The sequence below is a fragment of the Panicum virgatum genome, chromosome 1K (genome assembly GCF_016808335.1).
Source record: "Panicum virgatum strain AP13 chromosome 1K, P.virgatum_v5, whole genome shotgun sequence".
Taxonomy (NCBI): domain Eukaryota; kingdom Viridiplantae; phylum Streptophyta; class Magnoliopsida; order Poales; family Poaceae; genus Panicum; species Panicum virgatum.
Genome location: NC_053136.1, coordinates 53,650,966 through 53,722,260, shown reverse-complemented (window position 1 = coordinate 53,722,260; position 71,295 = coordinate 53,650,966). Strand labels below are relative to the sequence as shown.

The following is a 71,295-nucleotide window of genomic DNA, read 5'->3' as shown; positions in this document are numbered from 1 at the left end:
GTCTCTACATGTGTGAAAACTTGTGGAACCCTGTGGAAACCCCCCTTTCTACCGTGCGTGCTCTCCCTTTTATAAGCCCAAGGGGGAGCAGTACACTGAGCGAGACCCCGACAGGTGGGCCCGGCAATGTATTATAAACTACACTTTGGCCTTCAATGCCTCAGATCCGGAGATCTTGTCGTCGGCTTCCGTGCGTAGCTTCTGACCAGGGATGGTCTTGAGCTGTCCTGTCGGAGTAGAGTCTAGCCTCTGGAACCGCGCGTCGAGGTCATGATGAAGCGCCGAACTACTGACTCAGTCCGCTATAGCAGCGTGCACTATTGCTCCAATTAGTAGCTGGTCATTATGACTCATCGCCCACGCGCGCGGCGCTGAGACACTGCTGCGTGCCTCGGTAACAGACGAGCCGCCTCGGTAACTGGCGAACCATAGTGTGGACTGACAAAAGCTTCCCCGTGCCCAGCGGCAACAGAGCACGCCTCAACCACTCGCACTTAATGCGGGTGGGTGAGGGAGTTTCCAGCGGAAGGCTTGCGTCCGCGCCCGCGTCCGCGCCCGCGTCCGCGTGACACGTGGCAGCTCCGGACCCCTCCCGAGCAGCTAGCTGAGCCAAGAGCTCAAGGGGGGCCGGATCGGCACGTGGTGGTCCCGCACCCATCTACGAGAGTCCGGTTGGCACGTGGAGGTCCCGGACCCACCTGCGGGGGTCCGGGTCCTCAGCCAAGGTGCTGAGCATTTCCACCTCTGGGACACGTGGTGACACCGGAGCCGTCCCCGAGCGGGAAGCGGGTCCGGGACCGTTGGTCCAATGAGATGGAGTCGGACCCTAGGGGTCCGGCTGCTCAGCTGCTTAGGGCGTAGTTACGGATAACTACGCGAGTCTTGACACAGTAGGAGTGGGTACCCCAGTTACAGGGTACAGACAATAATTATTAGATATCTCTAACTAGTCCGTGCGGGAGCATGAGTCGATAGACTAGTTCATTTAAATTTGAACCGAGTTGAAGTTGAGTGGCTAAATTACAATTTAGATCCAATCGATCTTGCCGATACATTATTACTCGTGTCAGATTTTGCTATCGACACCACGAAACTATAAGCCGATCGTCTCCGAGTAAAATGTGGTGAGACCCGACACCAAGATAGCAAGCAGGCTGATGCTGTGCTGCCAGTATCAACTACTCAACCTAGGTGCCCATGGACAGCGACCTCTTGGTGTAGCGCTATACCATTGGTTCACGATGCCTCCCGGGCTCCTAGCCCAGCAAGAGTTCTCATTGCTAGTCACCAGACTCACTACTTCCCTCAGAAAATAGGCAATGTCGCTTCATCTTCATAACAAACACATTCCTACCTCCATCTCTTCCTGCGCCTATATTGCAGTGGATTGCATCTTCTCGTTTTCTGTTTCCTGGACCTATATATGTACTCCCAGTTTGAAGAGAAAGCAATTCATGTTCGCTGCAGCAACTCCAACAGACCAACAAAACACATTTAATATAATGTCCTGCTACTCCTACCCAAGTGAAACTCCGCATCAATCCTGACCTGAGTCTCACACACCATCCTACTCCTACCCAAGTGAAATGCGGTGGGCCACTTCACAAGGGCTAAGGCTTGTTGATACAGCTTTTATGGAGTAATTCACTGTGTATTTACCTACTAGAGCCAAGTCTTGGTGCATTGCTTCTTCCTTAGTTAGCTGTTAGCGCCTCCGCGGTTCAGCTTCGAGGAGAGATGGCTTATCATGCTCCGAATTAAGATTCCAGAGTTCCTTTGACAGTTTAAGAAATGGAGGTCTGCACAAATCTACAATCAAACTGATCCAATGGGGCGCAGCAAAGGCTCGGTTTGAACAAGCGACACCTTGTGGTGCCATTCATATATCTCAATTGCTTGAGCAACTGATCATGGAGACGAGGACGCTGTTTATTGTTGATTAGATGGCATCTCCAAGCCTCAATAATACTTCGATTGATGCACTGGGTGGTTCTTGTGATATAGGAGTATGCCATTCTCTTTGCAGCAGGCCAGGCCAGGGCATCAATGCCGCGGCACCAACCGTTGCTGGTTGCAAGTGGACGATGCGGCGGCCGGCGGCGCCCTGCGTTCAGGAACTCCTAGGCTCTCCTCGCGCGTGTCGCCGCAGCCGCCATGCGCATCTTGGCAGCAATCCAGCCTGACCCGCCCGTAAAGTCGCTGCCGTTTCTCGGTGTCCTCCGCCTTGTCCTCACGGCCGGCGCCGGCGGCGGCTCGCCGCCTCGCCGGAGCTCCGCGCAGTTAGTCGTGGCGGGCAACCGGTTGAGTAGAGGAGCGTAGAAAGGGGGACTCGCTGCCATGAAACCGGGCTCGACCACCCACTGGGCTCGAGCTGCCCGGCGCCATCGATGGCATGACAATGCAACCACGCCGTCGTGACCTCAGCGGACAACGAGATCTCGCAGCCATCCAAGTCTTGCTCATGCACACAGGATGGTTCCGCGCCCAGGCCGGCGGCGTTCCTCGGTCCCACGAGCGTCCATGGCCGGAGAACGGCCGGAGTGCCTGGTGTGCGGCGCCGTCGATTATCTTCACCGACGAGGTTGGCCAGCGGGCAGCGGCTCAGCGCTGGGGCGGCCGAGGCGCCGAGCGGCGAGCGCGTGACCGCGTGAGCCAGCGGGAGGGGCTCGGCGGCTCGCTACCTTGAACTCAATCCTGACCGTACATCGCCGATCCGACGGTTTTAACAGGCCCAGGGTGGACGGTATTTCATTTACCGTCCACCCCCGGACGCTAAACGACACACCGTCCACCCCATGCCCCGCGCCACCAATGGCGACCACGCCGTGCTCACCTCCGCCGCGGGCGTTCACGGCTTCCGCGCAGGAAATAGAGGTCCTAGGACCTACACGATCGTTGCACAGCAACGCCGGTGTCCGGTGAGACGGAACGCGCGTCCTCGTGCTCCTTTACGGGCATGCCCGGCCGGCGGCGTTCGCCGCTACGGGTGGACTCCGACGCCACACGCTCCGGTCCTTGCGTCGGCATACGATCTCGGCGCGGCGGGTCCTCGTCCCCGGCCGTTTCGGAGATCGAACGGCTGCTCCGCGAGGTCGACGCTCCGCCCACGCTCACCGGGATGCTTGGAGAAGACGGACAGGATGGCGCGCAAGATGCAGTGCTCGACAGCACATAGTAAACCCATGATCAATGTCTTGACAATTTTCATGCTCTAGATTTAGAGATCAAATAGTCAGTATTCTAGTAGGAAGGCCGGGAATATCTTCAGGTTTTCAGACTCAAATCATAATGAAGCGGCGATCCCCTGAGCTCGATCGTGGCCGTGAACGTCCGACGATCCCCTGAGCTCGGGCCGCCCGGCGGCATCGATTGTAACGATAGCATTGGGCATGGAGCGGCGCTGCTCGCCGTCCGCGTGGTGCTCATGACCGCTGCGGTTGCGGCGTCTGTAGCTGCGGCGAGCGTCCATGGCCGGAGAACCGGCCGCGCGTGCCAGGTGGGCGGTGCCGTCGATTACCTCCCCCACGACAAGGTTGGATAGCGCTGGAGCGGCCGAGCGCGTGAGCTAGCGGGAGGGCCTCGCGACCTTGAAGTCTGATCCTGACCGTACACGATCGATCCGACGGTTTTCACAGACGATGGACGGTATTTCATTTACCGTCCACCCCCAGACGCTGGCACCGGCGCCATCGATGGCAACCGCGCCGTGCTGACCTCCGCCGCTGGCGCTCACGGCTTCCGCATAGGAGATAGAGGTCCTAAGGCCCGTCGAGCACAGCTGGCCGGCCGTTGCATACCAACACCGGTGTCCGGCGAGGCGGAACGCGCGTCCTCGTGCTCCGCTTCGTGCATGCCCGGCCGGCCGGCGACCGCCCATCGCCCCATCACACACCGGCCGCGGAGCTGAAGAGCATCTAGCGCATAGAATAGAAGAGCAAACTCGCCGTGGTTCGTTGTGTGAAACCGAGATGGCCGGTGCTCACTCTCGCCGGGATGGCCGGCGCGTGCCGGGACCTCTTCCGCGCCGCCGCACGGTTCTGAGCCTGCCGCGCCCAACCGTTGCTCGCCAGCTCGACGCGACGGGCCTCTTCCCCGCCGACGTTCACCGGGATGCGCGGAGAAGATGGACCTTGTGGCGTTCTCAGGGCACCTGGAACCAGAGCTTCGACTACGCCATGATACGGCTGCTCGCCAGGTCGCTGTCCACCGAAGCGTTCCTCTGCTCGACAGGCCACCGCTTCAGATGCCCGCCGTGAGGCAAGCCAAGCGTGAGTGCGAGAGCAACGACGCTTCAGATACATGGCGTTTTGGTCGTTAATTCCATAGTCTTTGATGCGTTTCAGTTGAATCAGATATGTTTTCTTCTGGATGAAACTCTGAATTCAGATTCCAGAGTTCCTATGATGATCTGACAAATTAAGGCTTAGTGAATTATACTCAAACTAGATCGATGGTGTTGGCAGTGGCACACAGAGCCTTGGCTTGAACAATCAATATTGCCTGAGAAACTGATCATGTATTTGGATCTCTTGTCAAATTGATCACTTTCATCAGCTGCATATCATTAAAATTTATTCAACCCGACAGCACGTAGTAAACCCATGACCGATGTCTTGACAATTCTCATGCTCCAGCTTTAGAGATCAAATAGTCAGTATTCTACTAGGAAGGCCGGGAATATCTTCAGGTTTTCAGACTCAAATTATAATGAAAATACTAGTACAACCTAGATACCCTGGTCCACACAGTCCGCTCTACTCTAAAAACTGCCAATGGACAGAACAAGTGAAATGCATGAGCCAGAGTAGACTGTAAGAAATATTTGCAATTACAATCACGTTTGACAATGTCAGAACAATCCAATTTAGAGTATCTTGCGCACTCCTTCAAGAAAGGTAAGGGCAGGAATTCTATGTTTTTTATATTTATATAAAAACGGATAGGAATGATGCTGCAAATTACAATGCTTTAATTTGCTTCTTGGCATTAATTAAGCTTCTGAGCTGCAAGTATCAACTCAAGCTTGTGTCCATGGCCAGCGGTGTGTGGATGTAACTCTATACCATTGGTTCACGATGCCTCCCAACCCTGTAAGAGTTACTGCTAGTCACTAGACTCACTACTATCCTCATAGACAATGTCGTTTCCTCTTCGTAACAAACACATTCCTACCTCCATCTCCCCTCCTGCGCCTATATTGCCTTGGATTGCATATTCTCGTTTTCAGTTTCCTGGACCATGTTCGGTGCAGCAACTGCATAAAAACACATTTTATATAGTCCTGCTAGAGGTTACGCCCCAAGCCATCAATCCTGCTCTGAGTGCTCAAGACCATCCTACTCCTACCCAATTGGAATACAGTGTGCAAGGCAAAGGGGTTTTATAGAGCTGGCACAGTGCCTTTTGCCGCATAATCAATGCTCGGCCAAAGGTGAATTTAGAGGAGAAACTGAAATCTGTTGAGAGACTAGTTCATCTTCATTCACGGTGAGCAGGAACTTTTTGGATGCAAAGACATTTGGTATACCTCGGGAATAGCAAATTACGGTCCTCCGGGAGGTATTGGTAGTTGGTACCTCGTGGTAGCTTTAGACGAACCCTCAATCACTTTATTGTACCAAATTTTTGCAGAGTATACTCAAATGTTTGCGCTGAAGTACAATAAGTAATCACTAGAACAGGAGGCGCGCAATAAGGCCAGCGTTTCTTGAGGAGTGTTAAATAATTGTAAGACCACTGTTTTTTGAAGAGATAGTAGTCTAACAGTATAGCTGACATGCACATATGTAATAGTAAGGAATCTTTTTTTAAAATAATGGTAAGGAACATTTAAGATGGAAATTAGAATTCATGATTCTGTCTGTCCACAGTTCGAGTATACAGTGATCATTGAATTGAGCACAATTGTGTCATAATGCCTAACCTCACTAAAAGCTTGGCAGGCATCTGCCCAGAGGCTGCATTTTGAGTAGAAGTCAATGAGAACGCTTGCTGGTATCAAGTCATCGACAGCCTCTCCCTTTAAAGCACACCCATGTGTCTGTTGCCCAGGCTTCAGCATGCCTAAAAAACTACACATATTCAGAACACTGAGATAAGTTGACGAATTAGGAAACATGTCTCTATACAAAAAGAACAAAAGCACCATCTCCATGGTAAGCAGGCACACAACAGCTGATAAGAAAATTCCATAGTGCAACGCTGGGGTTCTCCACCTTGTCAAAAAGGCATAACGGCTCACGCAACTGTCGAGAAGCTTTGTATCCATGGACCAGAGCAGGCAGTGAGAATTCGTCAACATGTTCTAATCTATCATGGACACAGCGAGTGGAGTCTAAAACCACTAGTGTTGTGATTTGCAGCTAATGTTAACGCAGACATGGTCTCGGTCTCAGCTAAGTGTAGATGCCCTGCATAAGTAGATATATATATTATTATTGCTGTAAGAATGTAAAGACAGCAAGAGAAGAGGCAGTACTGTAGAACCATACCATTTCACAGAATTAATAGGATCCCATAGCGGGATGGCCGAGTGATAGGGTACGTATGCACAGATACCTGAAGAAACATGGAACTTTTTAGTTATGCTTCCAGGTAAGCATGTTAAAGAGTAACAAAAAGTTACATACCTGTAGTAAGGCACGAAAGAAAGCATAGATGAACAGCTGTAATTTAGAATGCGCAATACAACAACAGTATTGCTGACTATCTCTCTCTCTGTCTCTGCCATGGTTCCATACCTGCAGGAAGACACCAAAGAAAGCATAGATGAACAGCTGTAATTTAGATTTAATTTTAAGGTAAAAGTAATAGATTTGCAAAGAGCTGTATCCTAAAAATATTCAAATGTACCTTTTGGTATATCACAAACAGATGAAGGTGTTATAATGTGATCTTCGTTGGTGTTTCGTTTGGAATTCCACACCCTTTGTAGTAGTTCTCATTCAATTTGAGAAGGCAAACTGATATTTATCTGTATTTGAAACAAGTGAAAGTGAAGGTAATCAGTGGATGCATATTCATTTCAAATTGATTGTAGTATTTCTTTGTATACTATATTCTGTGTTTTCGATCCACAAGATCCATCATCATTTTCAATAAGTATTTTTAGGCCCTTTTTGCTTGTAACACGTGACAATGCAACATATAACTGTCCATGTGTAAATACTTGTTTCTTTAAATATACTCCTACATTTGACAATGTTTGTCCCTGACTTTTGTTGATAGTCATTGAGTAACAAACTTTGATAGGAAATTGACAGCGATTTAAAGTAAATGGCCAATGAGATGCTTTTGTTGTTAGATTTATTCTTGGAATATATGTTTTTTCTCCAGTATGTGTACCTGTGATTATTTCAGCCTCGATAACATTGTCTCCTAAGCTAGTTACTATTAGTCTTGTTCCATTGCATAGTCCTAAGCTTTGATTAAGATTCCTCAGTAGCATTATTGGAACACCAACTTTCAGCCGCAATTTATGTGGTGGATAATTATTAGCATTGAGTGTATTAAGGTATTCAACAGGGTATAAGATATTTGCATCATTTACTGCATCTGAACATTTTGATATACTATCTGCACTTAAATATTCTCTTTCTGGGTTAGGCAATATATTTATCATGTAATCATTTATTTCGTCGACAATTTCATTTGTAGTTGCCAGTATAGCCCTCTCTTTGAGGTAATTTGGATGCTGAAAATTAGTCTGAAAATCAGGGTAAGTGTAATGAACCAGTGCTCCGATTTTGTGCCCTGTAGTTCTGATCAGTAGTTCTTCTGGTATATGTACTAACACCGAGTCTGAGCCATCATCATTATTAGTTGAATCTTTGGTATCTCCATTGCCAACACTTAATATCCAATTATTGAAAGACTCAATTTCCTTGTATTCTGAAGTGTTTTGGTTGATTCTTTTGAGTCGCATGTTCTCTGTAAGATATATAGTAGTTACATGTTTCCATAGATATGATTTAACAATTGATGCACTTATAATCTGTGATTTCGAGCCATTTTCTATAACAGGAAGTATTTGTTTTGGATCTCCACCAAGAACAACAACTTTTCCTCCAAATGGTATATCAGAAGCTTCTTTTGTGGACTCAGACATTATATATCTTAAAGATCTATCAAATGCTTCGAAACATTGTTTATTTGTCATTAGAGCTTCATCCCATATTACAAGGGAAGTGTCAATGAGTAGTTTAGCGAGTTTTGTGCCTCGTTTTATGTCACATATGGACATCTCGTCTATATCAATAGGTATTCGGAATCTTGAATGAGCTGTGCGACCATTAGGGAGTAACAAAGAAGCTACTCCTGATGATGCAACTGTCAGCACTATTTTCTTTTGTGCTCTTAGATATGATACAATTGTGTTCCATAAAAAAGTTTTTCCGGTTCCTCCATGACTAGATACGAAGTAAAATTTTGGTTTATTATCTAGAACACTCTGTACTATTTGATGGAAAGCAACTTTTTGATCTTTATTTAACTGAGAGTGTAATTTATTTGCCTCTTCTTCTAGATGTTGCACGTTGTAACACAATTCTTCTTGAATTAATTGATTGTGGATGTCTACTTTGGAGCGTTGTGATCTATATGGAAGGTTATAGTTATGTATGTTTTGCCCATTTCTACAAAATATTTGTTCCAATTCTTGGAGTAACAGATTTTGGAGCTCAATTTCATTAGGAACATATTTAATCGGATAATATTTTTGTGCTAGCTGATGTTCAATATCATCTACCATTTTACACCAATTTCTATCAAAGAACTCTCTTTCATCTTGTAACTCGCAAAATGTAAGCATTGTTGCAAATAAGTTTCGAAGGTGTGATGGTGTTGCCCACTTAGTAGCTTCTTCAAATGTATTATACCACTCGTTGTCATCATTTAGTAATCCCCGTGCGGCACATGCTTCTTTGAAGGTCTCGTATACTATACCATTATATGTCCGTAGATCAGCATAGCTAGTTGCTCCTTTCACTGTCATTAAGAGAATGCGCAGGTAAAATCGTTCACCTTCTGCTGGGTTGACATAGTATAATCTTCCTATTTTAAATCCGTGTTGACGTTTGATCCATTTCTTATTTGTTTCATCCCATCTCCATTTGAGTGGGAACTCACAATATGTAAGTTCTTTAGCTTCCTCATATTCTTTGTTTGTAACAAACCATTCTGTAAGCATAGTTTTTTGCTTCTTTGGATCATTGATAATATCACTTAATTTAGCATCTTTCTTTATTTTAGTTAAGTTCATTAGTGGTAGATGAACAGGTAGTCTTTCAACCGGTGGCCAATGGTAGTGTATCTCATATCCAAGTAATCTCCATAGTGCGTCCTATTCACATATATATCTACAATCCAAATATTCTTTAATTTCATCGATGTCTTTGGTTTGTTCATTTACTGGGGTATCTTGTCCCTTCTTTATTTGTTCAAAAAATATATGTGCTTGCTCCGGACCCTTGTTTACATATTTGCATAAATATTTTAGGACTTTGCTTTTATTTACATATTCCACATTTATATGTGCTTGGTATTTTTTGAGAAGTTGTATATTGTGAGGAACAACCCATTTATTATCTAAGTTGTGATTATCTCTACGTATGTATATACCCGTGTCTCGTCTTCGATACAATGTGAAACCTGTATCTGTAAAATTGGTCTCTTCTTGAAATTCCTTAGGATAGAATTTCGAGCATCTTCCTTTTTTCATACATGGGCAATTCCAATTTTTTTCTCCACATGGTCCGTGCATCATGTGTTCAGATACAAGTATGTATCCTAAAGGATCTTTTATAGGATCAGGTATTTCAGCAGATATCCAAGTGTTTATTGTATCGGTTGTTATTTCATTTCCTTTTTTATCTAACCAAACTAAGATATGAACATGAGGTAATCCTCTTTTTTGGAATTCTATAGAATATAGTATTGCTGATATAGGACCAAAGATCGAGCCAGACCGTATGTCTTCTAGTAATTGTTGTAGTTTCATATGGAATACATGGATTATAATATCAGGTCTATCATTAGGATGTTCGCTTTCCATGATTGTTGAAGTTATTTCTGGCCATTTAGGATTACATGTGAATGTTATGAAAAGATCTGGTGGTCCATACACGCGACATATTGCTATGCCGTCATGGTAATTTTGTATCACATAACGTTTGCAGCCAACATGGTTAGAAGGTAGAAATACTCTTTTTCCTATTTGATTTGCTTGTGTCATCCCTTTTCCTATTGCATCAAATATTCCTTGAATATATTCAGCTCTTAGTTTTTCTTGATTTCTTGCAATAAATTGAAGTCTATCTTCATCCTCCATTGCTCGTGCATCTACTATCACTTGTTTCGATAACCGGCCATAGCATAAATAAGGGTTTGGTTGATTATTCCGATAATGCATATGGTATTTAAAAAATTCATGTACGGTTACCTTGTTTCTCTTGTTTTTACCTCTTTGAATTGTTGTAGCATCATGATAACATATACCAAGCTGATAGCCTCTTTCTCCATATGGAAATAGCAATGGATATTGCAATGGCAAATATGCAGGGTGAAATATGGATATCCGTTGTAGTCCCCTATTTCGATTAGTAACAATAATATCTCGTTCATATTTCTCAAGTGTCACATCACCTACTATTAACATTGCTAATTCTTCTGGATGTGGCATTTCATATTGTACTGGATCTCCTTTATTAGCACCTATGATTCTAATACTAACATCTATATTTCCATGTCGTTCAAGTAGATCGCGTGCATGCCGGAATATTTTTACCAATGGATTATGCTCATCAAGCATTTTTTTGTAATCCTCTTACTATATCCGGGTTAAGGTCAGCTGCATTAGGATCTTCTTTAGATATAGCCCGTATTCTATTTTGCATTTCATTTTTTGTATCAAAGATATATAGTTCAGCAAACTTGGGAATTTTATTTGGTTCGGGTAAAAGTGATCCTATACGATGGTGTACTTGGCCATTTATTCGAAATACATATGGGCCTTCTCCTTGGTTTATAGTTTTGTCAATATTACCTCCCATTTATGTAAAAGCGAACATGCTATTATATTGACGTATCTTTTGTAGGAAATGTCTTGAGTATCCATCTCCTTTGTGGTCCAATAATCTTTTTAGAAATTCAGGGGGTTCTTTGAATGGTGGTATTTTGATTCTTCCATATTTACAACAATTGGAGTACAATATTTCTCCATGGCCTCGTTCGGTATCATATTTGTTGCGTTCCTCGAACCAAAATATTGCATTGCAATATTTGCAGGTGTATTTAGGTATTCCCAAATAGGATCTTTGCTCATATGTCTCTTTCAGGTATTGGATTTGTTCAGATGAGAAGTATACCATACCATGAGGTGAAGACAAGTACGCATGTTTTCGGTCATGTTGCAGGCATCTTCGTTTTGTAACTTCTTGTATAATTTGATTTTGTTTCCTTTCTTCTATCTTTCGTTTTCTTTGTTCTATTTTTGCTCGTGTCATATCTTTTGATATTTCTTTATTCACATTTGTATTGTCGATAGAACATATTTGTTTATGTCTTTTATTATGGCTGGTACTATGTTCTTGATTAGATTGATACGGTCTTTTGCCCATTTCTATTTATGAATAATACATGACACAATTAGTACACAGTAGGAAATAAACGAACAATTAGTAAATCTAAATGACACAATGGGTAAAATGTGATGATGGAACAATAATAATGCAAAAGAAAATAAAGTTTTTTGGAGTGATGCGGATAGAGCCAGAGATCGTGTGTGCTGGCTGGCTAGAAGAGAACGTGCATATGTGTCAACTAAAGAGCAGGTTATTGGTAGGCTTGCATGTCACTGTGGTCTATGTTTATAGCCAACAAACACGCAGACAAAGATTTAGTGTCACATTTGACAGTGAGACAAAGCATGGGTATTCACATGCTTTAGCTATCTATACTTCTTCATAGGCAATTTGTTAAGCACATGGTGTGCACCTTCTTTAACACTGAGATAACGTGCATATGTGTCAACTAAAGAGCAGGTTATTGGTAGGCTTGCATGTCACTGTGGTCTATGTTTATAGCCAACAAACACGCAGACAAAGATTTAGTATCACATTTGACAGTGAGACAAAGCATGGGTATTCACATGCTTTAGCTATCTGTACTTCTTCACAGGCAATTTGTTAAGCACATGGTGTGCACCTTCTTTAACACTGAGATGAGGTATCGGAGATCAGAGAAGTGACGATGGGAGAGGTGAATGCTTGAGGCTGTGCATCGAATGGCTTGGGCGGACGGTGTGATTTATTCCAGCGCCGCCGGCTCGTAGGGAAACGCTGGTCAGGGGGAGGGCGCAGCCTGGACCACGCTATGGCCATGGCCATGGCCGGCTGCAGGGCAGGGCGAGCCCACTGCCGGCGGCGGGGCAGTGCAGACCAGCGGCTAACGAGCCCGGGAGGGGTCGGCGCGCTCGGCGGTTGGGCACGGCGCTGTATGCTCGCAGCCCCCGACGAGCGCCGGCGCGGCCGCATTCCGGACCCGGCGATGCGCGAACAGGTTGAGGGCTCACTGGGGATTCGATTTTGCAGGCCGGAGGGTGAGGATGAGGACCATAGGAGGATCATCGACGGAAGGTCGCAGCTCCGGGCGAAGCTGTAATGGCGGCCGATGGTGGTAGGGTCTAATTATGGCTGATTCGGCCATGGAGGAACTCGGCAAGGGGCTGAGGAAGATGGAGGGGGTGGTGAGGAAGGTGCTCCCGGAGGGAATCGACGAGGGGATGCCGGAGATGTCCGGAATCGACCGGCAAAGTCCGGAATCGGCCTGACTGGAGGAGGAAGAAAGTGGAGGAAGAAAGTGTAGTTACCTGCTTGCAGATCGTGGGTGAAGATCGCGGGGGGAGGAGGGGCGCAAGAGCGTGGGCTGCCTGGGGATTTGTTTTTCGATGGGAGCGAGTGATGCGGAATTACGGATAGAGCTACAGTCATGAGGAAGTTTTTTTTTTTGACGCCTCTCATCTGGGTACAGCTGTAGCATCTGTTCATACACGCACGCACGCACCACCCTACACACGCACACACCACACACACCACACGTGTACAACCAGACCTACAACTACACACAGATACGAAGACCGCGTCCTTCTAGAGATCACCGAAACCTCCAAGGCTCCGTAGGTGACGGGCGCGTCACAGTCCCTTTGTGGTTTCACGCGTGAGAGGCTGTAAAAATTATTGGGAAACACTGGTCCCGGTGAGAACACCAACGTCGAACCTGGGGTTCGAACGCTGGTGGGCAGCGTGCCCACTGGCAAACGCTACCAACCGAGCTGGAGCTCGTTCTCTACAGTCATGAGGAAGTTAAGGGGTGCTGCCGACTGGTATCGCGAAAGGTCGAGAATCTCCGACTCGACTCTGCCTGACTGTGCTTCATTTTGATCGTCGATGCAAGATCCGACGGTGCTAAAATAGCAGTGACGTGGCCCAATCTACTGCTGGATCTCGTGGTGCTGCTTTCGTTCTTTAGAGATTCAACGAGTACCCAAACTAGGCTAGTACAATCTTGATGTAATGTAAAAAAAAAATTCAAGCTCCTAATAGCCTAGCAACATCGAAAAATAGCAAACCTAAACTAAAAGCGAAATTTCTATTCACTAACTACGCCGACATAAGGTAATTCCACCGAACCCATATACAACTTGCCGCCTTCCCTCTCCACCACCTCGGTCGGCCTTACGCTCTTGGATCCTTTCATCACCTGGACCACCTGCCCATCAGCATTGATCCTCACAGCAAGAAGGTGACTGTCTGGGCTAAATGGCAGTTCCATCTTCTCCCGGTGCAGTGCTACCCAAAATCCACCTTTAAGGTCAGCCCTCACGTTGTCGGGATAGCCCGGTAGATCGGCAAGCGGCTCCGACGTGCCCGCCTTGGGACCCTTGATCCAATACCTCATCAACTTGCATGGTCCGGTGAGTGCTACGACAAGGTGTGTCCGATCGGCACTGATAGCGAGACCATTAGGGTACGAGATACCGGATTGCAGCACAGTGACACTCTTCGTCTTCGGGTCGTACTTCATGAGACGGCCCGTCGAGTCTCCAGTAGCTGTGACTCTCTCGTGCTGTGACCGCTGGTAGTTCGTGCTACTATCCGTAAAGAACACCTCTCCGGTGACCTGGTCGACGTCGACGCCGTTAGTGAAGCGGAGCGGCACACCATCGACCTCGTTGGCCAGCACCGTCGCCTTGCCGCCGCCCGGGCCGACACGCATCAACCCCTTGTACGCGTCGGCGATGTAGAGGTTGCCGGACTTGTAGTGGAAGCGCAGGCCCAACGGGCGGCCGCACGTGCTCTCCGTGACTTCGGCCGGTCGAGTCCTAGACGCGGTGCAGGCCTTGGCGTTGTAGCCTGGGCTGTACGCATAGGTGGACCAGCGGCGCGCCAGCCCGTTCCACTTCAAGACGCGGCCGTCGGAGACGCCGCTATAGGGCCCCGCGCCGTCGCCGTCGAACGCGACGCTCTCCGGGCCGCGCAGTAGCGACCCGCGGAGGGGCAGGTGCAGGCTCTGGCTGCCGTCAATAATGGTCGCCGTTCCGGGAACGGGGCGTGCGGCGGCGCACGGCTGGAGGAGTAGTGCCAGGACGGCGAGCAACGAGATCGCCACTGTCAGAATATTCTTCCCCGCGACGTTCCCCATGATTGCTTCGCTTGTGTGAGCGCTGTCTCGCACTGCAGACAAGGTTCGTGGACTAGGACGTTGGGTTTGGTTTCTGAACGTTTGGCGAAGGCAACGCTGGCTCTGGCTTGGATTTGCCTTCGATGGAGAGAAGCGCAGGGTGTCCCTGCCTTTTATGGCGGCGTGGCAACTAGACGTGTTGTCCTAGTCGGACTTGGTGCTCCCAGGCTCTCCGATGAGGATGAGGCGGTTACTGCTGTGGTGCTTCCGATTCAGATACGGATTAGTCGCCGCAGTGCTGGAGACAAGGACACTGTTAATTGTTGATTAGATGGTGGCATCTCAAAGCTTCAATAAGACGATGCGGCGGCCGGCGGAGCCCTGCGTTCAGGAACGCCTAAGCTCTCACTCTCGTCGCGCGTGTCGCCGCAGCCGCCGTGCGCATCTTGGCAGCAATCCAGCCTGACCCCGCCCGTAAAGTCGCTGGCGTTTCTCGTGTCCTCCGCCTTGTCCAGCGCGGTTGAGCCTGACACGCACCAACGCCTCACGGCCGGCGCCGGCGGCAGCTCGCCGGAGCTCCGCGCAGCTAGTCGTGGCGAGCAACCGCAGCGCGTTAGATCGTCCAGAGGATTAGAGGAGCATGGAAACGGCAACCGCGTTTGATCATCGCCGTGTAGGTCCGACGCCCCCCTGAGCTCGGGCTGCCCGGCGCCATTGATGGCATGGCAACCACGCCGTCGTGGCCTCAGCGGACAACGAGATCTCACAGCCATCCAAGTCTTGCTCATGCACAGGATGGTTCCGCGGCCGGAGAACGGCTGGGGTTCCTGGTTTGCGGCGCAGTCGATTATCTTCCCCGACGAGGTTGGTCAGCGGGCAGCGGCGCAGAGCTGGAGCAGCCGAGGCGCCGAGCGCGTGAGCCAGCGGTAGGGGCTCGGGGGCTGCTACCTTGAACTCAATCCTGACCATACAGCACCGATCCGACGGTTTTAACAGGCCCAGGGTGGACGGTATTTCATTTACCGTCCACCCCCGGACACTAAACGAAACACCGTCCACCCCATGCCCCGCGCCACCGGCGGCGATCACGCTGTGCTCACCTCCGCCGCGGGCGTTCACGGCTTCCGCGCAGGAGGTAGAGGTCCTAGGGCGTAGAGCGCATCTGGCCGATCGTTGCACACCAACGCCGGTGTCCGGTGAGGCGGAACGCGCGTCCTCGTCGTGCTGCAGTACGGGCATGCCCGGCCGGCCGGCCGGCGGCCCCCCATCACACACCGGCGGCGTTCACCGCTACGGGTGGACGCCGACGCCACGCGGTCGGCCCGTGCGTCGGCTTTCGGTCTCGGCGCGGCAATTCCTCGTTCCCAGCCGTTCCGGAGATCGAACCGTTGCTCCGCCAGCTCGACGCGACGGCCCTCTTCCCCGCCTACGCTCGCCGAGACGGCCCGCATGGTCTGCGCTACACCGCGGAGAAGATGGACATGGTCGAAGCAGGGCACCTGGAATCAGGGCTTCGACTTATCGACTACGCCGTCCGGCTGCTCGCCAGACGCCAGGTCGCGCTGTCCACGTACCGAAGCGTTCCTCTGCCCGACAGGCCGGCGCTTCAGCTGCACACCGTGAGGCAAGCCAAGCGTCCAAGCGTGAGTGCGAGCGCGATGCTTGAGATGCACAGCGTCTTGGTTGCCAATTCTCAGTTTGCAGGTGGGGCGGGTTGTGGACGGCTGCAAGACCGCAACGCTGGCCGCAAAGTAATCACGCGGGTTCGTGGCTGTCCACTAACTCTACTCTGCAGCTGGCTAATATCATGTGGGTTTCGCGATAGACATAGAGAGCCCGCATGACCCGCAAACTGGCGCAGCTAGCTTTCATGGCTGTATCGCTGCAAGCAGGCAGGCTGGCAGGCAGCTACCACGGGCTGCACCCAATAGCCAGCCAGGTGCCGACGAGCAAGCAGCAGCCGAGCGCACCTAGCAGGCAAAGCTCACCGCAGATTCGGTAACTGAAAATCCCAGCGGCGGCTCCATGGGCTAATCCCATTCGTTGGGATCTATGAGCAGATCGAGCACCCACCTTGGGGAAGAGGGATGATGTAATTATCCAGGACTCACCTTGGGGAAGAGGGAGGATGCGCTGGATTGGAGGCTTCAGGTGCCGACGAGCAGGGGCAGAGACATCCTGCGCGGTGCGGCCGATGCTGTGGGTATCGACTGGAGCGAGAGTAGCGGGAGCTCGAGCGTGCGCTCCCGCCCCTCCGGGAAGACAGAAGGAACCGTGGAAGACCTCGACGGCGGCGCGGCGCTGGCAACAGCATCTGCGAGACTTTGCGGGTTCCGCGGGCTTTTCCCTTTGTCCAACGGGCTCGGCGACGTGAACAATAGTAGGCCGCAAACAATCTGCAGCTGGGCCGCTTGCATCGCAATCAACTATTTTGCGGGGCGGGTTCGCGGATTCGTATAGAGCCCGCCCCGCCTGCAATCGGAGCGAATTCCGTACCGAATCAGGAAAAAAAAGGGATTTCAATGCCATTGCCTAGGTCTAGAAAATTCTGCACAAACACCAAGCAGACAACCTGCTTGCTTGTCCACCAAAATTCAGAAAAACTGCACAAACAATGGGGACATGAGTTCCTCAGTTGATTTAGCGTGGTTGTTGGATTGGATAATTCAAGAAACAACTAGAGGACTGAATCAAAACAAGTGCCGCCGCCCGGCCGCTGGCTTGCTGTGCTCCCGAAGCCGTCGTGCCGCGGAAGCTGCTGCAGCCCCGCTGGCCCACGCTTCACAGGTCGCCTGCTCCACACAGTGGCTGTGCATGTCCAGAAGCAGCTGGCGGCGCCTCCCGCCCCTTGTGGCCGTCTCCTTGATCCACATGGTGGTATCCACAGGAGGCCAGGAGCGGCTGGCCGCAGCGCCGCCGCTGGTTGTCCCCGATTTACCTGCCAACGAGAACGAATTGCTGCCCTGCCAACGGAGAGGTTTGCTAGCTTGTGCCTTCGCTGATGGATCGGTCGACAACCTGGGCCAGTTCACAGAAATAGAATTCGGGCCACGGCCATGTTTGGTTTGGGGGTGAAATTTTTTTGCGAAAACTTGTTGCACTTTGACTACTAATTTAAAATATTAAATAAAATCTAATTATAAAACCACATACAGGACTCCTGATGAATTCGAGAGACCTTTGACACACAATTATAGAATGGTTAATGTAGCATTACTGTAGCAAATCATGAATTAATTACTATCGTTAGATTTGTCGCGAAAAGCTACACCCATTCCGAAAAAGATTTTGCAAATAGACTACATTTAATATTCAATATATATAAGATTCCCTTTTCGCGAAATTTTTATTGTAGAAACCAAATATTGCCGAGGTACAAGATGTTCGGTGGTCTAAGGTCCATATTCGCCTCCAGTATGCCTCCTACAAGTTTGCTGCCCGCATGCTTTAATTAGCTTCTGGACATTATTAATTAACTAATTTTACTATTATAATTGGAGGCTTCTTTTGAAGCTTTCAAGAGATGTCACCTAGGATCCGTGGACATTCTAAAAAAATAAAGAAATCCTACAAATTCTCACAAAAATCAGAAATATCTGGCCACCAATTCGGCAACTCTAATCATAATAGCCATTGGATCTGTTATCTTTTTCTAATAAATTACTCACCTTTGTCATTATGAAAATAAACTAAAGTAACTCTCTACACATGTATCTAAATTACCCACCTCTGCCATTATAAAAGATAATCCAAAGTAACCCCCCAATCTTCATATAAATTACCCACTTATGCCATTACAAAATAATATCAAATAACTGAAGAGTCCCCACATAAGTAGAGACTAAATGTGATATAAATATCAGTCCCAGGAGGCTGATAACACATTTATTCATCAGGTGGTACAGTCACCGTACAAACCTCCGAGGAGGCGGACACTCGATACACACGATAATAAGTAATAAAACAGCTATGGTGATACACCACAACACGACTCAGATGGTCTCCAGCTCGGGCTCCGAGTAATGCGCAACCTCTACTCAGCGTCTTCAACAATGAAATCCGGATCTTCTTCTGAAGAAAAACCACAAATATATATCGGGTGAGTACAAAAGTACTCAACAAGTCCAACCCCATCCACGGAGGGCGGTATCATAGATATGCACAGGATAAATCAAGGATAAGACTGAGGTTTATTTGCAGTAAAGCTAGATTTTACACATGCAGGGGTTTATTTTTGAAAAGAGTTTTCTTAAAGCCGTTTCTTGCTTAACCGAACAATAAGTGGGGTTGATCCTACACCAAGGATCCAAATTTTAATGCTACCGGTCTCCTCATCCGCTGTAGCTCACGGCACACTGCCAGACACCTTCCAAAAATAACTCACACCACGAAAACATCCCTCTCAAAAGTCTAGTTGTGTGACCAAGCCGTAACTCGCCCAATACCGTGGGCACGACTATTCGAATAGGTTTTATTGCAGAGGTGTGCAACTTTACCCACAAGTGGGGTACCACAGCACGATCACCTTAGTGTCAGTGCAGATCCCAACAAAACTATTACCCACATTAACTAGACCTGACTAACCAACACGGGCTCCCTCAAGGGGCCATTGACCTATCACTGAGGTTTAACCGGGGCATAAGTCACCACGACCTTATCCCTTCTCCTTGATCACCCATTGCTCTCAGCTCTCCTGATGGCTATCGGACTAACTAGTGGGGTTTAGGTTAAGTCGTTACCACATACAACGGTCGAGTGGTTTGCACGATAGTTGAGTTAGACAAGATGACACATCATCTCGGTCTTTAATTGTGACAGGATGGATATCTCCCAACCTTCTTGCTCTACCACAACGGTACGAGCCTCCAACGCATGACAATCCACCCAGAGAATGCCATTCATCCATCCCATCTTAACATTTTATTCTTTATAACCCAACTTCCGTTTTCTCAATACTCACGTATTTTCCTTTTTATAAAGCATGTTGTAACCATTTTTGAGTGTAATAAAATGAGTACTGGGTCCTAAGCGGCGCTCTAGCAGCGATCAACATCCAAATAGAATAAATCATATTTAGACATTAATCTAGGTGGTCAAGGAATGGTTATAACAAATCAAGGGGTGGCTATCCAACCATGTTTTCAGCAGTCAAAGCATATACAATTTAGTAAAACAGACTAATAGGTTGTGTTTATAAAACTGGGTCAAAATATGCAATCAAAGGATGAGATTAAACTTGCCGTCTTCGAATCCTTCCGGGAGTTCCTTCTCGCGGTACGGTTCTTCAGGCTCCGGCTCGCGGTACTGCTCGGCGAACTCCTCGACGGGTTCTCCCTCGTTCACACCAGTATCTACGGCGCAAACAAACCAACACACAATAAATAAAAATAAATAAAGGTTTTATCGTTGAGCTCGATTCAGAAGAAATTAAGATATGGAGGTAGAAATAATATTTTTGGGTAGTTTTCTAATGGCACGGCTGAAAATATATTAGAAATGGCGTGGTAAAGTTTCGGGATGATTGGAGGATTTTTGGCGCATGAAATGATAGGTTAACAGGGTGTTTAGGGGCTGAATAAGGGTCCAGTTAGTAGCTGGTCATCATGACTCGTCGCCCACGCGTGCAGCGCTAAGACACTGCTGCGTGCCTCGGTAACAGACGAGCCGCCTCGGTAACTGACGATCCACAGTGTGGACTGACAAAAGCTGCCTCGTGCCCAGTGGAAGGCTTGCGCCCGCGCCTGCGTCTGCGTGACACATGGCGGCTCCGGACCCCTCCCGAGCAGCTAGCTGAGCCGAGAGCTCACAGGTGTCCGGATAGGCACGTGGAGGTCCCGGACCCATCTGCGGGAGTCCGGATGCCACGTGGAGGTCCCGGACCCACCTGCGGGGGTCCGGGTCCGCGGCCACAGGTGCTAAGTATTTCCACCTCTGGGACACGTGGTGACACCGGACCCGTCCCCGAGCGGGAAGCGGGTCCGGGACCATTGGTCCGGTGAGATGGAGTCGGACCCCAGGGGTCCGGCTGCTCAGCTCCTTAGGGCGTAGTTACGGATAACTACGCTAGTCTTGGCACAGTAGGAGTGGGTACCCCAGTTGCAGGGTACCGACAGAGGCCCCCAGGCCCGCCTCGGGAGAGGCAAAGAACCCGTAGGTGGGTCCACTACTGTGAGCAACTTGGCTGCTTCTGGCGCCCAGCGGTGCGCGCCGCAACGGTCTTGTCCTGCGTCATCCATCCTTTGGGTCACCTGCTGCATCATCACGTTTGGACCTGCACATGACTCAAGATAGATGTTTAGTAGCGTGCCCACGGGTCCCAAATTCTGTTGGCTGTGATCCTTTGAGATAGACAGTTAGGCTCAGTGAACGGAGCTCAAGGGGCCGGCCTTTAGGTTAAGAGAAAGTCCGGACCTCCAGGTTCCCAATCCTAGGTACTACGGCACTCATTCACAGGAGGTAGAGCATGCAGGCTTAGGGTACGGAACCAGGCTAAGCGGCTACACGGCTCCGGACCTCCCCGGAGGGTGAGTGCGCTTCCCTTAACCTGGTTCGCAGAGGTCCGGACCCCTCCACGGGGGAGGCTCACCGGACCGGACCACACGAAAGTACTACCTAGTTACAAAGGAAAATGTTTTATTCCCTGCTGGACCTCTAAGGGTAGTACTTACAGAGATGTAGAGTCGGGGGTGCGATCGGAGTCGGCTTAACGTCGGAGAGAGCCACCAGAGTCGGCTTAGTGCGACCGGAGTGGGCTTTCCGCCGGAGCGGGCTTGGTGCGACCGGAGTCGGCTTTCCACCGGAGCGGGCTTTGTGCGACCGGAGTCGGCTTTCCGCCGGAGCGGGCTTGGTGCGACCGGAGTCAGCTTTCCACCGGAGCGGGCTTCCTCACATAAGTGAGGTATGCTGCAAGCTGGGATTTGTTGAAGCTGTGCTCCCCCCAGACCTGCTTGACGACGAGCTGGGAGAGCATGACCCGCTGTCGCCATCCTGCTGACGCGGGCGCTTGCCGCGCGAGTTCTGGCCCCCGGGTGCTCGCCACCTGTCTCATGGTGATGCCGAGCCGATGATCAAGCGAAAGCCAAGCAGCCCCTACATGGCGCGCCAAATGTCGTGGTGTGGAAACCAGAGCCGGGTGGCGGAATGCACCCGCCTAATCCTAAGTGTAGGATGTGCTTGGGGGCAGTCAAGGAATGCTCGATCTAGAGGCGTAAGAACACGGAAGCACACAAGGATTTAGAGTGGTTCGGGCCGTCGGAGCGTAATACCCTACGTCCACTGTGTGATGTATTGCTTGAGCTTGTGTGCAAGCTGGGGGAGGAGCTATGCCTGTCTCTACATGTGTGAAAACTTGTGGAACCCTGTGGAAACCCCTCTTTCTACCGTGCGTGCTCTCCCTTTTATAAGCCCAAGGGGGAGCAGTACACTGAGCGAGACCCCGACAGGTGGGCCCGGCGATGTATTATAAACTACACTTTGGCCTTCAATGCCTCAGATCCGGAGATCTTGTCGTCGGCTTCCGTGCGTAGCTTCTGACCAGGGATTGTCTTGAGCTGTCCTGTCGGAGTAGAGTCTAGCCTCTGGAACCGCGCGTCGAGGTCATGATGAAGCGCCGAACTACTGACTCAGTCCGCTATAGCAGCGTGCACTATTGCTCCAATTAGTAGCTGGTCATTATGACTCGTCGCCCACGCGCGCGGCGCTGAGACACTGCTGCGTGCCTCGGTAACAGACGAGCCGCCTCGGTAACTGGCGAACCATAGTGTGGACTGACAAAAGCTTCCCCGTGCCCAGCGGCAACAGAGCACGCCTCAACCACTCGCACTTAATGCGGGTGGGTGAGGGAGCTTCCAGCGGAAGGCTTGCGTCCGCGCCCGCGTCCGCGCCCGCGTCCGCGTGACACGTGGCAGCTCCGGACCCCTCCCGAGCAGCTAGCTGAGCCGAGAGCTCAAGGGGGTCCGGATCGGCACGTGGTGGTCCCGCACCCATCTACGAGAGTCCAGATGGCACGTGGAGGTCCCGGACCCACCTGCGGGGGTCCGGGTCCTCAGCCAAGGTGCTGAGTATTTCCACCTCTGGGACACGTGGTGACACCGGAGCCGTCCCCGAGCGGGAAGCGGGTCCGGGACCGTTGGTCCGATGAGATGGAGTCGGACCCTAGGGGTCCGGCTGCTCAGCTGCTTAGGGCGTAGTTACGGATAACTACGCGAGTCTTGACACAGTAGGAGTGGGTACCCCAATTGCAGGGTACAGACAATAATTATTAGATATCTCTAACTAGTCCGTGCGGGAGCATGAGTCGATAGACTAGTTCATTTAAATTTGAACCGAGTTGAAGTTGAGTGGCTAAATTACAATTTAGATCCAATCGATCTTGCCGATACATTATTACTCGTGTCAGATTTTGCTATCGACACCACGAAACTATAAGCCGATCGTCTCCGAGTAAAATGTGGTGAGACCCGACACCAAGATAGCAAGCAGGCTGATGCTGTGCTGCCAGTATCAACTACTCAACCTAGGTGCCCATGGACAGCGACCTCTTGGTGTAGCGCTATACCATTGGTTCACGATGCCTCCCGGGCTCCTAGCCCAGCAAGAGTTCTCATTGCTAGTCACCAGACTCACTACTTCCCTCAGAAAATAGGCAATGTCGCTTCATCTTCATAACAAACACATTCCTACCTCCATCTCTTCCTGCGCCTATATTGCAGCGGATTGCATCTTCTCGTTTTCTGTTTCCTGGACCTATATATGTACTCCCAGTTTGAAGAGAAAGCAATTCATGTTCGCTGCAGCAACTCCAACAGACCAACAAAACACATTTAATATAATGTCCTGCTACTCCTACCCAAGTGAAACTCCGCATCAATCCGGACCTGAGTCTCACACACCATCCTACTCCTACCCAAGTGAAACGCGGTGGGCCACTTCACAAGGGCAAAGGCTTGTTGATACAGCTTTTATGGAGTAATTCACTGTGTATTTACCTACTAGAGCCAAGTCTTGGTGCATTGCTTCTTCCTTAGTTAGCTGTTAGCACCTCCGCGGTTCAGCTTCGAGGATGTTAGTATTGATCTCCACCAGGCCAGTCCAACGACTGGGCCAACCTTGACTTGCGTCCTGATCGGGGACGCCCAGCCCAATAGACGGCTGGTGGGCCCCCGTCGCGCAGTGTCATATATAGAGGAGGTGGGGACTACGGCACTTGACATGAGGTTCGTGGCCGCCACAGTGTTTAGGATGGTGGCATCCTAAACCCTAACCCGATCTAGAGAGGGGGCTGCTGCTGCGGCGGGAAGCCTACCGAGCCACCGTCCTCGACACAGCGAGGACGTCACCGCCCCTGCGCCACTATCGCCACCGCGAGCCCGTCGCCCCCTACGACTCCGGCGACCTGCTACATCAACCGTCGCTCCCCGTGCGCACAGCTTCACCAACGAACCCGCGAAGGCGACGACAGCGGCCACCAGCAAGGTCTTCCTCAGTTAAAGTAAGATCCCGCCGATCTACTCCTAGTCGATCTAAAGAGTTTAACAATGGTATCAGTTAGCCGATCTAGCGAAGTAGATCGATTTGGGAATGGATCCAAACTCGGATCGAAAGAATCACAGAAAGAAAGAAAGACATTTCGATTTTGAATCGAATCGAACGAACAAAGACTCTAACCCTAGGGGATCAAAGCCGGCGGGACTCACCTTCACCGCCGGCCGGAGCTGCGTGGGAAGACCCACGAGCCGCCACCTCACCGGTGATCCATCGCCGCGCGCCGGCGCACGGCTGCCACCGTGCGGGGGGGGGGGGGGGGGGGGAGACCCGAGCCGCTAGAGGAAGGATCCTCTCGACGCGCGCGCTCGGGGCCCAGGGCGCCGTCCCGGAGCCGCTCGACGGTGGCGCGCTCACCACGGCGAGCGCGCACGTCGGCGAGGGGCCCGCGGCGGCGCCATCTCCTCCGGCCGCCGCTCAGTGTGCTCACGGAGAGAGATTGAGAAAGGGGCTCGTGGATCTCAGGCCGTGTGCGCCGGCGAGGGGGGGAGGGCAGGCGGCGGCGGCGCCACCTCCTCCGGGCGCCACAGGCAGCCACCGCTCCAAGAGCCGAGCCTCGCTGGGGGGAGAAAAGAAAGGGCCGGCGAGGGGGCGTGCAGCGGCGGCGCCGCTACCTCCTCCCAGCCAAGGGCCGCCGCCGCTCGGTGCACAGAAAGAAGGGGCCGCCGGCGGCGCCGTCTTTCCTCCTCCGGCCAGCCCCGCGGCCGCCGCCTCCACAAGAGAGAGAAAGGAGAGAGAGAGAGAAATGATATTAGGGTTTAGGGAGGAGTGGCCGCCGAGTGTTTTGCCCTGGCGAGATCCACGGAGGGCCGTCGGATTTGATCCGATGGCCAAGGGCTGCTCAAGCTGCTGCTGGGCTGATCGGCGGTGCTAGGCTGGCTGGGCCGCGCGAGCGCGAGTGTGGGCCGCACGCAGAAGCGCAGCGCGCGCGCGGGCGTGAGCGGGCCGAGCTGCCTAAGCGGGCCGAGCTGCTGGCTGCTGGGCGCGGGGAGCGTGTTGCGCGCAAGCAGGCCGCGGGCCGAATTGGAAGATAGGCCGTTTAACAGTAAAGTTTGCGAAATGTTTTATTCTTTTTCAGAAGCATTTCTTCAAATGAATTTTGCACAGTTTTGATCTCTATACAAATTTGAACCAACGGGATAATTTGTTTTAGAGAATATTAAAGTTTACAGTTTTATAGCTTCTGAATAAGAATGTTTTTTTATGTTTCCGCTGCAAAGTAAAAGTTTCATCCTCCATTTAAATTGGAACCAACGGGAAAATTTAAATAGAGGAGTAAAAAGATATTTGTTTAAAGTTAATTTATGATATTGTTATTTTCTGACCAACGTTGATGATAACAATATTATAATTTTAAGTTCAAATGATAAATCTCTGACTTTTTACATCATAATGATCAAATTTTCAGAGAAAAGGGAAAGACAAAGAATTGTTTCTGAAAAGAAAGAAAAGTTTTCCGCTGCAATAAAGAAAGATAGACTCAGATGAGTTTTTCCTGTGGGAAAAAGGAGTCTATGTTTAAGGTTAAGAAAAGCTTCCGCTGTTGTATGTCAAAGAAAGAATGTTTTGGCACCATTTTGCCATTGTAAGTATCAAGTTGAGCATTAGTTTGCTCTTAAAAGAAAAGAAATTTAAAATTTATTATGATGTTGTCATTTTCTGACCAAAGTTGATGATGACAACATTATAATTTTTTGTTCTAGTCATGTGTTCTATTTCTGCCCAACGGTGATATAGAATTGAAAGTAAAGGAAAGTTGTATGTTTTAATTTTGACCAATGTTAAATTAAGACACACAATTCTTCTCAAGTAGAGAGAAATCAACAGACAAAAGTTGATTCCGATTACCGCTACAGATAAAGCTTTGAGGTTACTCAGTTTGAGGTTAAGAGAGAAAAGTGCTTGTTCCATTATGACTTTTATTTGCTATGGAAAAGAGATGCAACTGTTTTCGAAAAGTTTTTTGTTTCTCTCACTAAAGTTTTGCGAATATTGTAATTCGTTAAATTTTCTGATTAAATTGGAACCAATGAGAAGATTTAATCAAAAAATAAAGTAGATATGCATGTTTTAGTCATTGTGATCAAAGTTTCTTCGTCCTTCAACAACAGTAAAGATAATGGTTGAAATGAGTTTGACGCACGTTCAATTTGACCAACGTTGAATTAAACATGCGTTGCAAATGCCTTTCAAGTTTTATACCGCATGTCGAAAAAGTTTTTGGCACTTGTGTCACTTATATCCTGCATGACAGGAAAAGTTGTGATGGATCATGTGTTACTTGAGTATCACATGAAAGTAAAGAAGTCTGGGGGAGCTTTAAAGTTATTCCAATAATTCCCATGCACTACTATAGTGGCATGTTGGATAGTGACTTGAAAAGAATCGAAGGACAAAAGAAAGTTGTATGCTAACCAATATTGCAAGAATGACTTGCAAAAGTATAGCAAAATGAAGAACTTGATGAGTTCTTGAAAATGCAACAAATCAAGAACTCTGAGGAGCTCTTGAAAAGAAACGAGGAAATAGTACTCCCATTACTTTGTATGACTTGGTCATATGAATAAAGTTCTAGTAATGAAATGCTCCTCGTTCACAAGTGTTAAAAATAGTTTTGAAATTATGGCAGCAAAGTTTGTGCCATATTTCGAGGGGGAGAAAGATAAGAAAGATTAAAATTTAGAAAGAATTTCCCCGCAAAGTTAAATGCGATGCATTTTTAAAAGCAAAGATGATCTATTAAAGTGAATATGACCGACCGAAAAGGGAGTACAACGGTCATAATATTAATACCCCAACAATAAAGTAAGTGAAATTTCTGGAGTTTTCAGCTCCAAATAGGGAGAAAATATAGTTAAGCCTCAAATCAACCGAAAAAGAAAAGGTGGTGCTTGAAGCACCTTACGAGGCTTGTAAAAACTAAACCGAGGCTTGTAAAGAACAAACCCAAACAAAAGTTTGAAGATATTCCATCTTTGCAATAGATGGGATAATCTGGGGGAGTAAAGTATGTCAAGAACTGAGGCTTGAAGAAAAATAGGACTGTATGTTCAGCACTATGATTCAAGCCCTGAAATTGTCTCAACATATGTTTTCATGTTGTATGAATGTCATAAATTGAGTTGTCTCATTCATCGACGTGGCGAGAAGCAAAGGAAGATAAAATGAGACCTAAAAGTTCCAAATTTATTTTGGAACATGGAATAAGTTTCTAATGGAGCCAAGACAGTAGGCTATAATGGGTCTACAAGATTGAAACGTGACTCCGGAGGGAACATGAAAAGTTGCTAAGCACGACTTATGGCAAAAAGTTTTGTGCAAAGAAAAGAATAAATTATAATGAGACATTTTATTCAGTCTCATAAAAGGATTCTTTTAGAATCATAATGCAATTAATGGCATACTGCTTTTTAATTTTTAGAATTCCAGGAACCGTTATATGATCGATCAAAAGAAAAAGGTTCCATGTACTTCAGCTGTTGGAAGCAAAATTAGTGCTCAAAAGAATTTACCCTGACATAGTGCAAGTATCCGGGACATTTTGGCAGAAGTCCAGTCCAGCAATAGATCACTGGAATGGAGTTATAGAATGTTTTGCAATTTTGCAAAATATTGTCAGGCTCATGCTAAGTAAGAAAGGAACATGTACTCTCAAAAGGATGTGAGTAAAAGGAATTAAGTTTTGGCGAGATGTTTAGTGAAGCCCACAGTAGTAGCTAACACTCGCGCTTGGAGTTTTATTGTGGAAAATCTCCAAAGCAAAATACTTGTGATATTGTGGGTCGTGTACCCAAAGTTTAGCATTATATGAGGCTACAGGACAGGCAAAATGGTTAAGGAAATCATTACCCGGAATTGATAATGGTAGACAACATCAATATACCATTCGAATGTTTTCACTCCTATTGCAACATGTCAAGTGTGCTGCCAAATACATTGACAATGGGTTATGTGTTGCAAAGGAGAAAATCCAGAATCATATGAAATCATGGAGCACCAAAGTATCAAGCAAGTGCTTGCGGATCCGCTTACCAAAGGCCTACCGCCCAAATCGACATGGGTTTTACGGGAGGCCTACGATTTCTGGATTACTAAAGGGCCCAAAGAAAGGTTAAGGTCTTGTTTCAATACAGAAAGGTACATTGTGGCTGTTTAGTCTGACGGTAACTAATAACCGTCATGATGAGGCACACTCTACGTACTGATCTGCAATGAGATGAGGCCAATAGCAAAGCAACTAAAGATAAAGTAAAGAGTTAAGTTCAAATTGAGAAATTTTAAAGTACAAAGATGAGATCAAGGGGGAGAATGTTAGTATTGATCTCCACCGGGCCAGTCCAACGACTGGGCCAACCTTGACTTGCGTCCTGATCGGGGACGCCCAGCCCAATAGACGGCTGGTGGGCCCCCATCGCGCAGTGCCATATATAGAGGAGGTGGGGACTACGGCACTTGACATGAGGTTCGTGGCCGCCACAGTGTTCCCACCATCCTAAACCCTAACCCGATCTAGAGAGGGGGCTGCTGCTGCGGCGGGAAGCCTACCGAGCCACCGTCCTCGACACAGCGAGGACGTCACTGCCCCTGCGCCACTATCGCCACCGCGAGCCCGTCGCCCCCTACGACTCCGGCGACCTGCTACATCAACTGTCGCTGCCCGTGCGCACAGCTTCACCAACGAACCCGCGAAGGCGACGGCAGCGGCCACCAGCAAGGTCTTCCTCAGTTAAAATAAGATCCCGCCGATCTACTCCTAGTCGATCTAAAGAGTTTAACAGAGGAGAGATGGCTTATCATGCTCCGAATTAAGATTCCAGAGTTCCTTTGACAGTTTAAGAAATGGAGGTCTGCACAAACCTACAATCAAACTGATCCAATGGGGCGCAGCAAAGGCTCGGTTTGAACAAGCGACACCTTGTGGTGCCATTCATGTATCTCAATTGCTTGAGCAACTGATCATGGAGACGAGGACGCTGTTTATTGTTGATTAGATGGCATCTCCAAGCCTCAATAATACTTCGATTGATGCACTGGGTGGTTCTTGTGATATAGGAGTATGCCATTCTCTTTGCAGCAGGCCAGGCCAGGGCATCAATGCCGCGGCACCAACCGTTGCTGGTTGCAAGTGGACGATGCGGCGGCCGGCGGCGCCCTGCGTTCAGGAACTCCTAGGCTCTCCTCGCGCGTGTTGCCGCAGCCGCCATGCGCATCTTGGAAGCAATCCAGCCTGACCCGCCCGTAAAGTCGCTGCCGTTTCTCGGTGTCCATCGCCTTGTCCTCACGGCCGGCGCCGGCGGCGGCTCGCCGTCTCGCCGGAGCTCCGCGCAGTTAGTCGTGGCGGGCAACCGGATGAGTAGAGGAGCGTAGAAAGGGGGACTCGCTGCCATGAAACCGGGCTCGACCACCCACTGGGCTCGAGCTGCCAGGCGCCATCGAGGGCATGACAATGCAACCACGCCGTCGTGACCTCAGCGGACAACGAGATCTCGCAGCCATCCAAGTCTTGCTCATGCACACAGGATGGTTCCGCGCACCGGCCGGCGGCGTTCCTCGGTCCCGCAAGCGTCCATGGCCAGAGAACGGCCGGAGTGCCTGGTGTGCGGCGCCGTCGATTATCTTCACCGACGAGGTTGGCCAGCGGGCAGCGGCTCAGCGCTGGGGCGGCCGAGGCGCCGAGCGGCGAGCGCGTGACCGCGTGAGCCAGCGGGAGGGGCTCGGCGGCTCGCTACCTTGAACTCAATCCTGACCGTACATCACCGATCCGACGGTTTTAACAGGCCTAGGGTGGACGGTATTTCATTTACAGTCCACCCCCGGACGCTAAACGACACACCGTCCACCCCATGCCCCGCGCCACCAATGGCGACCACGCCGTGCTCACCTCCGCCGCGGGCGTTCACGGCTTCCGCGCAGGAAATAGAGGTCCTAGGACCTGCCCGATCGTTGCGCAGCAATGCCGGTGTCCGGTGAGGCGGAACGCGCGTCCTCGTGCTCCTTTACGGCCGGCCGGCGGCGTTCGCCGCTACGGGTGGACTCCGACGCCACACGATCCGGTCCTTGCGTCGGCATACGATCTCGGCGCGGCGGGTCCTCGTCCCCGGCCGTTTCGGAGATCGAACGGCTGCTCCGCGAGGTCGACGCTCCGCCCACGCTCACCGGGATGCGCGGAGAAGACGGACAGGATGGCGCGCAAGATGCAGTGCTTGGTCGCGTTCACAGGTCACCTGGAACTAGAGCTTCGACTAGGCCGTCCGGCTACTCGACAGGTCGCTGACCGAAGCGTTCCTCTGCTCGACAGGCCGCCGCTTCAGATGCCCACCGTGAGGCCCAGCCAAGCGTGAGTGAGAGAGAGACCTTCAGAAGTTCAGATACATGGCGTTTTGCCGTTTTGGTCGTCAATTCCATATTCTTAATGTGTTTCGGCCGAATCAGATCTGCTTTATTCTGGATGAAACTCTAAATTCAGATTCCAGAGTTCCTATGATGATCTGAAAAATTAAGGCTTAGTGAATTATACTCAAACTAGTTCGATGGTGTTGGCAGTGGCACACAGAGCCTTGGCTTCAACAATCTATATTGCCTGAGAAACTGATCATGTATTTGGATCTCTTGTCAAATTGATCACTTTCATCAGCTGCATATCATTAAAATTTATTCAACTCGACAGCACATAGTAAACCCATGATCGATGTCTTGACAATTTTCATGCTCTAGATTTAGAGATCAAATAGTCAGTATTCTAGTAGGAAGGCCGGGAATATCTTCAGGTTTTCAGACTCAAATCATAATGAAGCGGTGATCCCCTGAGCTCGATCGTGGCCGTGAATGTCCGACGATCCCCTGAGCTCGGGCCGCCTGGCGGCATCGATTGTAACGATAGCATTGGGCATGGAGCGGCGCTGCTCGCCGTCCGCGTCGGGCTCATGACCGCTGCGGTTGCGGCGTCTGTAGCTGCGGCGAGCGTCCATGGCCGGAGAACCGGCCGCGCGTGCCAGGTGGGCGGTGCCGTCGATTACCTCCCCCACGACAAGGTTGGATAGCGCTGGAGCGGCCGAGCGCGTGAGCTAGCTGGAGGGCCTCGCGACCTTGAAGTCTGATCCTGACCGTACACGATCGATCCGACGGTTTTCACAGACCCAGGGGTGGACGGTATTTCATTTACCGTCCAACCCCAGACGCTGGATGAAACACCGGCGCCATCGATGGCAACCGCGCCATGCTGACCTCCGCCGCTGGCGCTCACGGCTTCCGCATAGGAGATACAGGTCCTAGGGCCCGTCGAGCACAGCTGGCCGGCCGTTGCATACCAACACCGGTGTCCGGCGAGGCGGAACGCTCGTCCTCGTGCTCTGCTTCGTGCATGCCCGGCCGGCCGGCGACCGCCCATCGCCCCATCACACACCGGCCGCGGAGCTGAAGAGCATCTAGCGCATAGAATAGAAGAGCAAACTCGCCGTGGTTCGTTGTGTGAAACCGAGATGGCCGGTGCTCACTCTCGCCGGGATGGCCGGCGCGTGCCGGGACCTCTTCCGCGCCGCCGCACGGTTCTGAGCCTGCCGCGCCGAACCGTTGCTCGCCAGCTCGACGCGACGGGCCTCTTCCCCGCCGACGTTCACCGTGATGCGCGGAGAAGATGGACCTTGTCGCGTTCTCAGGGCACCTGGAACCAGAGCTTCGACTACGCCATGATCCGGCTGCTCGCCAGGTCGCTGTCCACCGAAGCGTTCCTCTGCTCGACAGGCCACCGCTTCAGATGCCCGCCGTGAGGCAAGCCAAGCGTGAGTGCGAGAGCGACGACGCTTCAGATACATGGCGTTTTGGTCGTTAATTCCATAGTCTTTGATGCGTTTCAGTTGAATCAGATATGTTTTCTTCTGGATGAAACTCTGAATTCAGATTCCAGAGTTCCTATGATGATCTGACAAATTAAGGCTTAGTGAATTATACTCAAACTAGTTCGATGGTGTTGGCAGTGGCACACAGAGCCTTGGCTTGAACAATCAATATTGCCTGAGAAACTGATCATGTATTTGGATCTCTTGTCAAATTGATCACTTTCATCAGCTGCATATCATTAAAATTTATTCAACCCGACAGCACGTGGTAAACCCATGACCGATGTCTTGACAATTCTCATGCTCCAGCTTTAGAGATCAAATAGTCAGTATTCTACTAGGAAGGCCGGGAATATCTTCAGGTTTTCAGACTCAAATTATAATGAAAATACTAGTACAACCTAGATACCCTGGTCCACACAGTCCGCTCTACTCTAAAAACTGCCAATGGACAGAACAAGTGAAATGCATGAGCCAGAGTAGACTGTAAGAAATATTTGCAATTACAATCACGTTTGACAATGTCAGAACAATCCAATTTATAGTATCTTGCGCACTCCTTCAAGAAAGGTAAGGGCAGGAATTCTATGTTTTTTATATTTATATAAAAACGGATAGGAATGATGCTGCAAATTACAATGCTTTAATTTGCTTCTTGGCATTAATTAAGCTTCTGAGCTGCAAGTATCAACTCAAGCTTGTGTCCATGGCCAGCGGTGTGTGGATGTAACTCTATACCATTGGTTCACGATGCCTCCCAACCCTGTAAGAGTTACTGCTAGTCACTAGACTCACTACTATCCTCATAGACAATGTCGTTTCCTCTTCGTAACAAACACATTCCTACCTCCATCTCCCCTCCTGCGCCTATATTGCCTTGGATTGCATATTCTCGTTTTCAGTTTCCTGGACCATGTTCGGTGCAGCAACTGCATAAAAACACATTTTATATAGTCCTGCTAGAGGTTACGCCCCAAGCCATCAATCCTGCTCTGAGTGCTCAAGACCATCCTACTCCTACCCAATTGAAATACAGTGTGCAAGGCAAAGGGGTTTTATAGAGCTGGCACAGTGCCTTTTGCCGCATAATCAATGCTCGGCCAAGGGTGAATTTAGAGGAGAAACTGAAATCTGTTGAGAGACTAGTTCATCTTCATTCACGGTGAGCAGGAACTTTTTGGATGCAAAGACATTTGGTATACCTCGGGAATAGCAAATTACGGTCCTCCGGGAGGTATTCGTAGTTGGTACCTCGTGGTAGCTTTAGACGAACCCTCAATCACTTTATTGTACCAAATTTTTGCAGAGTATACTCAAATGTTTGCGCTGAAGTACAATAAGTAATCATTCAACGAGTACCCAAAATAGGCTAGTACAATCTTGATGTAATGTAAAAAAAAAATTCAAGCTCCTAATAGCCTAGCAACATCGAAAAATAGCAAACCTAAACAAAAAGCGAAATTTCTATTCACTAACTACGCCAACATAAGGTAATTCCACCGAACCCATATACAACTTGCCGCCTTCCCTCTCCACCACCTCGGTCGGCCTTACGCTCTTGGATCCTTTCATCACCTGGACCACCTGCCCATCAGCATTGATCCTCACAGCAAGAAGGTGACTGTCTGGGCCAAATGACAGTTCCATCTTCTCCCGGTGCAGTGCTACCCAAAATCCACCTTTAAGGTCAGCCCTCACGTTGTCGGGATAGCCCGGTAGATCGGCAAGCGGCTCCGACGTGCCCGCCTTGGGACCCTTGATCCAATACCTCATCAACTTGCATGGTCCGGTGAGTGCTACGACAAGGTGTGTCCGATCGGCACTGATAGCGAGACCATTAGGGTACGAGATACCGGATTGCAGCACAGTGACACTCTTCGTCTTCGGGTCGTACTTCATGAGACGGCCCGTCGAGTCTCCAGTAGCTGTGACTCTCTCGTGCTGTGACCGCTGGTAGTTCGTGCTACTATCCGTAAAGAACACCTCTCCGGTGACCTGGTCGACGTCGACGCCGTTAGTGAAGCGGAGCGGCACACCATCGACCTCGTTGGCCAGCACCGTCGCCTTGCCGCCGCCCGGGCCGACACGCATCAACCCCTTGTACGCGTCGGCGATGTAGAGGTTGCCGGACTTGGAGTGGAAGCGCAGGCCCAACGGGCGGCCGCACGTGCTCTCCGTGACTTCGGCCGGTCGAGTCCTAGACGCGGTGCAGGCCTTGGCGTTGTAGCCTGGGCTGTACGCATAGGTGGACCAGCGGCGCGCCAGCCCGTTCCACTTCAAGACGCGGCCGTCGGAGACGCCGCTGTAGGGCCCCGCGCCGTCGCCGTCGAACGCGACGCTCTCCGGGCCGCGCAGTAGCGACCCGCGGAGGGGCAGGTGCAGGCTCTGGCTGCCGTCAATAATGGTCGCCGTTCCGGGAACGGGGCGTGCGGCGGCGCACGGCTGGAGGAGTAGTGCCAGGACGGCGAGCAACGAGATCGCCACTGTCAGAATCTTCTTCCCCGCGACGTTCCCCATGATTGCTTCGCTTGTGTGAGCGCTGTCTCGCACTGCAGACAAGGTTCGTGGACTAGGACGTTGGGTTTGGTTTCTGAACGTTTGGCGAAGGCAACGCTGGCTCTGGCTTGGATTTGCCTTTGATGGAGAGAAGCGCAGGGTGTCCCTGCCTTTTATGGCGGCGTGGCAACTAGACGTGTTGTCCTAGTCGGACTTGGTGCTCCCAGGCTCTCCGATGAGGATGAGGCGGTTACTGCTGTGGTGCTTCCGATTCAGATACGGATTAGTCGCCGCAGTGCTGGAGACAAGGACACTGTTAATTGTTGATTAGATGGTGGCATCTCAAAGCTTCAATAAGACGATGCGGCGGCCGGCGGAGCCCTGCGTTCAGGAACGCCTAAGCTCTCACTCTCGTCGCGCGTGTCGCCGCAGCCGCCGTGCGCATCTTGGCAGCAATCCAGCCTGACCCCGCCCGTAAAGTCGCTGGCGTTTCTCGTGTCCTCCGCCTTGTCCAGCGCGGTTGAGCCTGACACGCACCAACGCCTCACGGCCGGCGCCGGCGGCAGCTCGCCGGAGCTCCGCGCAGCTAGTCGTGGCGAGCAACCGCAGCGCGTTAGATCGTCCAGAGGATTAGAGGAGCATGGAAACGGCAACCGCGTTTGATCATCGCCGTGTAGGTCCGACGCCCCCCTGAGCTCGGGCTGCCCGGCGCCATTGATGGCATGGCAACCACGCCGTCGTGGCCTCAGCGGACAACGAGATCTCACAGCCATCCAAGTCTTGCTCATGCACAGGATGGTTCCGCGTCCGGAGAACGGCTGGGGTTCCTGGTTTGCGGCGCAGTCGATTATCTTCCCCGACGAGGTTGGTCAGCGGGCAGCGGCGCAGAGCTGGAGCAGCCGAGGCGCCGCGCGCGTGAGCCAGCGGTAGGGGCTCGGCGGCTGCTACCTTGAACTCAATCCTGACCATACAGCACCGATCCGACGGTTTTAACAGGCCCAGGGTGGACGGTATTTCATTTACCGTCCACCCCCGGACACTAAACGAAACACCGTCCACCCCATGCCCCGCGCCACCGGCGGCGATCACGCTGTGCTCACCTCCGCCGCGGGCGTTCACGGCTTCCGCGCAGGAGGTAGAGGTCCTAGGGCGTAGAGCGCATCTGGGCGATCGTTGCACACCAACGCCGGTGTCCGGTGAGGCGGAACGCGCGTCCTCGTCGTGCTGCAGTACGGGCATGCCCGGCCGGCCGGCCGGCGGCCCCCCATCACACACCGGCGGCGTTCACCGCTACGGGTGGACGCCGACGCCACGCGATCGGCCCGTGCGTCGGCTTTCGGTCTCGGCGCGGCAATTCCTCGTTCCCAGCCGTTCCGGAGATCGAACCGTTGCTCCGCCAGCTCGACGCGACGGCCCTCTTCCCCGCCTACGCTCGCCGAGACGGCCCGCATAGTCTGCGCTACACCGCGGAGAAGATGGACATGGTCGAGGCAGGGCACCTGGAACCAGGGCTTCGACTTATCGACTACGCCGTCCGGCTGCTCGCCAGACGCCAGGTCGCGCTGTCCACGTACCGAAGCGTTCCTCTGCCCGACAGGCCGGCGCTTCAGCTGCACACAGTGAGGCAAGCCAAGCGTCCAAGCGTGAGTGCGAGCGCGACGCTTGAGATGCATAGCGTCTTGGTTGCCAATTGCCCAATTCCATACCGAATCAGGAAAAAAAGGATTTCAATGCCATTGCCTAGGTCTAGAAAATTCTGCACAAACACCAAGCAGACAACCTGCTTGCTTGTCCACCAAAATTCAGCAAAACTGCACAAACAATGGGGACATGAGTTCCTCAGTTGATTTAACGGGGTTGTTGGATTGGATAATTCAGGAAACAACTAGAGGACTGAATCAAAACAAGTGCCGCCGCCTGGCCGCTGGCTTGCTGTGCTCCCGAAGCCGTCGTGCCGCGGAAGCTGCTGCAGCCCCGCTGGCCCACGCTTCACAGGTCGCCTGCTCCACACAGTGGCTGTGCATGTCCAGAAGCAGCTGGCGGCGCCTCCCGCTCCCTTGTGGCCGTCTCCTTGATCCACATGGTGGTATCCACAGGAGGCCAGGAGCGGCTGGCCGCAGCGCCGCCGCTGGTTGTCCCCGATTTACCTGCCAACGAGAACAAATTGCTGCCCTGCCAACGGAGAGGTTTGCTAGCTTGTGCCTTCGCTGATGGACCGGTCGACAACCTGGGCCAGTTCACAGAAATAGAATTCGGGTCACGGCCATGTTTGGTTTGGGGTGAAAAAAATTTCGCGAAAACTTTTTACAATTTAACTATTAAATAAAGTCTAATTATAAAACCACATGCAGAACTCCTGATGAATTCGCGAGACCTTTGACCACACAATTAGAAAATAGTTACTGTAGTATTATTATAGCAAATCATAAATTAATTATCATCATTAGATTCGTCGCGAAAAGCTACACCCATCCCTGAAAAGATTTTGCAAATAGACTATATTTAATATTTCATATATATAAGATTCCCTTTTCGCGAAATTTTTATTGTAGAAACCAAATATTGCCGAGGTACAAGATGTTCGGTGGTCCAAGGTCCATATTCGCCCCCTGTATGCCTCCTACAAGTTTGCTGCCCGCATGCTTTAATTAGCTTCTGCACATTCTTAATTAACTAATTTTACTATTATTAATTGGAGGAAGCCTTCAAGAGATGTCACCTAAGATTCTAGATGGACAGTCTAAAAAATAAATAAATTCTATAAATTCTTACAAAAATCAGAAATATCTGGCCATCAATTCGGCAACTCTAATCATAATAGCCATTGAATCTGTTATCTTTTTCTAATAAATTACCCACCTTTGCCATTATGAAAATAAATTAAAGTAACTCTCTACACATGTATCTAAATTACCCACCTCTGCCATTATAAAAGATAATCCAAAGTAACCCCCTAATCTTCATATAAATTACCCATTTATGCCATTATAGAATAATATCAAATAACTGAAGAGTCCCCACATAAGTAGAGACTAAATGTGATATAAATATCAGTCCCAGGAGGCTGATAACACATTTATTCAACAGGTGGTACAGTCACCGTACAAACCTCCGAGGAGGCGGACACTCGATACACACGATAATAAGTAATAAAACAGCTACGGTGATACACCAAAATACGACCCAGACGGTCTCCAGCTTGGGCTCCGAGTAATGCGCTAGCAGAAGCATCTTGCAGAGGACCAACACCACATGCAAGGTTGGGCGTGGACGCAACCTCTACTCAACGTCTTCAACAACGAAATCTGGATCTTCTTCTGAAGAAAAACCACAAATATATATCGGGTGAGTACAAAAGTACTCAACAAGTCCAACCCCATCCACGGAGGGGGGTATCACAGATATGCACAGGATAAATCAAGGATAAGGCTGAGGTTTATTTGCAGTAAAGCTAGATTTTACACATGCAGGGATTTATTTTTTAAAAGAGTTTTGTTAAAGCCATTTCTTGCTTAACCGAACAATGAGTGGGGTTGATCCTACACCAAAGATCTAAGTTTTAATGCTACCGGTCTCCCCATCCACAGTAGCTCACGGCACACTACCGGACACCTTCCAAAAACAACTCACACCACAAAAACATCCCTCCAAAAAGTCTAGTTGTGTGACCAAGCCGTAACTCGCCCAATACCGTGAGCACGGCTATTCGAATAGGTTTTATTGTAGAGGTGTGCAACTTTACCCACAAGTGGGGTACCACAGCACGATCACCTTAGTGTCGGTGCAGATCCCAACAAAACTATTACCCATCTTAGCTAGACCTGACTAGCCAACACGGGCTCCCTCAAGGGGCTATTGACCTATCACTGATGTTTAATCGGGGCATAAGTCACCACGACCTTATCCCTTTTCCTTGATCACCCGTTGCTCTCAGCTCTCCTGATGGCTATCAGACTAACTAGTGGGGTTTAGGTTAAGCCGTTGCCACATACAACGGTCTTGGGGAAGCATAGTTCAAGGTGACATGTGGCGAAGGTCCGGCTTGTTTGGTTCGCAAAATGACTACGTCCAGGTGTGAGCCGATCCGAGCGGAGCAGGAAAGATGTTGTCCAAGAGTTTCGGTGATTGAGGCCGAGCTACACCTCAAGAGGCAGAATCACGGGGTTGACGACGACCGCAACCTGAACCCAGAGCTTCGATACGGAAGCTCGCCAGGTCGCTGTCCACCGAAGAGTTCCTCTGCTTGACAGGCCGCCGCTTCAGATGCCCACCGTGAGGCAAGCCAAGCATCAAAGCATGAAACTCCGAATCAGATCTCGATGCGTTTTTGGCGAATCAGATATGTTTTCTTCTGGATGAAACTCCGAATTCAGATTCCAGAGTTGCTATCATGATCTGAAAAATTAAGTCTCAGTCCAAAATGTTGTTGGCACACAAAGCCTTGGCTCGAACAATCTATCGATGTGATGCCATATGCATGTACCTAGCTTGAGAAACTGATCATGTATTTGTATCTCTTGTCAAAATTGGTCACTTTCATCAGCTGCATTTCTTTAAAAGCCGACAGCACAAAGTCAATCCATGGCTGATGTCTGGACAATGCTCATGCTCTAGCTTCAGAGATCATGTAGTCATTTTTTTTTTACAACACAACCGTTTGTTTACAGCACCAAAACTGACGTTTTTTTCCCCTTTGCACAACACCTTCGATATTAGGCATGGAACATCAAGATGCAAAACATGGAAAGTTTTTTCCTTTTCTAACAAACTGCCACGTTGCCACCGTTGACCTCACCGCCATCACGGATAGCTAGTTAACTGCCTGAACCCAGTTGTTTCAAATACAGGAGCGTGGGAATAAGCAGCACAGAGTTAGCTAGTAGGCATGTTCGATCGTGCTGAACTTGCACGCTTATCCAGTGCTGGATCCCCGCACCATCGAGGATCTGAGCACTCGGAGCGTCCTCGCTTCATGATGACACTCAATCCAATAGCACACAGTTCATCACTACTCCCAGCAGCTTGAACGTTCAAGTGCTTCTGTACTCTCTTGGTTTGACATTTTCCTAGTGATAGCTGGATGGTTTAGTCGTTTCTCCAGACTATATGTTACACCCCCTTCGTTCCCTATTTAATAGAGGGAAACTTATTATTCAGTTGGTTGCAACAACCATGGAGCAGCTTGATCACGCCTTGCTCCCACTGAAGGCTGCAGTGCAAAGTAAAATGCATAGGCCAAAAGAGACCGCAGGAAATAATGGCAATGTAATCACAGATATCTGCACGCATGCACACAACAAATCAAGGATAAGGGTATCTGCGTGCCTATATATAGCAGCAAAACCAAACAGACCCCAAATTGTGGTGCACATAGGGAGCAGTGATAGAGAGGAGACGAGTACTTGTAAATGGTTTCAAACCAAACCACATGGACATGGTGTAGGCGCAGCACACTCTAGGATTTGGAGACATCTGGAATCCCTTGGAAACAGTTCTCGCTAGTTGCACCAGATGTATCAGAAAAGAGTGCATCAGCTTGTAACATACTATATGCTGGCACGCAAAGCATGGTGTGTTATGTTTAAGGCTGAAGGTCTATCTGTTGCAGAGGATTGGTATCTGATTGACTGATTCCATCCAAACTGCTCCACTGGAGGATCGATAGCAGCCCAAGGGCAGCCACCGGTCAAGGGGAGGCCGGGTTCAAGGAGACACGCGGCGAAGGTCCAGCTTGTTTGGTTTGCAGAATGACCATATCCAGGTGTGTGAGCCGGTCTGAGTAGTAGAGCAGGAAAGACGTTGCTCGCTCAGGTACCCAGTGGAAGCGTAGAAACCAAAATAGTCTCCGTAGGATGTGAAACGTTCGGTCCAGATGAGCCTCCTCGAAACGTAGCAAAGTTTGTGGTTAACCCCCAACCTCAACATGGAAGCACTTCGTAGGGAAAACCTTGGTAGATGTAATATTTGCACAACTCTCCTCGTCTACATCAACATGCTTGATCTTTTCAAAAAAAACATCAACATGCTTGAGTCGAGTTGACCAGCATTTGCTCTTGCTTGAGCCGTCGACAACCACTAAACGATTCCGGCGCTTTGCGGCCGTGCGTGTGCCTGCGATGCTGCGTGCGCTCGCGCCTGCTGGAGCAAGGTAGCTGCTGCCAGAGTTGTCCTGTCCACACCCCATGGCCGGCGAGCACGGCGGCACCCAAGTGCGCCAGGCGGATGGGGCCGGCGGGGGTTTGGAGGCGGACAGTGACAGCGTCCACAACACCCCCTGCAGCTCCAGCTCTCTATCCCACGGTGGCGCCGCCGCCGACGGTCGTAACCTGTGAAGCCGGCGTCTACGCACTTAGCATGTTCGATGAAATGACTAAGACGAAGTTGTCTGGCCTCTGCACATGAAGAGGAAGCTGTTCACCTTCAGCTTTTCTTCTGCGACGAATTTTGATCTAGGTAGTGATAATTTTGATCAATTGGCTTATAAAATAGGCCATACATGCAAATTTTAGTCTGTTAGGATCTGTCATCCCGTCGGTCCACAAGCTACAATCAATTGGTTTATAAATCTCAGGGCATAATTCATGGTTGTTCAGCATGCATATCAGTGCATTTTCTTTTCCAGTTTTGCCACCAATGCAGCACATGGTATTGATTGAGACACTGCCTTGCGTCAGCATGTAAATCCGCTAATCACGACAAGTTTGATACCGCAATTGATGCGATTCGAAGATATCTAAGATTTATTCATCATAGTATTGCACAACTTCTTAATTTGGCCTTATTATAGTAGTCAAGTTAGTGTGGCATGTGGCTAAAATTGACGATTTCTACAAGTAGTAAAATTTCATTTATGTGATACGGTCAAGGTTGATGTAACTCATAAAGATGTGGTTGTCAATCTGTAAACTTTGTATCGACAGAATGCAATGCGATTTAAAATTTAGCTTAGTAATTCATGTGTTTCAGAGCCGATATATATGCCAACGTCTTGTACTGGAATCTCACTGACATGGGGACAATAGCAATACAGTTCAACTGAGATGCATTACTAATAATATAAGTTTACTGAGATGTGAACATGACAAAGCTGCCCCTTCCATTCCATCCGTTCTTCAATGATGACTCACAGGTCATAAATAATATTACATTTGCCTGTGCAAAGTTGGTGCACAGAAATAACTATTCCTATTGGGAAAAGACATAAACTGCATCTTCACAGGACATGTTAATTTTTTCCTTTTTCAAAATGAATACCTCCCAGTCAAGAACTGTGAGATGTTTTTATATGGTGAGCCAAGAAGCCTAACTTAATTACCCAGTCAAGAAGCACAACTCATCACATGAACCTGGAAGCCATGGAGTATTGCTATTGCTCAAGGTCACAACTAAATGGTATTTTTGTAGTACATCAAATCTTAATTACATTAAATGTCTGCGATGAGCAATATACAATCATACAAATTTGTCTTGCATGAGGTGCTTTTATTTAGTGTACTAGTACTAGCAATGCAACATCAAGACAGCTTCATAGTAGCACTCCTTTTTCACATTGCAGCATCCAAAACTACCTTGCTCCCTCTAACTGTAAGTCTGCAGGCAGAGTTTCACATTACCAGCAAGTGCTAATGTATGAAGTACTTAATAATAGAGTGATTGGTTAAGAATGAAAAGATGAACCTAGCTCATTGGTTATTTGCTTTCTCCGGACAAGTTCTACGATCATGCAATCCGACCTTCTTGCATGTGCTGCACCTTCGTGGCTGTAACACATTCTTCTTTTTTTGCTCATTCTTATTTTGTTGCCGCCCCTTGTCAGCATGTCCCTTGATTCGTTTGATCCTTCCCTTTGAGCGGATATCAGTGGGGGGATGAATTTCAACTTGCATTGGAACTGGACATCCTAAAAAGTCTTCAAACTCTTCAATTCTGCTTAGTTCTTTGGCTGGAATCATATCAGTTATTCTATCCCCAAGTGCAAATACACCATCCCTTAAAATTTGCATAGCATCAGGTGAATTCTTAGCTTGAACAAACAGAGACTCTATCCTATTGGATGTCTCTGAAATTAATTTTTGTAGCACTGGGTTCACCGGACTATTGGCCCTTTCCTCCAACAAGATACCTTCTGGACTCAATACAAATTCTCTCTTGCAGTCCTTCCTGAACCTTTTCAGTACATACATGGTTGGGAGTTCATCGATCTTGGCACTTCTAAGGGCATGGATAATATGCCGGCATGGTATGCCGTGCGTTCCAAAGAGCATGCATGAGCAGGAAGCAAACATTGTGGATCTATTGAGCTGTACCAGCCTTACTTTTTTGGAATTATCAACTACTCTCATGGTTTGCAAGTCCCCATCACATTATCAGCTTCTAGCTCCTTATGCCATTGATCTTCCAAGGCAGTATCAAACCTGAGCCAAAACTCAACCAAAGCATGCTTAAACCCAATGAATCGAGAGAAGTAAGAATTGGCACTTTCCGACCTAGAAGTGGTCCTCAAAAGCCCTGACAAAGGAATATCTCTAAAGTAAGCTGGTACCCATGATGATCTGATATCAAACCTCCCAGCAAACCACTCATGGTCTTTCAATCCATATTGTATAATAATTCTTGCCCACCGATCCTCAAATTCTTCTGGAGTTTCGGATGACCACACACATAAACTAAGAGAAGCATGGAAATCATCATCCTCCTTGAGGTCAGGACCAACCTTTTCAGGAACCTTCTGCAGCATGTGCCACATGCATAGCCTATGGACTGATGTTAGGAAAATATTTTGTATTGCAATCTTCATGCTGGCATTTTCTTACATTGAATGGTACACTCTGTGATTTTTGTGGTGTTGTACATCCCACACCCAAAGTGGCTTCCATTTGCATTATTGATTCTGTATCAGAGAGCGCACTCTGCAAATCAAGTGAAGTAGCATTTCTCGTTTTAAGATTGCATTCCATTCTTTCGACAATGTCAAGATGTTAAGGTCAGAAACATTGCATCATGCTCGTTCCCTCCTCTACTAAAATAACAATAATGCAAAAAACATGTTGCAACTGTTTTCTTCAAAACAAAAGAATAACTTAAAAAGATGCAAAAGAAAAAAGAGCTCAAAGAGCTTTCATATTGATTTGAAATTGGTAGGCTAATTTCAGGTATCTGCTTTAAGATTGAATTTAACAAGCAAGATTATTGGAATTGATTTAAAAGATGAAATGAGATAACTCAAGCATCTAGGTTACATTTACAGTAATTTTCCATTTGTTTTGACTTCATGTGAAACATACTGAAGTTTAGATCTCAGTCAAGGAACACATCCTTGAAATATTAGCTGGCAGTCATTTGCAACATGGCTTCTGAATGGAGCCAGCAGGAAAATAAGCGAATTAACTTCACTATCCAACATCAGTGCTAGCGACTAACAAGCCATGATTCTTTCAGATAAAAGTTCCTCTCAAATAGCTAAAAAGCTGGCCAAAATCACATCAAAGATTGAAAGGATCCCAAACATTCTTAAAGCCACACATCCAGAATCTAGTCAACTTCATTTTCAGCTTGTTATCACGCATTTCTGCAGACACACCGAAAAAGGCAACATTTCTATCATTTTAACTGATTTGGTAGCCAGCCCATAGATGAAAAATTACTGTAAACAAAAGTATGCATTATAGCTGCATTCAGATAACATGTGTGTAGGCAAAGAAACAAACACTAAGCATCTCATGTGCATCTAGGGGAAGAATAATACTACAGGAGAATTAAAACAGTCCTCAAGGAAGCACAACTGTGTGGATCAATACCTAGGATGATGAAGCCACTCGTGAAGCAAACCTGGGAGCAAATCAATATTGGGGAGGCATCAATCGTGAGCTTAGTGGCACTGAAGCCGCCGCCGGAGTCGCCACCGTTGCTGTCCCAAGTCCCTCCGGCCACCCGTCGTCCCCGTGCTGACCCACAATCTTCAACAGAAGGGTATTTCGAGTGGAGGATTGGAGCTGCTGCAGAGCTGTTGCCTCATGTAAAACCCTAGCTCGTCATGGTTTGAGTTTTGGGGGCGAACAAGCCAACGGAACAGAACCAGGGAGAGGTGTGGAGAAGAAGACACGGCAGGGCTTTTGCGCATATAGTCCATAGAATAGGGTGTTTCCTGCGAAATGCTTCGAGTGGAGCGCAGGGGGCTGTTTGTCAAAATGTGCTGGGCCGGTCGGGAGCTCATCTGGACCGCACGTTTTGTATTTAACGGATTGAAATTTGGTTTCTACGCTTCCACCGAGTACCTGGTTTCCACTCCATTTATTTTGCCGCTCAAGAATTTTCAGCACAATGAATCTTCTTGGGGGGCGGCATCATGGCGTCACTGGACATCGACGATCTCTACTTCTCAACTTGACACGGCACAACCCCTGTTCACTTGTTGTGGCGAGAGAGTATCCTGCTGCTCTTTTGGCCAGATTTCTCGCTTGAGATAAATAAAAGTTTCTCCCGTCGTGTAACGGTGGTCCGGTGATTAACGGGGTGGTTGACGGGGCGATCGCAGCCTGCTCTGACAGTTATGGTTATGATGCTGTGAATTGGAACACGAGTCGCGGTGCGGCGGCAGCCGGCAGCATATGTATCCTCAGTGATCTGCTAACGCACAGGTGCTGCGCCGCAACTGCTGCTAGTCACTAGACCAACTACTCTCACAGCTAGGCAATGGCCATTTCTTCAGCTTCCAACAAACACATCTCTGTCTCCGTTCGTCTCCCGACCAGATATATATACTAGAAATATTGGCGCGCTAATGCCGCGCCTGGACGTGATGCGCATATACGGTCGCGTGGCCTTGGGGGTTCTTTTTTGCGGCAGAGGCCAGAGAGAGAACCGCACAGAGCAAAGCACCGCCGCATCTCCTCGGCTTCCACGCACCGGGCCTTGCATAGGCGGGCATGCGCCGACGCCCTCGGCTTCCCGAGGCCTCTCGCAAGTCGCAACGCAGCCGGCCGCGAGGGGCCATCTCGAGCTCCTCGGCTTCCGCGCGCCGGGCCTCGCACGGGCGGGCGCCGGCGTCGGCGACCTCCCGTGGCCTGGCGACGAAACCGGGGAGAGCCTCCTCTCAGGCGCCGGCCGCGGAGGCGACAGATCAGAAGGTAAAGGCCGATGCTCGCCGCGGTCGGACTTGGTCCGATAGATGAGGCCCCCACCTGCGGTAGCTATTTGCTCGCTGGAGGACGGCAGCAACAATCGCAAGCAGTAAAGGAGAATCCACATTAATATTGGAAAAAAAATACCCCGGCCCTTTGCTTTGTTTGCGTGTCCTAGTCGAAAAGAAAACAAATGTAGAAACCAGAAGAGCAAGGAACGAACAAAAGGAAACAATAACGACCAGCCCAGCACGGAGTGGAGGGAACTAAGCAAGCCAAATGGCTCGAGAAAGGCCGACAGATCGTAGAAGCCAAATGGCCCAGGAAGGAAAGAGGAACGATGGCTCCCGTCGGCGGCGCGCCGAGGGGCACACTCTACTCAGCGATGCAGCGGAGATAAATGATGCACAGGTGGAGAGTGAGGGAGGGTAAGGGCTAGGATAGCAGGCAACTTCACAGTACCGATGTGGTGGAGGTACGCAGTGCCGAAGCAAAGCCGCGGCCCAGCAGCAGGAACCAAAACAGTCTGAAATAATACAGAGGCACGGAGGGCGCAGCGAGCATACCACAGCAAAGGAAGACCCAAAGAGAAGCACAAAACACAAGAACGGCAATGAGCAAGTCAGCAACGGCGTGGAGAGACGATGGCACAATAAGCGAGGCAAACCAGGTAAACGTGATTTTTTTTTGGAGGCAAGGACGACGCGTTGGTCGGACGCAACTTACGGATGGGCGGCAGCACGAGACGGGAGGCACGTGCCCAGAAAGCAGACGCGGAAGGCCTGATGAGCACCCTTTCTTCCAGCGGTATAGATTTACATGTATTGCCGCTCCTCCACTCATTTAAAAAAGAGAAATCAATCATGTTTAATCTGGTGCAACAACCGCAAGAATCACGTTGGGTCCTACTAGCTAGAAGAGGTTACAGGCCAAGCTAGCTAAGTTCTCATCAATCATGTGATCTCACACCATCCTACTCCTATCCAAGTGAAATGTTCTGGTGTCTTTGTTGATCCGAACCCGTCAGGGAGCCGTGGGCACACCGTCACTCCCATGCTGCCAAGGAATGAACACGTGATAAGAAATGCACCAAGTGAGCATTCAAGGCAGTACCTACAGAACATTATTTCTCCTAAACCATCAAGAACAAAAACGAAATTGAGCACTGTATAAAGGTATAGGAGCGCACAGTATTAATCTGACAATTAAAGTTGTTTCATGGTTGGTAGGCAAGGAACTGAATTCAATTCATTTGCTCTCTCATGATTTTTTTTCTTAGTTCCATCTAACAATATACTATTATTTTATTTCTTTGTTGACTATCAAAATCTATCTTACCATTGGTGTAACACCAATCAGCGATGATTTCAAGCCCGGCAGGGCATGCTGGTCCCTGCTGTTGCAAATTTGTAATGACCCGGCTCGAGATAACGGCTAAAATTTACTTTGTATGTTGAGTAAATCGCACCTGCTAAATAATTCTCTTGCGCTTTCGTCCTCGCTTTGCGCAAAAAGTTCGAACCGGAGTTAGTAGCTTCTCAAGCCCAGCCTTTTAAGCTGGTTTGGTTCAGCTACCGTTTTCAGTATGGTACTATCTCTGGGAGTACTGTGCCGGAAGAACAGTACCCGCCGAGCTACAGTAATTCCGAAAACTAGCCCGGCCCATTGGGCTGGGATGTTACATACACCTACCCTTTAGGATTCAACGTCCTCGTCGAACCATCGAACCAGCTTACTCATATGAGACAAAGAACCAGAATATCCTCTCTTCGCCACTGACCCGCCACGCGCCGGTGTACATGCTGGGCCCGTGGCCCACACCTACCCGTGAAACCACGAGAGTCGGCTCTGATATCACTGTAACGACCCGGCTCGGGATAACGGCTAAGATTTACTCTGCATATTGAGTAAATCACACATGCTAAATAATTCTCTTGCGCTTTCGTCCTCGCTTCGCGCAAAAGGTTCGAACCGGAGTTACTAGCTTCCCAGGCCCAGCTTTTTAAGCTGGTCTGGTTCAGCTACCGTTTACAGTTTGGGACTATCTCTGGGAATACTGTGCCGGAAGAACAGTACCCGCCGACCTACAGTAATTCTGAAACTGGCCCGGCCCATTTTGGCCCATCTCAGCCCATTGGGCTGGGATGTTACATACACCCACCCTTTAGGATTCAACGTCCTCGTCGAACCATCAAACCAGCTTACTCATATGAGACAAAAGATCAGGATCTCCTCTCTTGACCATGATTGTATGTCATAGTGCCAATCAACACATGTATACCTCCGTGTGTTCAGTGATAACGGCACATCCCAGATGTCCGCGTACTGACCCGCTACGCCCCCGTGTACATGCTGGGCCCGTGACCCACACCTATCCGTAAAACCGCGAGAGTCGGCTCTGATACCACTGTAACGACCCGGCCTAGAATAACGGCTAAGATTTACTCTGTATGTTGAGTAAATCACACTTGCTAAATAACTCTCTTGCGTTTTCATCCTCGCTTCACGCAAAAGATTCGAACCGGAGTTACTAGCTTCCCAGGCCCAGCCTTTTAAGCTGGTCTGGTTCAGCTACCGTTTCCGAAACTGGCCCAGCTCATTTTGGCCCATCTCGGCCCATTGGGCTGGGATGTTACAAAATTGGCACGTATGGAGAGTTAATAGGACTAGTATTTTTTTAAAACTCCAAACTAAATTTGCAACAGTTAGCCCAAGTAAGGGCTAGAGTTAGCACCATCGGTCTTCATCATAATAAAATCTAGCTAATGTGTAGCGAGACCTGGCCATGTTTGGTTCGACTCCCATTGCATGGCTTCACGATGCCTCACACGCCCAGTTCTGCGCAGCTAGCTCCAAGCCTCCAACAACAGGAGAGCATTGTCATCGGAGCTAGAGAACATCGCAGCACATAGCTACTGTTCTCATTTTCCCGAGTTTTTAAGTGCCCTGGACTGGTGAACTGTTGGTGTGTCTAGTAGGAGCTCCCTCATTAATTTGCCAGGATATATACATCCCTATTTAAAGTGGAACCATCATATATTGTGCAACAACTATAAGGACGTTTCTGTGTTGACAATGTACTCTCAAGTCTCAAACTACATGTGCCCAAATAAGATGTAAGGAAAAAAAAATTGGGGATTGCTAGAAGTAAGGCTTATCACATTGATTTGTTGGTGAAAATGAATGCATGGATGGATTTTGCGGTCTGAACTCTGAACTGCTTTATTACGCTTACCGTTCATCAAGTCTAAATTACAGATACCAAGAGGCAGACGATGCTACAAGCTTGATGCCATATTTGCAACCAAAAGGAATGTCACCCTATTGCGTTGCTACAAGATTTTGTCATGCTGTTTCAGCTCCTGAACGAGCGCGACTTGATGAAAGCGGATTACTCGACACCCACGCCCAACAAGCCATCTATATATTTCTCCCTCGCGTTGGATCATGAGCAGAAGCGTGCGTGGGTTCAGCGAACAATCTGACTGTCCCCCATGGTGCCAAGAAACGACCTCGACGCCAGTTGGCCCAGCTTGCCGCGCCATGGTAGTCCAGCGGGCACTGGGTGCACAGAGCAAGAGAGCTCTACAGACGGAAACCAGGGTCTTTATTGGCCAGCATAACAGCGGGGCAGTGTGTGCATGCTCGGTGAGTGGAAGAGGCGAGCAAGGCGAAAGGATTTGAGCTGAATTGCCCGGTTCACCTCAGAACGGCGCAGGGAGACCAGACAACTTGTTGTACCAGAAAAGCCATGGCGTGGATTCATGATGCCTACCATGCCCACCAGTCGTCTTGTATACAGCTAGAACAGGCGCGCATTGGCATCGGTCACAGCAGCTCGGAACATTGCAGCGTATAGCTATTCTCATTTAGTTCCAAAGTTTTAGATGCCCTTCACCGGTGAACTCACAGCTCTTGGTATATATGCCTGGCACCACCTCCCGCCTTATCTTTCGCAAGGGTATATATATAATACTAGCTCCATCTTTAAAGCGCAACCACCATGATTTTTGCAACCACCAAGGATTACAGGGTACGTACCGTCCCTGTGTTTTTAAAACGGGAGTCCTTTCCAACTTGAGTGTACTCTCAAGTATCAAACATGTGCTACCCAAGTAAAATTTGGATGCCCCATGCATGAATGGCCAGAGCCTAGAGGTGAGACTTATTCGGTAACTTCGTGCTAGAAAGCGTCGTCTATATATGTTTACGCCGGCTACACTCTCATTGCTTCATTGGTGAAGGCTGTCACAATGCCGGTTGATGATATATATACCAATAGATAGTACATAGTCCCTATGTTCTAAACTTTAAAATACAAGGTCAAAGTTTTCTATTATACACCATCAAATTGGTTTAATTATGTCAATTATAAAGCATGCCTTGACATTGTATTTGTTAGTGTTGTAAGTATTAATATCATTCTAAAAAAGTAATGTTAATATATTTTTTTATTTAAACTTGGCCAAAGTTATATGAATTGGACTGAAGACAATGCTAAAACAGCTCATATTTTAGAAACAGAGGAATTTTGGGGATCCAAATTTGAGAAACAAAAGACGATAGGGTAAGGGTAGGACCGGACCCAAACAATACCCACTCGGGAAAAAAATAAATTAAATGTCAGGTGCTTTAATATTTGTGCAAATTTCATGGAAGGGTCTCCAGACCATAATGCACATCGATACTTGATCTGATGACTCGACAATGCTCTGTGGTGCCAAACGCGGAACGCACGCACCATCACAAACTCAAGCAACAACCATGGGCTGGTGAGTGGTGACTACTACGACCGATCCACTTATAGCAAGCGCAGCATCGGCACATCACGATATGGTAGATCAGCCCATGCCACGGGAGAAATTTTCCACAAGCAATGTGCATGGACTCTTTGATTTGGTTGCTGGATCCGAGGCACATGCCCACGCAGGCCTCATTTTCGAACACTTTGGGGTTGTCACCATTCACCAAGCCTGTGCAGTTACTTCACGATGCTTCCCAGCAGCGACTCGTATACTTCTATCATAAAAATACGGCAATGATGCATTGTCACAATTGTTACAAAGACTTCAAGAAACTTTCCAACACAACACCATACATTTCTGTGGCTATATATGGCCTCTCGCTCTCCGATGTCAGTGGTTATTGTAACTTCTGCTCCTTTCTCCGTTTCTTTTGTCTGGACTGACACCTCACTATTAAAGGGAGTTGGTGTGTTTGGTGGATAGCCTATAAGGACCATGTTATGTTGTGTCATAGTTTTTACACCTAATCACTCTCCTACTCTGCTACCGAACAAGCGTGCCTAAATTTGTGGTGGACCACTGCACTATAGAGGTAGTAACTCGTATCACCAATAATGTTGTGCAAGAAAGTTTCACACTTAACATACTTCCTTATTCTATATGATTGTTTCAACTGTACAAAAGTTTGATTTTATGTTTCATATAAGTATTTTAAAAGAAAATTATTTTGCGGTGAAAAACTATCTCTCTTGCTGGGAAATATAATGGGCACAATACCTACGGCTACGTAACCAATCTAGAAGGTTGATCGCATCATTTTCATATATAAAGGGAGAATACAAATAGTACAAGGCAAATTATGCTCAAACTACTTGGAGCAGACTGGCTTCAGTATATCAGAACTTCAGAAAATTCTATTGCGGAGCCTAGTATGGCCCTAACAAGGCTCCGCCTCTGCCACCATACACAAAATGAGCTGTGGAAAGTTGTAACACTTGGGATCTGCTACCAAAGCTTCATTATCTTTATGCAAAGTGCAACAGGAAAACAAAAAAGTCCTTTGGTACGAGTCGTGTGTGTATGTCCATGGTAGTGCAGGGTGATAGCAGAGTGTAAAGTCACATAAGACACTATCTTCTCGTTGTCAGCGATGTGAACTATACAAACTATGTGACCAACTCGTCTGTGAGACTAATGCCTTACGATCCCACAGCTATGTTCGCGATGCCTCCTAGGCCAGTTTGCTGGCTTTGCCGAGTTCTCTAGGTGCAAAACCAAAACAGCCCGAACACTGACACGCGTTCAGTTCTCACTTCTCAAGCGTCATGGCCCTTTCCACTCTATTTGAAGGGGAAATGTTTTTTTTACGAAATTCACAAAGGGAGAACAACATATTTACCCGTGTGCAGGTAAAATGCACCGAGTCCAACAACGCCATGGCCATTTTTTTAGAAAAGAGAAACTTTATTAATTTCAAATTTGATACATCGAGGTGATACATCGTCTTGAAATGTTCCCGGCCTCTGCCCTAATGACACACAACCCTACAGAAAGTTTTGGAATGAATCAATGAATCCAAGCACACTAATAGCTGTCAATCCTAAGACTAGACTGTCACCCATGCGCCCGGACAAAAAAGTTCTTGGCCACCTGGGCCAAAAAATGCGACGCCACCACAAGGATGTCCTGCGAAGAAGGCCGTTGTAGGATAGCCCATGTTCGTAGCCAATGTGTAGTCGCGAAAATAACCTGCAAGAAAGAATGCTTTTTGTTATAAAAAACCACCGCATTTCTGCAACGCCAAACAGACCAGCAGAGGGCTGCAGCACCTACAAGGACAAGTGGTTGGTAAACTTTTGGTATACCATTCAACCAGTTTTCAAAAATATTAGATACACTACTTGGTTTAGGTAAACCCCAAGCCGCGTAGACTGAGGCCCATACCAACCGTGTAAAGCGGCAATCAAAGAAAAAATGTTGTATTGTCTCGTCTTCATGACAAAAGTAGTATTGTTGGCTCTCTTGCCAATTACATCTTGCTAGGTTGTCTTTTGTAAATATGATTCCCCGTTTTAGATACCAAAGAAAAATCTTGATCCCGAGGCCATGGCCATATAATATGCAAACCCAGAGGCCAGAGCAACATGGTGGGTCGTGGACTATTCACGGTTCAAGGCTCACGGCTCAGAATATTTTTGTGAAGTTTTGTTGGACGACCGAAAAAGGAAAAACACACCCCGTCTTTTGGTACCCATATATGAGCTTAACTATCCTCTGACACAAAGCGCATTTGTTTCGTCGCAGCAACAAATCTAAATGTCATTGTACGTAAATGTTCTCACAAGAACAGCTGAGAAACGAACAGTGGATACAGGAAACCAATGACAAAAGTAATCCATCGATAAATAAAGAATATAACATTTGGACATCAGAATAAGTTATCCCAATAAAATTCTCGGTATTTGATAAAAGAGAACCAAGCAGCATATTTTTTATTAACATACTGTTCCACGAGACCAGAGCCAAGAACCGGGGGTGGGGGTGGGGGTGGGGGGATAAAAAGACGTTGAGGAATAAGCGGTGGTTTGCTCTCCACCTCCACTATAGACACCTCAAGCATATATATTTACACATGAAAATAGCAAGTCCCATGAATAATAATACAATTCCAGATGAATAATAATTACCACACCTATCTCTATTTTCTTTAAAAAGAAAAAATATCTACCTACTCGCCCATAGTAAAAAAAAAAGATGTGAACAAATAAACAGACGTTATACTTCCCTAAAGGACTCTGGGATGATAAGGGCATAAATCACAGGTGAAATGTCTGAACTGCTGTACCATCCATCTTATTCTCAACTCCTAGTCTCTTACTTGGATCCGTTCACTGACTACCCAGGAAGAGAAGCTGGATCTTCCAAGTAGCCAGGAATACATGAGACAGCATCATCGTAACCTTAATACCAAAAAGTGTCCCCGTGATTAACCCACTGCACAAAATCGTCCGGTAACTTCTGAGCCTGAATTTCAGCAACTTGGTTTTCCTGAAAAGTGCCACCACAAAAAAAAGATACATTTAATGTTTCGATAAAATGCACAAAAATGCAGAGAAGCGGTTCTTTTATAGACAATAAGGATTTTGGGGCCATATCCTCACCATGATTTCAGGAGTTATGCCACTAATTACATTTTCAGTCGATAGGTTCGCATCTGGCGTGCTAGTTGCAACAGACCTGTTCAAGCACAGTTGATGGAAAAACAGTGAGGAAAGAATAGTGTTCTGTTGAGCAGCAGCAATAAGCGAATATTGGAGTTAAAAATGGAGCATGGAAACAAAACATATCCAGAGTCAGGATATAAGATTTAATCAAATAGTACTGAAAAAAATTATACAGATCTGTGATTAGTAGTACAGGGCTAGCTATGTGATTGCAAGAGCAAGGGAACTTTTCATATGCAAATGGAGCTAAACACTACATAAATACACCAATTAGTTAGAATTATCCTTCAATCTTTTCTCCTTTCCCCCAGTCCGTTTTCCTAGAGAAAGAAAGGTGCATATACAACATAACAAAGAAAACTTTCTGCGGAAGACTACGATGGTAATTGTGCATTAGAGATGAGAATTGTTGAAGCTAAAGCAAAAAAAAAATGTTGACCTTTCATCACTTGAGTTGCCTGAGGTGGAGAGCCATTCAAGATCCAGGAAGTTTGAATCACCAGAATCATTGTCAGGATCAGCTCTTGGGACATGAAGTATATCAGAGGCTGTGGGAGTATACCTAAAACAAATTTTTGAGAACAAAGAAGCTGTTCTAAGTAAACAGGAAATCTCATTATATGAATTCTAAAACACCACATTCTCACAATCTTGTGGTAAATTATTCTACTATCTGTAAAGAAGATAAATGAAATTAAAGGCCTAAAGGAGCGTAAACTGACCTTAGGTGTGATACCCCACTTTCATAGCCTGATGAAACTTCATTTTCATGAATTGAATGAGATTCCAAATTTGGAACTTGTAACCCACTCTGAACATCAGGCTGTGATGCAGTCAACGGTTCATTATAGCAATGACCCGAGCCAGATATAGAAGCACCGCTTTCATGAAGAATACTGCCATCTGATCTTATTCTTTTCAATGTACTGTGACATCAAAACAAACAGTCAATGATAAGAAGGATGCTGCTAATTTACAACGCGCATGCTTCATTTAAAGGTTCAAACTTTGGGTTCTCTTCAGTTGTGCATTTGTGCTAAGGGGTCCTAGTGTCTCGTGGTGTTCATCATAGTGTCCAGCATAAATAGACACAATGCTGCACCAGGCTAAAAATATATTCTCCAAGATTTTTTTATCAAAAAAATTACACCTCAGCTATACTGAAAAACAGTATAACCTCCAACCAGTCACTGTACCAAGCCTTTGTCATGATACTCAATTGCAGCTTGGATGGAGCAAAGTTAAAACACCCTTGTGTATTCTTTAGTAGCATGGCATTGTCAGTTAAATAGCTAATTCAAATCAATACAGGAGGATACTTCATGTGCCATTGAAAAGATATAGACTGTTAGGTACATCAACTAAGCTTGTCAAAGGAGGCCTTGATCTATCCTTACTGTGATGAAAAGAATGTACAAAATGGCCAATATGTAAATAGGATCAGAAAATGGAATATCTCAGTCTTAAGTAGGATTAACGGTAAAGGAAACGGCTTAGTAATATGGGTCCCCTGTACCCCTAGCTTTTATTTTATCAAGTTCAAATCACAAAAGGACTTCAATGCCATTTCTATTGATTAGGGACTGAAGCCAGCCTTTTTCTCAAAAAAAAAAAGTGATTCGGCAACAGAGCAACGGCTCAGACAATTTGTAATATTTCTTTTTTATTTCTTTTTAAAAAAAATAACATGGAGGTTTTCAATGGCATGTATTGAATTAATGAAGAAATAATTTCTTTAATTTCATATGAAAACAGAACATTGAAATTCCATTTGCAGTTACTTCACAAATATATCCAGTACAGCATGAACAAATACTTCAACAACATTAAAAAAAGTACAACCTGAAGAAAAAATATTGGATAAAGTTCATTCAATATAAATGCCTCTAGAAAAAACTAGTTTCACTGGACATCAGCATAGGCTTATATTCCCAAATGTATAGGCCAGAAAACACATGAAAAGGCATTACCAGAACAATAGAACACAAATAAGAGCCATTTTTGTGCAGTCACCGTGCACTACTTTTAAGTACAACAAATGAATTGCAGCTTAATGGATGCCCTTGAGATTATCTCAATACATGAAAGAATTTAACAACTGATGTATTATGTTGTTAGATATATTCTTAAGTTACCTTGTGTGGTCATCAAAAAGTTCATTGTTATGCTCCCCGGAAGATGATTCTAGCTCCCACAGTGCAGGTTTCCCCTGCTGCGGCTGGAAGTATCCCAAAAATCTACAAGAAGGGGAGCACCAAGTGATTAATAAAATAAAACAAATCCAACAAAACACTGTTGAAGCCCACAATATCTCTGTTCGCCTAAACGGCCGTTTAGTCCGTTTAAACAGCGTTTAAACAGTAAACAGAGGTCACCCGTGTCGTTTAGGCCCTAAACGATGAATTAAACGGTTGGACCATTTAAACCCATTTAAACCGTTAAAATCCGTCTAAATCGTCTAAACAGAGTCGAGTTAATCATGATTAAATGAGCTAGATGATCATTTAATTTATAATTTAGTCAATAGGAGGATTACAACTACCACAATTAATACCGAACCAAGTAGCACCGCAAGTATATGAAATGTTGTGGGATTTAAATTTCTTCGAGAAATATTATTTGGCAGAATAGTTATTTTTTACATGTGCAAATATGTAGACTTTCTAGCATATTTGACATTTACGTACATAAATATGTATAGTTTAATGTTACTATGCCAAACCGTTTAGGGCGTTTAACTCTGTTTAAACACCGTTTAAACGGCCTAAACACTAAACAAAGGGTGACCGACTGTTTACCGTTTAACGTTTAGGAAAACATTGCACAATATAACACATCAATAAACGGAAAGAAACTGCTCTTAACAAACATTGATATACCCAGTAAACATACAAGTTTATGGCAGCCTGTTTGTTAGCATCTATACAGGTGTTGCTGTAGTGTCGTTGTAGTGTCCTGAAGAACTCTTGTGACTGAATAAAAAGCTTCAAGTGACCTCTCTTTGCAGAAAATATCTTCAGAAGAACACATCAAAGAAAAAATTAGAGCAATGCTGAAACCAAACAGCTAAACATGAACCAGCACATATGATAGAGGTGAAAAGATGACTTGCCACAAAGCATTACAACAACAACAACAACAACATAGCCTTTTTTCCCAAGCAAGTTGGGGTAGGCATTGCAGATACATTTTCATTAGAGGAAGAGTAGCTTTGATAGTTGGAAAGATGGGATTAAAACTAAATGAGCCCTTTTGTTTTAGCTTGATCGTTGAACTGCAGGGTCATTAAGAGATTTGAACAATAAAAAGATGTCATTATTTATGCATTACTTTTTCCCCTTTTGCGTATAGATTTACGTCAGTACCAATATTAGTCTTCATCATGGTTTAGAGAACAGTTATGCTTTTAAAAATTGTAGGACAACTATATTATGTGCTTTCAACTTAGTGGCACCATCCATAAGTTCTGATTTTATATTCCTCTCAAGAGCAGCTGCCTTGGCCCACGAGTACAGTCATGTCTGGCATCTTGGAAGTCTGTCTATGGTCCAAATTACAAATGTCCATTAAGCAGATGGGGCTCTAGTGTGAAATCTTATATTTCTTCCCTTACAGAAGATAGTAGCTCGATTTCCGATACAAAATGGTATCAAAACAAGCAAACTCATCCATGACTGGTTCTAGTATATGCTGGAAAAGTATGTATGGAAGAATAAAGAACAGAGCAAGCATCTTTGTATGGTCACGTCTTATAATGCAACTTAAACTAATGAATTGACCAATTTTAAAAACTCCAAACCAGATGTTGTATCCCCTTCCTGCCATTACAACCAAAGAAATGCCACAAATTACCTTGTTGTGAGCAGCTGAACCGCTATACTGTACAGCAAGTGTGTCACCCATCCTCTCATAAAAGTGCATCAAGTGATGGGCCAAGGGAGCCTCTAAAGCTAGCTCTGGAGATTCTATAGCACCAAGCGCATGCAGCTGATGTCCAAGAGCAGCTAAACCATACGCATACTGAGCGACATTTGTTCGATCCAAACAATCAATACAGTTTGTCCGCAAGACACCTTTTTGGAATTTTGGTGGTTTTAGTGGTCGCAGTTCACTATTCTCAACTTTGTCTTCTGCAGTTGCGTTACCAGAGGAATCAGAGCTGCCAGAGATATCCTCTTGAGATATATCACCAACAATATCATAACACTCTGTGTTGTCACTATTGCTGTTGTCATCACATAAATATGGTTCAAGACCACTCCTATAAAGCACGAATGAAAGAAACAAATTAAATTTTCAAAGAACAGTAGTAGCAATTCTTGAGCTGGCTTATAACAGAAAGTGAACAATTAGTACTGGGGAAAGGTCTTACAACAGAGTGGACCAGTGTGCAGCAGTCTCTGAACTTGGTGCAACTTGGCAATAAAAAAACTCGGTTAAACTCAGAGCCCGAAATGCCACTTTCAGCAGAACATCAAGCACATTTGTAGGTTTGCTGAAACAGAATACTTCAATAAAACACACTAGAAGATAATGACAGTTAGGAAATGAACTAGAAATATAACAACGAATACCCTTGAGAATTTTTATGGAGATCCCAATGTAAGAACCTCAGATGATCCTCCTCTGATAAGCTCTTATTTATTATCTTGATTGCCTTATCAAATTCACGGCGAAGTATAGACTCTCGCCTCTCACGTGTCTTCCAAATAAACAACAAAGACAGCCACAACAGCAGTGTACATTAAATTATCATTCAAAAAGGGCGTACCCAGTGCCGTAGGCTTCCCGCACTGTGCGGGGTCTGGGGAAGGGTTGTCTTTAAGCCCCAATCCTTACCCACACAAATGTGCAGAGGCTGGGGCTCGAACCCGGGACCTTCCGGTTACAGACGGTAGGCTGTACCGCTGCACCAGGCCCGCCCTTCACATTAAATTATCATTCATGTGAAGATATAATGACAAGATGCTGCTACTCCAGAATAAGATGGTAAACTCACCTTAATCAAGTTTAAGATAATGATAGGGTTTCCATATCTTGTTCTAAGATTTTCAAAATGAAGCTTGGTAGCTTCATAATCATCGTCCATCTCATGCACTAACAAAATGGTAAACTTTTACTAGCAAAGTTGATGAAAATGACAGATGTGTCATAGAAAGGTTTTGGAACTTACATATTATATTAGGTTTAAGATTCAATTTTGATGTCTCCTGTGACCAGAATAGTGGGATTGAACCCCGGTTCTGTACAACAGAACTTACTTCACTAGGTCCAGGCACAGCTTCATATACAATTTGCTCAGTTTCAACGTCATTTGCTACTCTGCCCTTCTCATTCACCCCCCTTTTCAAATATCTGCTCATTATTCATTAAAGTAAGCCCAAACATCAGGCTAAAGTAAGGGAGACAATTTATTTAACCAATACTAAGTTTCAAGCACAAACCTGGTTCCAGCATAATGCCTCGAGCGTCTAGCAATGAGTGTGAGCATGATATCCTTCCCAGATATTGAGAATTTATCCTTAAAACACGACAACAAGCCCTTTTTTCAGTATTCAGAAGCAGAATCTGAGAACAATATTTGAAATGATTGGGGTACAGAAATAGAGGGAAGAAACAAATGCTAGGTAATGTGATTCTGTTAGATAGGACAACCAGATGTAACCCAGTCACGGCTGGTTATTGTAGCACTCTCTTTTGGAATAAAAGCATTTCTAGTATCTTCTCATTAAAAGTGAAGATCTGATTCAAACGAAACTTATTTATTAAGCATATACCTGCTTAAAGAAACCATGGACCAGTGCAACGGTCCACAAAGTATTTCTGAGACAGTTACGGATCCGACGAGTTAGAAACTCGTTCCAGACAAACATTGTCTCATATAAGGTCCATCCTTCCTGATGTGGGTCACTCAAGTTCTTCTGAAGACTTCTCATGATGTGGTATGAATAACTGAAGAAGAAATCCTTCCTAAGATCAAGTGTGCTCAAGATCTTCTTGTATCTGCCCGATTACAGAAAGAGATATATTATTATAAAGAAATGCACTTATCCAGTGTCGGCGGAACTAAACTGGAAAACAAATGTTCAGAATTTGTTTTATTTGGTTCATGAAATAGTGCTATGCATACACATAGTTAGCTGCAGATCTGGAGAAATTACATTAAAAAAGAAATAAGCTGCCTTTCGAAGAAGTTGATCGCATGGATAAGGGGATAGTATACAACGGAGCTATTGGAGCTCATAAAGTTCTTAACAAATAACAACGCAGGACAAAAACTTGCCAAGTTGAGTTAGGATAAAGTGTAAAATTAATAAGCTTGCAAACAATGGCCTCCACAGATTTATTTTCACACATTGTTTTTTTTTTAATCAATTGGTCCAACCATTTTAAGTTAGTGAAGAAAATAGCTATACAGCATTGGTACTTTGACACTAAAGTGGGGACAACACAAACCTGTTCTCATCCTTGGAGCTTTGAAAGGTTGATCTTGTCTTTGAATTTGCTAATTCAACCATTGCAGTCCTAGTCACCTGGTACACTGGATGAGCAAAGATCTCCCCAATTCTTTTCTGCTCGGTAATAATTAGCATGTAATATGGCCCAAGGAACTTGATGAAACCTGGCAAGAAAATTTATCATCAAATGTATGTATACAGATTATTTATTTCTCTGTTTGTAAAACAAACGAAGAAAACTTACCAATTACGCCGTAAAACTTTGTAACAAATTTTACTCCGCCAGTTGACCTGTGTTCTTCATCAAGACCTTTCAACAAGTCATGATGTTCACTGTCACTATATACAGTAGAACACTCATCTATCACAAGTTCTGATGGCTCTGATCTATCAATCTTGAGTAATCTCCAAAGTGTTTTGTCAGAGTTAGTTCCGAGAATATAAAGTCTCTGCAAAGCAAATCATACTTAGTACTAGTGTCAGATGTGATAAGGAAGTGCATTGGTTGTTGAACAGATAAATTAACAAATTCCAACAAACAGTTTGAATATTGATTTGCAAACATGGTGAGCAACAGTGATTACAGGTGGAATGTTAAAAAAAAAGAACAAGGAGAAGTTTCACCAAACTCTTAAGCCTTAGAAGCTTTTTCTCTTTCCCACTTGATTCTGTCCAGCACCACTTCAACAATGTCCTTAGTGAACTAACTGTAGTTTAGAACTATGTGTGTATTATTGCTAATGGGCTTACAAGGCAAATATATCCGGGCTTACAAGGCAAATATACATGCTTTGTCCACAACTTTGGAAACAGATGATCCATTATGCTAGCAATAAAGTTATCATGGAGCGGCAGGCAGATTCTAACATATGAAGTAGGGATAATTTTGTGTTACCATCAAATAATTTGTTAAATCTAACGGTTTATATTTCAGCGGATCAGAGTACCATGTGAAATCCGTTCCATACACACAAGTAGCACAAAAACAAGCAAAGGTTCCGTATGATAACCATTTCCACAACAAGTTGTCATACCATGCGTGACAAAAGGCATTCAAATTAATTCACGAAGACTGAAGGTTGAAGCTATAGTCTCGTCACAACGGCAGATGATATGGAAACAGCATAGCTTCGCAGCGATGCTACAACACGATTTGACTCGAAAACACTAGGCAAGAATCGATGAGAAATAGTAGTTCCCGACGACATGAATATCTACAATTCATAACTGCTCTGGGTCTCTGGTCCATCCCGAATCAACCGATCCGGAGGCCCGAATACTACCCTCACCACGCAACGGTAACGGCAAAGCAGCTGCTGCTGCAAACCACGAGCTGAACCAGCGCATTGGTAGGCTTACCGACTCGCTCTCGTAGAGCTCGAAGCTCTGCAGGCATGTGGCCTCGGCCTCCTGCTCCACCGCGGCCGCCGCCGCCGCAGCCATGGCCGGCCCCGGCCGGATCGCCCGCTCGCGCCACCTCAGGCCCCGCCACCGCCGGATCCCCGCCGCGCCGGCCCTGGACGGAACCCTAGATCCCCCGCCGGCAGCTTGAGGTAGAGCATTCCCCGCGGCACCCCCGGCGAATCAGAGCAGCTCCCGCGCCGGCTCCGAACCCCCGCGCAAACCGCGCCCCCGCCTCGGGGCCAAGGATCCGTGCCTCGGACCGCGTCCCAGGAAGCTTCTAGCGCAGCGGGGGTTCGCGGGAGGCCGAGGCGGTGGTGGAGGCGAGGAGAATTCCGCGAGGTGAAGGAATCCGTGAGCCGGAGGCGGAGGGATGGGAAGGAAGGAGGAGGTTGCGGCGAATACAGCTGCCGCACCTGCACAGCCAGCAGAGGTAGGGCTGTTACGGCGTTGCGTTTTGTTCCCCGTTTAAATTTGGTTGGAATCCGTTTCCCCTTGTGCCCTGCTGGGACGGTAACACCTACTACTACCAGATAAGCACAGCCGAGACGGGTGAGGCATCTAGCATCTTTGGAAGATGACATTAGGCGTGGCAGGCCGCGTGATGGTGATGAGAAATGTGGCTCAGGGCAATTTGAGTGGTACATGTCAATTTTCAGCTTGCATATCACAGCTTGCATGTTTATATTAACCACTCCAATCCAACACGCTGTTATTACAAACTACAACTCACGAGATTGCTCGGATGATCTGTCCATGAGTCACCATATCTATCTCAGTTTCCATGGCATATCACAGCGATATATCCCCGCAAAAAAAATACATCGTGCCAATCACCAGCAGGTGTGAGGTAGTCATACCATGTATTCTATGCTACCCCTTGTCCTATTACCAACGCAACCAAAACTCCCTGGACGAAGGAAATCGATGCTTGACAAGTTGGCAAGACATGGCCGGGTCAACTTGGCGGGTAGAGCGGCCGGGTGCGCGCAGGTTGACCGGCAGACGTGGCGCGACGCGATGCGGTTGGGCTCCTCGGGTTTGCGTGTCGGGGGCGCCTCAATCATTGGGAGCTCCACGAGAGCACCCGCCGAGCCGCACGTTGTTGTGTGGCGCCACAGACTTTGGAGCCATCCGTAGGGCCGGCCACCCCCTGCCCAAAAGGAGCACAACCTTTTTGCCGTTGGATACGAGTTGTATTTTCTTTTGCCAAACCAACCACAGCGGCAGCTACTTCTTGTGTTTTCTTTTGCCGGAAGAGATATATACAACCTAGTATGTGATTAGTTTGGGTTGCAGTGTAAAAGAAATGGTGCGAAATAATGGCAAGTGTTTTGAGAGGATTTAAACAAATGTTAAACGCAAAGACTTTGCGGGTGACATCAACATGAAAACGATTGCGGTAGCAACAAGATTACCATTATTGGTTCGTCATTGTCCGCAGCAATTATAAATACCACACCGAGCGGTATATTACATTGTATAGAATTGAAGTCCATCGTATAGAGAAACACAATAGGTAGTTAGATATTTCCCAAATATTTGGTTGGGGGCAAGCACCTGCATGCGTTGTTGACCTCCTCAACAACAATTGTAACCACCACTCTAGCTCTCCTTACTCAAATAATAGAAAAGATATTCCTTGAAGGTCGGAAACCTTACTTCATTTCGCACAAATGCTTCATGTATTTCACACCCCCCTCGAGTTTACCAACTATAATTTTGAAATGATCACGCGATCCCCGCAGGACTACCTCGCATCTTTTTTTTTGTTCAAGTTGACGCGGCTCACATCCGTTCGTGAGCCGGTAAGGGTTAAAATCACTCTACTATATAACCCGTCGGTTTCAGCGATCTATCAGCAACGACGAGAGCTGAAGACAAACGATCAAGGAGAACGGCGGGCAGGAATTTCGATCGAGGCGTGCACGCGAAAGCGAGAGGAGCGAGAATTTTTTTAAAAAACAAGAAGAAGCAGAAGACGAAGAAAAGAAAGCGAGAGGGCGATATGTAGAATACGCCGTTGATGGTTCACATGCATGCCAACTGCCAAGTAAACGCAAGAGGGAACAAGATAGCAAAAACGAAGGAGAGCCCCGAGCCCCACGCGGGGTACACGACGCGCCCGTAGCACAGTGCCGGGGATGTAGCGCAGCGACCGTGGCGGCGACGTGTGCATGTGCATATGCATGTTGGGCGCATGCATTTGCTGGGAGGCACACGAAGCTGTGTGCCTGCGATCGATAGAAGCTGACGGAAAACAGCTCGCAGTTTTCAGTGGCGTGAACGATTTTTTCCGAGGAAAAGAAAGGAACTAATGATTCCTCTGAAAGTCATTGGGAGTTTCGGGCGATTGAGCTATTGCTCTTGGCCTCTTGCTGAAAGATGGGAAGGGACTGAACAAGTCGTACGAGTATATATGTCAAATATGTGCGGGCATTTTAAATTCGTTGTGTTGGGTTTTAATTTTGAAATTACTAATGGGTTCCATAAATAGATAAATGAAAATCAACTACAAATATATAGGGTCACAAGTTGATGCACATTGATACGACATCGGACATCGGCACGCATGAAAGAATTGTCTGATAGGATGACTGTTCCAACACTTCCTTGCATTGAGAGGTTTCATAAAATTTTGTACCAGCAAAGGTCCGCCATCTTTGTATAATCTTGCTGGAAAATCAACGGAGAGTTCTACGAAGATATGCAAATTAAAGACGACTAATTATACAATTTCCCATCAAAGAAATTTCCTGATTCTTTTATTGAATCATGCAAGAAATTTCCTAGCAAATGGAGTTTTAAGGAACCGACGACACTTTCTTGTTCTTCATGCTTCGGAATCAGAAATAAAAAAATCCCCTGGTGACAACTGTTCGGCTGTTCCATTTTCTGATTTATTATATTAACTGAATAGTAGTCTCACATCATGTGATCCTTATTCTTATCCCAAACTCCTCCTCCATTTGAAAGAGTAAAAAAAAAGTTGGCTTGAAACGATCAGCTCCATAAAAAATCATCAATATAGTTATGCAAGCAGGATAATATGCATATACTACTATTTTTCCTGGGGCAACAAGACCGCCCAAAGATATCATTGGCCAGGAATACATGGACGGCCAGGCACGGCAGATAATTTCATGACATGTCGAAAAGCAGCGATATTTCTGCCCAGTCAAATCCTTCACAATACCAAGTGATAACGCTGCGCCGTTCGCGGAAGTCGTTGGCACAAGTGCACAACCCATCGCACGAGCTCCACGCCCAAGCCATGCCATTGCCGCGAGCGTCAAGAGACGGCTCCAGAGTCCAGAAGCGATTCCAGAGACCTGCTGCTCACCTGCAGAGGTGAGGTGGCGACGCGTGCATGCAGATCAGCCTGGGTATGCAATGCATGCAGGGCATGGAGCTGCCGCTGCCGAGATGGGAGTGGACGCACGGCCTGCAGAGAGACCGCTGCGGCAGGGCACCGCTGCTTTCGCTGCCGGGTGCGGACGCCGCCGGCCGGCCCGGGGAGAGCCTGCTGCCTGGGGCGCACGCAATCGACGCCGTGGCTCCGCGCATCGTCGTCAGCCGTCCAGCGATCGCGATCGGATTTGATCGGATCAGATCGGATTGAATTAGTTCTCTTCTCTGTGATGTATGCACGGACGATCATCCGTGCATTCCAACCTCAGCCGTCGGATTTCCCGAATCAGCCAGGCATCCCGCGCTGGCAAATAAAAGCAGCGCCGATCTCGCGCTTAGGCATAGAAGCAGCTGACGAACGAGTCCACGCAGCCGATCAAAAGAAGGGCCGGCACTTAATTACGGCTCAATCATGCTGCCTCCAAATTAATCCATCCTGGATGCTGCTGCCGTAGCTATCCTATCCAAGAAACAATTTTTTTCTGATTAAAAAAGAGCGGCGCCGGCACCACCAGGCCATTCCGAGCCTTTTTCGGCCGTAGGCCAGCGGTGGTTGTTGGCCCGTAGCAGCAGCAGCAGCATTTCACGTGAGGTGCGCTGTAACACCCCTCAATTAGCCCTCAATTAGAAGTGAATAATTATGGTTTGAAGTTTCAAATTTTTCCAAATTTGAGTCACAAATATCAAGGGGCTCGTGTTCCCTTCTCTTTTCTCTCCCGTGCGTGGTCACCGTGGCCAAATTGACCACGGCGCCGCTCGCTCGCACCGAGTGCCGCGCGTTCTAGCCCATGCCGCGCTGCCTCCCCCGTCGCCTTATCCGCGCGGCCTCTCCCTCTCCCTCTCCCTCACACGCTGCGCCGCGCGTTTGCGCTGCTGCTGCCTACGCTGCTGCCGCGGCGCCGTCACTGCCATGGCCGGCCCGGCACGCCGCCCCCCCTCCGGACCATCTTCCTCAAATCGACCGCAACCGAAGCTCCTTCATCACCGTAGCTTCCTCCCGACTCGTCCTTGCCAAGCTCCGGCCCTCCATCGGCGGGAATCGAGGTGGAACAGAGCCGTCAGCCCCTTTTTCCGCCCCCAAATCCGCCCACCGTCGAACTCCATCGTCGGACCACCATTTCCTTCGTCCAAAGGCTCGAACCGAACCTAGGTGAGCCCCCGAAGCTCATGCTCTCCACGTTTTCTCGCGTTCGCATGCTTTCCACGCTCGTTCTCGACCACGCCGCCGCCGGCCGAGCTGCTCGCCGCCGCCGCCCGCTGCGCGCCACGCTCGCGCCGCCTCCCCCCCCCGCCAACCTTGCGCGCGCACCAGAGCCGCCCTACCCCGCTGTTGCTCGCACCGTGCCGCCCTGCCGCCGCTGGGCCCCACCGCCGCCGGGGCAGCCGCGCGCGCTGCCTCCCCTGCCTTGCGCCGCCGCTAGGGTACCGCCGCCGCCGACCGCCCCGCCGCCTAGGGGCACGCCTGGTGGCCGAGCAGAGCCGCCGCCCCTCCCACTGACCAGTGGGGCCCGCTGGTTAGGGGGGTTAGGGGGGAGTTTTCTTTTATTTGTTGTTAAATTCGGCTGTAGCTTGTAAAATCCGTATAAAATCAAAGAAAAATGGGAAAAAAATATGAAATAAATTTTGTTAGATTTGTTAGAGTAAGATCTATGGAGGAAAAATGTCCATGATGGCGAAATGACCTCTTTACCCCTGCAAAAATTTAGATTGTGTTTAGTCTTGCTTAATTAGTTTCTATAGATCTGTTAATCTAAAAATTATGAAATTTTTGCAGTAGCTTACTTTAAGTATGAGTGGTTCACTGTAAAATTTTCATGATCATAATGCATAGTTTAGTACATGTTTATAAAATGTACCTAGCTAGTATATTTGCATAGGGATAAATAATATCTTTATATATAAGATTCTTTAGAAATCATGAGAAGTAATTTAATAAATGTCTTTGCAAGTCATGTTCTGTTGATATTAAATGGTGCTCTAGTTTGATACTTAGGTAGATTAGTTGTTCCTAACACTTAGGGTTAAAGTTAATCATCACCATACCTGCATCATTTTATGTAAAGTGTTAATTTGTTTAATGTTTATCTTCTAATTACAAAGTCATATTGGCATTTACTCATTGTCTCATATGCATGCATATAGAATCCGCGACCGAGGAAGTCGTGTACGAGGTGATCGCGGAGCTGCAGGAGCAGACGGAGCCAGCCCCGCAGGAGTTTCGTGACGACCCGGCCCAAGGCCCAGTGGACACTAGCTTTGAGCAGCAGCCCGCAGGCAAGCCTCGGAGCATAACCTATTATTTTAACTTATGAAATATTATATATGTATTTACTTGCTTATGCATTAAGTTTTTAGGCGTTGGATGAAACCCTAGTTGCATGATTCCTAGGTTCCATTGGTCGGAATACTAGTATGTATATGTCGTTATCCTTGCCATGCTAAAATTAGGATTCGGTAGAAGTCGAGTAATGTCCTTTTACTCGCGAGATATAGGATGTCTTTATGATTTGATTATGGAATATTGGAATATGGAGGAAAGGAAATGAATTGGAGACCGGGCGGGAACTGTCTAGCCCCGTCTGTGTCGGTTAAGGACCGTACCGTTGTCGGCCCTACTGATCATGTTTGAATTGTACTAACTGCATGCCGGAAGTAGGAGGTAGTCGAAACCGGTAAGCCTAGTACTGCCTCATTTCGAAAGTATAGAACTTCATCACCACCCCTTAGGGCGAGTCGGGTAGCCGCGGAGAATTGGGATGCATATGTTTATTTTTGGTGGTCTCTCGTTGAGCCCGGCTGACTATATGTAGGTGGGCGATTCTGTAGTTCGAGGCGGGGAGGGGAATGGTTGGTTCGTGTTGTCCGACGTGGCAAATATGTGTCGTGTTGGTTAGGTCCACCTTGCAAGGTTAAATCGGATCGATTCGCCGTCAGTCGCTCTCGGACATGAGCACCTTGATCTCCGAGTCACATCGTAGTAAGGAAATGAAACGAAATGATATGATACATGTTGATGTTATTTAATCAATTATGTTTTCACATTGATTGTTATAGATCTGCAAATCATAGATGTGTAGCAACTTTATAACTATAATTTGGAGCTAAAAGTTTGAAATTAAGGATCTACCCTTAGATGCCTTTCTGCAAATAAAAGCCACCAGCCAGAAAGATTTTCATGTCTAGATATGTGGGCTAAGTATATCCAAAAGTCGGGTAAGTCTTGCTGAGTATTAGTATACTCAGGGTGTGTTGTTTACCCTGTTTCAGGTATAGAAGCTAACCAGGATTCGCATCAGTGGGCTCGATGTGACGTCCTCACGTGTTCATAGTTATCGTTTTGTTTTATTGGTTCTCAATCAAATTTACTTCTCTCAGATCATATTCTCTTCCGCTGCTGTCATTTATTTTATGTAAATTCTAAATTTAAAGCTGTTTTGTAAATATTTATGTTATTATCTATTTTTGTGAAATTATATTATACTGGTACCGTCTGTGCTCGCCTTCGCGCGGGACTTCTGGTGTGTTTCGATCGGCATGTGGGTTAGAAACATGCTATTAGGTTACACTTAATTAAGCTAATGCGTCTGATGCGTTAAAATGATGATCATTATGTTTAATTAATCCGTTTAACTTGGCGGTTCCGTGACATGCGCCCTGACGGCCCAGTGCGAAAAGGCGTCCACTTGTGTCGCGCGACGCCGCCGCCGGCCCTGCTCTCGCCGGCGGGCAGGCCGCCACGTCCGGCAGACCGCGCGTGGTGCGGCGGTGGCAGGTCAGTGGTCATATCAGAGTATCAAGCACAGTGCTACTGCTCGATCGGTCACTTGAGCACGAGGCTAGCCGTCGAGTACGTAGACTACTGGGTGGCTAGTTTTAGCTCCCACATGAAGGAAAGAAACGGAAAGAAGGGTCTGGACTCAGGACTGTGGACTATGGAGGCGTCCGCGGACCCGCCCGTCAGATACAGTGTCAAGTGTCAAGCAATAATGCTGTTGGATTTCCCTGGGCGTTCAAGTGGGGTAAGCTAATTCACGGGCGACCGTTCCGAGTCTTCTGTCCGATCGATTTCAGACAAGCAGCAAACCCCAGAGACCTTCATGTGATTCCCAGCGTTTTGTTTTTGAGGTCTCTGTGCTGCGGACACGCAGTCCCCCAACAGCCCCACCTCACCGCAACACGTGCAGTCCCAAACTAAATAAAATATATACAAAATTTTTTATTTGCAAATTTATATAACAAAAGTTATAAAACAAAATTTTATAATTAATGATAACAAACTTTATGAACAGAATTATTATACAAAGAACAAGGACAAATTTATACATGCAAAATTTTGAATCAAAGAAATTTTACAAAACCAAATATTCTGAACAGTGTGCAAAAATTTTGGAGACCAAAATTTGAAAAAGAATAAATTTTTCGGAAAAAATGTTGTGAACACAAAAATTGGAAAACAAATTTCAAAGAGAAAATTCAACAACAAAAAATTAGAAAAGAAAAAAATAAAAAACAGATGCACACCGGCGGGAGCTCCATCGAGGAGCACCGAGCGTGCTTGCCTGCCTGCCAGCCGTGCCGATACCCATCTCCGCTGCCCTGCCGGGGCCCGATGCTCGGCCCGCCAGCGCTCCCTTGCGCTGCGTTATTGATGGGCTCCAGGCCGTCGCGCTGCCGGGGCGGGAGCGCATGGGGCTCGTCGGGCTACACGTTAATTCCCACGCCGCCGGAGCCGACCAGGCTGCCACCTCGCTCCCATGGTCTCCGCCACGTACCCGGGCTTGGGCTTGGATGAGAGAGAAACGCGAAAGACAAACACTGCGTTCGGTAGGTTGGAGCTGGAGGCTGGAGCTGGAATAGTGTGAGAGAACAATACTGTTGGGCTGGTTGGAGCTGGAGCTGGTGGCTGGAGTGGTGTGAGAGGAAAATACTGTTGGGGTGGAGCTGGAGCTGACTGCCGAACGGAGTGAAAAGAAATTAGGTCTCGTTTGGAAGGGCTCCGCGTGAGGCTGGAGAAGGAGTCGGAGCACATGGAATTGCATTTTGTAGCTCCGTCGACTCCACCGGAGCATCATATAAAAAAGCTCCAACTCTTCCCGTTCTGATAGCAGAAGGTTCCACCGTTTTGGGCGTTTGGCACGGCCCGGCCGGAGCTGCCGGTGGAGCCGGGGGTAGCCGCACCAAACGAGGCATAAGAACGGGGGCGGATGGAAAGGACAGGATGTACGTCGACCGGACGATGCGTTTTGAGCGGTCATCCGTGGAATTAGTTTTGCGCGTTCAAGTGAGAGCGTCTCGCGAGTTGTTCAGGAACCGCGGCCCGGTGACTGCTATTGTCCGTGTCCTACCGAGCCTGGCAATGGCATTGGCATGACTGGTCTGGCACCCTGAGAGGCTGAGGCCCGGCTCCATTCTTGCGGTCACCTCTAGTAGCACCAGGGTTCACCATTTCGTTTTTCGGTAGAATCCCGGTGATCGGCGGAAACGGAATTCCGTTCCGGAATTTCGGTGAATTTCGGCGAATTTCGGTGGATTTTGGACGAAATTTGTTGAATTTTGAATTTTGAAACGAAATATATCGAAAAATACCGAAATTTCGAATCCCGGTAACTAGCGGAAACGGAAAAAAAACCGAAATTTCGGCGAAATTTCGCCGAAAAGTTAAACCCTGAGTAGCACTCGCCTCTTTTTCGGGGTGCTTTGCCGCAGAGAAGAAGGTAGTACTATCTGAAATTATGCCGGGACAGTTCCTTTCAGCCTTTGTAACGATCGACCAAACTACGGGCAATATTTTTTCTCGACTTCTCTAAGAGCATCCCCAAGAGTGTCCAAAAAACACTCCCAAAAATAAGTTTTGGGTAAAAAGCTAAAATCCAACGCTCCAACAGTGGTCCAATCTCCTGCCCAATTTTTTGGCTCGCCCAAAACAAGCGCTCTGCAGAGTCAGATATCCGCCAAAACTCGTCACTCCCAATCCCGAAATTTACTGCCAATGCCTGCCATTTCTCGATTCCCGCGCGTTTTCCCTCCCAGACGCGCCATTTTTCTGCAGCGGCGCTTCATCATCCTGCCAATCTCTATAGCTGCCGCCTCCCTCCATCGCACCTTCCAGGACATGCTGGGCTAGCAGCGCGGCAACGCCGTCTCCCATCTGTCCATCCCGCCCCTCTGTCTAGATGACAGGATCTCCGGCATCGACGAAGCAGCCTCCCGTCCATCCGGCGCCGGATCCATTCTATCCACAGCAGCTGCTCCCCTCCAACCAGTAACCCTCCCACTAGATTGCCTCCCCCGACGGCTCCAGGTAAAAATGAGCCGGAGCTCACATCCATAGGATCACGAGCTAGGGTTGAGGTGTGACCTGCTTGGTCAAGGACTCAAGGTATGAG

General features: G+C 47.7%; 3 protein-coding genes and 1 long non-coding RNA gene across 6 annotated transcripts; all 4 read right to left on the bottom strand.

Annotated features, from left to right (window-relative positions):
• Window positions 1–4,642: 4,642 nt before the first annotated feature.
• On the bottom strand, window positions 4,643–17,118 carry LOC120644217 (protein STRICTOSIDINE SYNTHASE-LIKE 10-like). Of its 2 annotated transcripts, none has more exons than XR_005663520.1 (2): window positions 16,788–17,118; window positions 4,643–5,254 (listed from the first exon to the last, which is right to left on the bottom strand). XR_005663520.1 is itself a non-coding variant. In XM_039920780.1 (2 exons), exon 2 carries the CDS (start codon window positions 14,695–14,697, stop codon window positions 13,645–13,647), a length of 1,053 nt encoding a protein of 350 aa, XP_039776714.1. In that variant the 5' UTR covers window positions 14,698–14,974; window positions 16,788–17,118; the 3' UTR covers window positions 13,540–13,644. The 2 variants fall into 2 exon arrangements, 1 of the variants encoding a protein (XP_039776714.1); XM_039920780.1 differs by lacking the exon at window positions 4,643–5,254 and adding an exon at window positions 13,540–14,974.
• Window positions 17,119–33,316: 16,198 nt separating this feature from the next.
• On the bottom strand, window positions 33,317–34,691 carry LOC120644208 (protein STRICTOSIDINE SYNTHASE-LIKE 10-like). Its single transcript, XM_039920773.1, has one exon. It carries the CDS (start codon window positions 34,569–34,571, stop codon window positions 33,519–33,521), a length of 1,053 nt encoding a protein of 350 aa, XP_039776707.1. The 5' UTR covers window positions 34,572–34,691; the 3' UTR covers window positions 33,317–33,518.
• Window positions 34,692–41,891: 7,200 nt separating this feature from the next.
• Window positions 41,892–44,727, bottom strand: LOC120644202. Its single transcript, XR_005663500.1, has 2 exons — window positions 44,348–44,727; window positions 41,892–43,459 (listed from the first exon to the last, which is right to left on the bottom strand). It is a non-coding gene; the product is annotated as an uncharacterized LOC120644202 (long non-coding RNA).
• Window positions 44,728–52,981: 8,254 nt separating this feature from the next.
• Window positions 52,982–61,953, bottom strand: LOC120644187 (phosphoinositide phosphatase SAC3-like). 2 transcript variants are annotated; one of them, XM_039920758.1, is made up of 17 exons: window positions 61,457–61,953; window positions 60,342–60,546; window positions 60,096–60,261; window positions 59,417–59,642; window positions 59,084–59,160; window positions 58,813–58,994; window positions 58,639–58,736; window positions 58,214–58,341; window positions 58,012–58,134; window positions 57,492–57,900; window positions 56,532–56,653; window positions 55,775–55,876; window positions 54,362–54,565; window positions 54,079–54,201; window positions 53,577–53,652; window positions 53,367–53,463; window positions 52,982–53,333 (listed from the first exon to the last, which is right to left on the bottom strand). In XM_039920758.1, the coding sequence occupies exons 1-16, from the start codon at window positions 61,538–61,540 to the stop codon at window positions 53,377–53,379; spliced, it is 2,412 nt and encodes an 803-aa protein (XP_039776692.1). In that variant the 5' UTR covers window positions 61,541–61,953; the 3' UTR covers window positions 52,982–53,333; window positions 53,367–53,376. The 2 variants fall into 2 exon arrangements, with proteins under 2 accessions (XP_039776692.1, XP_039776687.1); XM_039920753.1 differs by having other exon boundaries at window positions 52,982–53,463; window positions 61,457–61,952.
• Between the last annotated feature and the right edge of the window lie 9,342 nt (window positions 61,954–71,295).

Excerpts from the sequence above, each read along its gene's own strand:
- LOC120644217 (XM_039920780.1), bottom strand. The coding sequence starts at position 14,697 with ATGGGGAACGTCGCGGGGAAGAATATTCTGACAGTGGCGATCTCGTTG.
- LOC120644208 (XM_039920773.1), bottom strand. The coding sequence starts at position 34,571 with ATGGGGAACGTCGCGGGGAAGAAGATTCTGACAGTGGCGATCTCGTTG.
- LOC120644187 (XM_039920758.1), bottom strand. The coding sequence starts at position 61,540 with ATGGCTGCGGCGGCGGCGGCCGCGGTGGAGCAGGAGGCCGAGGCCACA. Across the intron at positions 60,262-60,341 it reads AAAGTTTTACGGCGTAATTG|GTTTCATCAAGTTCCTTGGG; the intron begins GTAAGTTTTCTT and ends TTTTCTTGCCAG. Across the intron at positions 53,464-53,576 it reads GCATAACTCCTGAAATCATG|GAAAACCAAGTTGCTGAAAT; the intron begins GTGAGGATATGG and ends GGCACTTTTCAG.